Source organism: Gossypium hirsutum, chromosome D11, assembly GCF_007990345.1.
Source record: "Gossypium hirsutum isolate 1008001.06 chromosome D11, Gossypium_hirsutum_v2.1, whole genome shotgun sequence".
In the NCBI taxonomy this organism is placed as follows: domain Eukaryota; kingdom Viridiplantae; phylum Streptophyta; class Magnoliopsida; order Malvales; family Malvaceae; genus Gossypium; species Gossypium hirsutum.
The window spans coordinates 55,589,763-55,661,851 of record NC_053447.1 but is presented as its reverse complement, the minus strand read 5'-3'; the positions used below and the strand labels follow the sequence as shown (position 1 = coordinate 55,661,851).

Here is a 72,089-nt window from a genome sequence, read left to right as displayed (position 1 = left end):
TTGTATTGATACAACTGATGGTTCAGGGATGAACTTGATGGATATAAAGCAAAGGGCTTGGTCTAAAGCTGCATTGGAGGTTTGTTTTGCATGCTATCTGATTTTTTGTAGTTTATTTATCAATCTCTGAATCTTTTTCATTGAAAGCTAGCTCCTGCACATGTTGTTGCTGGTTCTATTGCATCCTATTTTGTGGAGAGGTTAGTGGCATCTTTTTTGTTGGAGGTTCACTTTTGTTGATATGTTACAGACATTTCCAAATGTTAAAAATTGGTATTAAACTTTACTATTTGCATTCCCTTTTGTGATGAACAACACTCTGCATGTGGGTTATAGCATGTATGGCGTTCAAATTGTTAGGGCCTATGTATGTATGCTGATAAAGTATTTGCTTGACCATGCATATAGTTGTAGGCAGTGGTTGTGTATATGAGCTCTTATACTGAATGAATGCATATATTTCCTAGCATGCATTGGTATAAATTAAAATACCTTTTTTTTTCTTTTTTTGTATTTGTTCATACTTGTGCCTGTAGAGACAGGATGAAACTCATTAATGCCTTTTCAGGTATAAGTTCAATAAGAATTGCTTGGTGGTTCAGTGGTCTGGAGACAATCCTAACAGTTTAGCAGGTCCATGACTCTCTTCATCTATTATTAATTTTAATTCTCTATGTGACTTAGATGTCCACTACTCAAAATTGCTCTAGTTTTCTAATAAACCCCTAATGCATGTTTATAACTGTCTCCTCTCAATATGCACTTAAAGCCTATAGTTAAATTTAGTATTATTCTCTCCTTCAAATATTCAATCTATCACATAGAAGTGAATAGAGCGTAATATGTATCGGCAACCAAATTCATATGCACTTAAATGTATTTAATCTATTAAATATTCAAATATTTAGTCTATATTTCTTCTGTTTTCATCAACTAAAATAGTTTGGGCCTGCAGGTTTAACTCTAAACACTCCCAAGGATCTAGCAATCAGTTTGGGCACCAGTGACACCGTAAGTGCTATTTATGCCTCCTTATTTGATCAGTGATTATCTCCATGCTTACAATGACTCAAAGAATCAATGTAAGCAACATAACCTGAATCTTTTAGTTTGTTTAAGTCCGAACCATGTCAACAAATATTCCTGTTTGAACTTTTAAGTGGTAGGGCCTATACTTCTTAGAGTTCATATCTGAGACTCCCCTGAAGTTTTTGGGTTTTTTTTATTACTTTTACCATACAACTAAGCCAGAATTTTCCCTCTTTTTTTTTTGGAAGAGTTACTTTTCATGATTCTAATCGCATGCATTACTGATAATAATATTTTGCTTTGTGTTTCTTTTGTTTCGTTGTTTCCTATAGTCTTCTAAAACTTTCTAAAATAATTTTAAGGAGATAGAATTTTCCTTTGGAAATTGTCAATTTGCTTTGCACTATATACATTTTTCCTTTATCCTTAAACACATTGAGCTTAGAGCACTACAAGCTTGATCTTCATCACCAAGTACATATTCGGGAAATATATACATCCCCTATACTTCATATAAAAGAAGAAGAACAAAGCCTTTTCCACTATTTAGGGCGATCTTTAATTGAATGGGTCTGTACATATATATTCATTCAACACACGAACAGAGTGAAAGAGAGAGGCATGCAAAGCAAAGTAGGACAAATGAAGACAGCATATTAATTAAATCAGAAATTTCTCACAAGAAAAATCAGAAAAAAGAAATGAGACCCATCTCATTAAAAAAATCAAACAATCAATTTATGTAAAAAATTTTGTATTAAAATTTCTATAAAATTTCTGTAAAATTTCTATAAAAATCAAACAATCAGAAAACAACTAAAAACTAAAGCATAGTGAATAATTAAAGAGAAGAAGAAAAGAAACTCACCGACGGAAGAGGAACAAAGAACCAGAGCAAAGAACTTTGAAAGAGAAAATGTGAAAAAAAATGGGTATAGATTTAGCTCCAAAGAACCAGAGGAAAGAACATTTTTTGGGAGAAGACAAAGGTTAAAAATGTAAATAGAAGCTAAAAGCACTTTTGGCTAAAGAAAAAGTTAAAATTTTCAACTTCTCCATCTGCTAAAAAGTACTTTTTTTAAGTTGAATTTTTTTTTTCTGAAATGGTGTCTATTCTTTAATGCTTTTAAGGGAAAATGACTTTTTATTGCAAAAGTCCATCAGAGAAGTAAAGGAGAATGGGGACTTAAACTCTGTTTTTAATTTCTCACTAATTATTTTACTTATGAATTTAGTTACATTACACATTTAGGTATTAGCTTTTACAAGCTTTCAGAGAATTTTTTATTTACGTTTTTAGGTTTCTTATTTTGAGTTTCAGAGTTTAGTTTTATCTCCATCTTTTATACTCTTCATGTGAAATTATCTTTGTAACAACTCGATTTTGGGCCTAGTCGAAATAGTGGTTTCGGGACCACAAATTTGACAAGGAAAAAATTATTTTTATTATATTTTTATTGTCTATGATTTCATGGAATGATTTTGTGAAAATTTCGTTCGAAAATTTCGACGTTTGAGCACTCAATTTAGTAAAAAGGACTAAATTGTAAAAAGTGCAAAAGTTGAGTTCTACATGTTAAAAGTGTCCAATTGTTATGAAATTTTAAATTAGAGGTCCTTAAATTGAAATTAAACCATTTTGTGACTTTTTTTGACAAAAATGGACATGAGATAAGTGAAATAGGATATTTTTAAGTTGGGGCATTTTGGTCATTTAGTAATTAAAAGAATTAAAAAGGCCAAAATAGCCAAAAAAATTTGTCCATCTTCAAGCCTTGGCCGAATTTCACAAGGGGGGGAGCCATAATTAGAGTTTTCAAGCTTCTGAGCTCCATAGTAAGTGATTCCAAGCCCCGTTTTTAAAGTTCTTTATGTTTTAAGAGTCCCGGTAACTTAATTTAGCTTATTCTAGCTATAATTTAACCTAGGGTTTATATTTTGAAAAATACCCATAGGTGAAATGTGTTTATTTTAATGTTTTATGGTAGAATATGATGCTTTAAATTATGTTAAACAACTTTTGCGAAGCGATTTTACGTGAAAATAAGTAAAACGACATAATCGATACAAATACCTAATGTTCATAAGTAAGTGTTAGAGTGGGAATTCGATGTTGCCATAGAAGGGAAAAATGTTCAGCATGTCATAATACATAATAATAAGGGATTAAGTTTAATTTACGAGCTTTGGGGAAAAAGTGTAAATATGCAAAAGTTTAGGGGCAAAATTGTAATTTTACCAAAGTTTGAGTCAAGGACTGTTTTGATAAATGTGAGTATTAAATAAGTCAAATTTACTATTATAGATCAAAAAAGAAGTGGAATCGACCTTGATCGGAGAAAAGAAAAGATTAAAGACTAAATTGCTAAATTTTTATATTGTTGCACCAAAGTAAGTTATGTGTAAATAATAGCAATATATTTTTATAAATTGTGAATTATATTTGATATGTGAATTAATATTGAATGCGAAAGGAAAATTGTTAATGAATTATTCAAGTGATAAAGTGTTTAAAATAAAGTGTTAAGTGTAAATTCCCGGTTAAACTTAAAAATAGAAGTGGATACAAGTGACATGTCACTAGAGACCAGTGTTACAGTGTTACAGTGAGTCCCGGGTGCTGGGTGATCTAGCATGTGTTGTAGATACCTAACAGCTTGTGTTATTGATTAGTGGTAGCTTCGGCTACATTTCAATGGTAGCTACGGCTACATATCAGTGGTAGCTTCAGCAACATTTTAGTGGTAGCTACGGCTACGTATCAGTGGTAACTTCGGCTACATATCAGTGTGGCACTTATGTGCTAATTCTCTACGTATCCGTGCATATTTCGAGTGTTCAATAGGAAATTGACTAAGTGAAAATACATGAGATCATGCAACGATTAAGTGTAATTGAATGATGAATATATGTGTGGAATTGAATTGAATAGTGATCGAAAGTGAAAAAGTGAAATTATGAAATAGTAGAATTAGCAAAAAAATAGTTTTGGACAGAAACAATTGTGTGAATTTGAAAAATCATCATAAATAGCGGAAATCGAATTAGAGAGTGAATAAGATATGAAATGAAAGCTTAATGAGTCTATTTATACATAAAAGAAACAGAGCAAACAAAAGACTTATATATTTTGAGATATTTTAAGTTTAGCGAGACAGGGTCAGAATGAGTTTGGAATCTCTTGTTCTGACTTTGGAAAATTGTTAAAAATTGTAAAAAAAAATAATTACGGGCTAAAATTTATATGTTTAGAACCCTGAATGAGTCTATTTTCAATTGAAATAAACGTAAGTACCATCCAAATTCTTTACAGTGATATAATTAATTTTTAGTGAAGAGAGGTCAGAACTGTCGAGCAGTGAAACAGGGGAAACTTTAAAGAATAAAATGTACTTATTGGCTTAGCCAAAAATTCTAAAAATTTTATGGTAAGAAGATATGTGAATCTAGTTTTAGGGAAAATTAACGTATCTTAATTTGGAGCTCTGTAGCTCTAGATAAAAATAATTTAGTGACTCTGACTCGGATAGACAGCTTTGAATATACATGTGAGTGAATAGTAAAATTATAGAAAATGTTATTTATAAGAGTGTTATGCACATTAAGGATGTGGAATGAAGAGGAGGAGGAGGAAAAATAAAATATATGAATAATTTGTATATAAATTGGTCATATGCCGATTATATTTGATAAACGTTGAATTAGAAATGACATAATGTTTTATTTCAATTAGTTATTATGAATTGAATTGTAAATTCCTATGGATGAAACCAAACAATTATTTGTTAGTATTATGCATGACATAATGTATTATTCTATATATATATTCATGGTTGAATTATGATTGTTGAGAAAGACAGATAAATTGGAAAGAAAGTTCAAATTGAGTAGAACGCAGGGTTGAGTACTTTTGTTCAGTGATAAAGACGAATTGACGGAAAATACTATGGATGGACCATGGCAATAAGTGATATGTAATTCCATGTAAGACCATAGCTGGGCTATGGAATCGGTATATGTTATGTGATTACGTGTAAGACCATAGTTGGACTATGGCATCGAGAAAATAAAGTACTCAATTCCATAAGACGTTCACTAATTTGACAAAGTTGGTAAGTGTTACATGGACTCACACTCAAGTGATAGATTTATTGTGATTGTTGAAGTTGAATTCAATTAAGTGATTTCACCAATTGGATATTGTATATGGCAAGATGTGTTAGTGAATTACATATTTATGAAATGATATTTGAAGTTCAGTAAGTGATATATGAAATTAATATGAAAATATTTATGATTGTTATTAGTATTGTTTCTGACAAAATGTGGATTCTTCGATGTTGAAATGATTTAACAGATTTATTGAGCATATGAATGAGTATGAGACTCATACGAGTTAGTATAGATATGTACATGTGTCTTATAAGCTCTGAAATGATAAGACTTGTGAATTGTGAATTAATCTGTGTGAAAGTATATGGGATAGATTAGTGAATCTTTATAAGATATTGAATATTTAATATATTACAATGGTTTAATAGGAAAAATATGACGATACGAGAATATGAAATGATACGGATCAATTCAGGTACTCGCAAGAAGCAAGTAATAATTGATAAATTCATATGACGAGAAAGTGAAGGATTATAAGTTCATATATGTCTGAACAAATGGTGATAGCTATAAGGCTTGGATCGAATGAGTATATATATATTGGGCCTTGTAAGCCCTAATTAGCGATTCGAAGATAATAATTTGAAAGTTTTAATCTGTTTGAAATTTTATAACTCAGTTTAATACGTTACTTATGTAATTATACAAATTATGTACAATTTCTGTACCTAAAACGTTTATATTCCATTTTAGTAAGCAAAGCTTAAATTAAAGTATTACTAAAATAAATTGTTTTTAAAAAGGTTAATCTTTTGAATGATAGTTTGGAACTTTTCATTTGGGTTAAATATAAAATTAGTATTCAAATCCATCCACTTCTCTCAGATTGGTACTTACAGTTGTTTTTGTCTCAAATTGGTACTCAAACTTTTCTCCGTCTACTAAATCGGTACTCGAGTCTAACGGTGTTAAATTCAAGACATGTGGCACTCTAAAATGAATACACACTACAATGATGATGTCATAATGACATCGTCATTAAAAAATTTAAAAATAATAAATAATTTTTTTTCTTTTGACTCTTCTCTCCTTTTGCAGTCTGCACTTTCGATTCTTCTTCTACCTTGTCAATGATTTTAGCCAAAATCCCCAATTTCTTCTTCTTCTTTTTCTTCCCTCATCCCAATTTTTTGCTTCCGTCGCCGCTAGCAATTGGCCTCCCTCAACCCAAATCGTAATACTAACTGCAATAAATGAAAAGCTTTGAATTTGAAGAACCAGAGAATAAAGGGCCTCACTTGAATTCTCCTGCCATGGCTCGTAATTCCTCCACTTCTCCCAACCACACCAAACATGAAATCTCTCTCTCTCACTTCTAATTTTTAAAAAAACTTTGTATTTTCATCTCTTCCCCTATAGTTTTCAAGTCATTGAACCCACACAATAAATTCATAAATTACAATACCTTTCCCTATGCCATTCATATATAAAAGCAACAACAACAATTCACGTTAATTAACCGTTTGCTTTTTTTGTTTAATTTTTTTAATCCTAAAATTCGAATTTTCCTTTCACCGTTTCATTCAAGATTCGCAGGAAAAATGTGTGAATTTTATATCTTCATTGTATGGATTGTATCTTTAGGGTTTTCAATATTGGATTCAGGTGCGATAATTGTTTTGAAATTAGGGTAAGTGATTGGGTTTTAAATCTAGCTGGGGGCTTTGTTTCAATGTGAAAATCAGATGCAGAGAAAGGGGGAAGGAAGATGATAATCAAATGGATGAGGAATCTTGAAATGCGGAGTATGAAACGGTGTAAAATAAAAAGAAAAGGCAACCATGATTGTGGAGAAGAAGAGATATTTTAGATTATGATGGTAATCTGAAGAGATTGAAAGTGAACAATTATTATTCATATAGCGATTTCGATGATTTCAGTAGTAATTCAAGTTATTGCTTGGCACTCTTTTAAGTTTTAGGTCATCAAACATACTCGAAATCGATGAATAGGAAGAAGAGAATGTTAGTCATGAAGTTTCTCCATTGAAAACTGAGATTAGTGAGGATGATACTATTATCAAAATTGGGGTTTAAGAAAAATATTTTTTCTAATTTTTTTAGATTATGACATCAGCATGACATCATTTGTGCCACGAGTCATAAGCTTAACGATAGTAGACTCAAGTACTGATTTAGTTGACAGAAAAAAGTTTGGGTACCAATTTGAGACAAAAAAAACTATAAGTACCAGTCAGGGAGAAGTGGACAAATTCATATACCAAATTTTATTTAACCCTTGTCATTTTTGGTTCTCATGGAATCTTAGAATTTGGACCTTCATATTATCAGTAATAAATTAGTAACAGAATTGTTAATTTTTTTTTTAAAAAAGAAAAATTAATAACATGTTTATAATGCTGGTTGAGTCTTATCTCGATTGGCATGGACATTGTTGTCAATACAGGAGGATGTGGGTTTGAGTGTGCTGAAATGCATTATCCTCCTATTATGAGTTGGGGAGAGACTATGAGTAATTTTAAACATTGAGTCAAAAAAAAATAGATATGATCAAAATCTATAATGATATATAGATTTTTTATTTTTAGTCAATGACTATCTAAAGAGTATTTTGTCTATAATGAACCCCCCCCACACTTCAAAATACATTGAAAGCAGATTTTGATCATTCTATTTCTTTTTATTATAGGTATAGCAGCCGTAGGGTTGATTAAATATATATTTGCATAATAGCAAATTCGGGCATTTTACCAAAAAAAGCCCTTTTTTTTAAATTACCGAAATGGACCCATTATTTAATTATTTATCGGAATAGTCCATTTTCGGAAAATCACGTCCACGTTAGCGCGATGTCAGGGGACACGCCAGGAAATCGCGTCCACGTCAGCGCGAGTTGCTGACATGGCAACAAATCGCGCCCTCTAAGACGCGATTCGCTGCCACGTCAGCAAAGCCGCTGACGTGGTCGCGACTTGACCCGCGCGTGAACAATGCTCCAACGGTCAAAAATTTGACCGTTGCCCCCCCCAACGGTAAAAAAAAACTATAAATACCCCCACCCCTTTTTTTTTCACAAATCCTCTCTCAATTTCCTTTCAATTTCCTTCAAAAATTCTCTTAAGTTCCTTTTAAATTCCTCTTAACTCCCTTTTTTAAAATAATTTTAAAAATATTTTTAAAATTTTTTTAAACCGTAAAAATTTGTACGATTTTAACAATGACCGGAGAATTGACTCGTCTTGATAAGCATCACATATCGGTGGAACAAATGAAAATGGTAAGTATTAAATTTAATTTTTAAATATTATTTAAGAATTTTTTTATTTATGCATTTTTAGATAATTATTATTTTTTTATTTGTTATAAAAGTCTGTAGATCAGGTATTGGAATGTAATATATGAAATATGCATGCTCCTCCATCACCGTTGGTAGAGAACTCCCTGCGGGAAGCAGGTTTTTGGCACGTGGCGACGGTAGGCCGGGGATGTAAGGTGGACCCGAAACTAATCAGTGCGTTGATCGAGAGGTGGAGACCCGAGACACACACATTCCATCTTCCATGTGGAGAGTGCACTATCACTCTAGAAGATGTCAGTATGCAATTGGGATTGCCGGTGGACGGGAGCCCAGTCACCGGGTCTACCCAATCTAGCGATTGGGGGGCGGTGTGCTACGAGCTTTTGAGCGCTATTCTGGAGAAAATGGAGGGAGGTAAGATCGAGATGGGCTGGTTACGTGACACATTCCCTGATCCGGATGAAGATTCAACCGAAATTGAAAGAATCTGATATGCTCGGGCATACATTCTTCATTTAATTGAAGGTTATCTGATGCCCGACACGTCACGGAGCCGCGTACATCTAAGATGGCTGCTAAAACTCGTTGATTTTAGAGCAGCCGGTGAATTGAATTGGGGGTCTGCTGTCTTGGCAACGTTATATCGGGAGATGTGCGGGGCGACGCGACTGAGGAGAGCAAAAATCGGAGGTTGCCTGTCACTACTGCAGTCGTGGGCACAGTTTCGCTTTCCATTTCTACGTCCTCGAGTGGACCACCCATATACATTCCCACTCATAACGAGGTAAATTTTATATTAGATTTTACAATTATTATGTAGATTTTTAAAAATAAAAGTATGCTAAAAATTTATTTAATTAGGTGGAAAACTGTCCTCTCTTGAAGATATACAGCTTCTATTGGACCAACGGTCGGAAGCACAAGTAAGTTTTAAATAAAATAGATATTTCCATACATTCGCTAGTCGATTGATATTTAGTATTTAGTATTTAGTATTATTTATATAACTAATATTTCTGTCATGTTCATATAGTTTCAATGAACACCATACGAGGATCCAGCAATTCGGGCAGTAATCCCGGAAGAGTTCTTACAAAATCCACAAGCTTGGCACATGAAAGTCGTGTTGATCAACTACGCTACCGTGGAGTCGCACCAGACAAATAAAGTGCTACTATAGTTTGGATGTAGACAACCGATTCCCGTGGATCCTGAGGTGTTTGACGATCAACACAAAGTCGACCTTCGGCAATTGAATACGGATTGGACGAGATACTGGTCCGAGTACATGGAAATGTGGGAAGATCGATATGAATATATACCTACTCGGGAACCAATCATCGTTCCGGAGTTAGCATGCGTTCCAGAATACATGCCATGGTTTAGGATCCATGGCAAGCAGTATTTACTAACGCCAGAGGAGAGGCAGCGGCAAATACGTGTCGAAAGGGAAAGGCGCGGGCCTCTAAATCCAAGACGACTAGACGATGAAGGCAGCCCCTCAACAAGGCCCAGACATTTACCCGGCTCATCATCAGCTGCCATGCAATCACTAGGCCCAACGAGAGCACCGACACATTCACCCGACACAGCAGTTCAACCGATAATACCCACGCAACCGTCTTTCAGATGATGCTAGCTGCATTTCGTAGCCCTTATATGTATCCTAACCCTTATATGTATCATTTTCCGAGTCCTATGGCAGGTTGGAGCCAAATGCCCGGTTCAGCTCCATTTCCTGTTATGCGGAGTGGACCGCCGATGTATAGGCCAGCGGCGCACAAGGGATCGCAAGAGGGGCTATCGGGGAGCTCTCCTTTTTACCAATCCCCACCAACGTATGGGTTTCAAACACCGTCATCGTTCGTGATGCAAACACCTCCACATACATTATTCTTTGAAGGTGGATCATCGTCCCAAGTCCAACAACCAGATGCCGTACTGGAAGAACCAGAATCCCCGCCGAAGGAACAACAACCGCCGCCGAAAGCTAGAGAAATGAGGAATCCAGCGCGTAACCGTCGACTGCCGCCATGTGGCACTGAATCCTCTGGGCATAGACATTGATTGCCGTATTTAAATTTATTTGTACAAATATGTTGAATATTTTAATATTATTTGATGTAATAAAATAGAAGTTTATTTGATGTAATAAAATAGAAATTTTTGATATTATTTGAGAACTCTACTACCCATTAATACCCTTAAATTAAAAACCTTAACCTAATTTAATTAAAAACCTTAAACCCTAAACTTAAAAACCCTAACCCTTTTAACTTAAAAACCCTAACTTAATTAACTTAAAAACCCTAACCTAATTAAATTAAAAACTCTAACCTAATTTAATTAAAAACCTTAAACCCTGAACTTAAAAACCCTAACCTAATTTAATTAAAAACTCTAACCTAATTTAATTAAAAACCTTAAACCCTAAACTTAGAAACCCTAACCTAATTTAATTAAAAACCTTAAACCCTAAACTTAAAAACCCTAACCCAATTTAATTAAAAACCCTAAACCCTAAACTTAAAAACCTTAACCTAATTAACTCAAAACCCTAACCTAATTTAATTAAAAATCCTAACCTAATTTAATTAAAAACCTTAAACCCTAAACTTAAAAACCCTAACCCAATTAAATTAAAAACCCTAACCTAATTTAATTAAAAACCCTAACCTAATTTAATTAAAAACCCTAAACCCTAATCTTAAAAACCCTAACCTAATTAAATTAAAACCCCTAAACTAATTAAATTAAAAACCCTAAACTCTAAACTTAAAAACCCTAACCCGCTTAACTTAAAAACCTTAACCTAATTAACTTAAAAACCCTAACCCCCTTAACTTAAAAACCTTAACCTAATTAACTTAAAAACCCTAACCTAATTAAATTAAAAACCCTAACCTAATTTAATTAAAAATCCTAAACCCTAAACTTAAAAACCTTAACCTAATTAAATAAAAAACCCTAACCTAATTTAATTAAAACCCTAAACCTTAAACTTAAAAACCCTAACCTAATTTAATTAAAAACCCTAAACCCTAAACTTAAAAACCCTAACCTAATTAACTTAAAAACCCTAAACCCTAAATTTAAAAATCCCAACCCCTTAACTTAAAAACCCTAACCTAATTAACTTAAAAACCCTAACTTAATTTAATTAAAAACCCTAAATCCTAAACCCTAAACTTAAAAACTCTAACCTAATTTAATTAAAAACCCTAAACTAAATTAATAATTTTACTTTCACATAATGTTAGATTTGGAAAATTATTTTTTCCTGGTACTAACAATTAATAATTTTATATAATTTGATAATTTTACTAATCATTAATACAATTTATCAATTAATAATTTTACATTCACATAATGTTAGATTTGGAAAAATGTTTTGACTGGTACTAACAATTAATAATTTTATATAATTTGATAATTTTTTACTAACCATTAATACAATTTATCAATTAATAATTTCACAAACTTAATTTTTTTACAATTACATTCAACTATTGCGATTAGGGCATGATCGACTTGTATGGCCTAGATTCCTACACCATCCGCACAACTTCGTTTGAGTAGCTGTTTCTTGGATATCCATATTGTTACGTATTCTAGTCGAGCAAGGTCGACCCTTTGGTTTGCGACGTGATTCTCTATCCGGTAACAGCTTAAAAGGAGCAAGAGAAACGGGCGGCCACTTACGTTCATCTAGGACCGGTGGGAAAACGTGTCTCCAAACGTTGTACATGTTTTCTAATTTGTGCACTTCGTCCACATAACTCATCGGATCCAGACGGAGATTCTGACAAGCTGCAATAACATGCGCTCATGGATAACGAAGTGCATCAAACATCCCACAGTCACAAGTCCTATTTCGCAAGTGTACACGATGTTGCCCGCCAACAACACCTTGGTGCGGTCTGTCAAAATCTGTCACTCGAAACCATAAATTGTCTCGATCGTGATACACTATGTGCATGATGTTTGCCCTCACCTTGGCCTTGTTAATTTCTTGAACTACCTTACTGCACCATACATGTCCTCCCTGCATCTGGCCTGTATAACTTGCTGCTCACTTTGGAAATAGCGCCGCCAATCGAAAATATGTCTCTCGCACAACCGATGTTATCGGTAGATGGCGCGTTCCTTTAAGAACAGAATTGATGCATTCAGTCAGGTTCGACATCATATGGCCATATCGTAGGCCGCCGTCGTATGATTGTGCCTACTGTTCGAAACGTATGTTACAAAGGTAGTCCGCCCCTTCTCCGTTAATTGAACGTAAAATTGCCAACGTCTCGTGAAAACGATCTTTATTTATTTCATACCCTGCCAATATAAGATCATAGCGAATAATTTATACCACTTTTACCAATAAAACTAATTCAAATTAACAAACGAAATAACACAGATATAGACTAAATACCCATGTTGGTCACTTGTCGTCGTTCGCTCTTAGATGGATATTGCCTGTAGTAGTTCGAAGCAACGTGTCTTAGGCAATATCTATGGTGTGTGCGTTGCCATAAGCTTCCCTGTCGATCAAATGCAGCTAGTATACCGACGCCCCGATCTGAAATAACACAGATATTAGGTTGGGGCACACATGCCTCCTTAACCTAGAGAGAAAGAAATCTCAGTTATCAGACGACTCCCTCGGTGTTATTGTAAATTCAATTGGAAGAATTCTCCTACCGCCATCCTGTGCCACTGTAAGCAATAGCCGATGAGTATACCTACCGAACATAAAGTACCGTCAATTTTTACCAACGGCTTGTAGTATAGAAATGCGTCTCAGTATTGCTTAAAGGTCCAAAACATGCGTTTGAACACTTGACTTCCACGTAGCAATCGGCCGTTGTAGTACACATGTTCCGTTTTAAGGTCTGTGATGGCACTTGGGACGTATCTCTCTAGCACCTGACACCACTGCCATATTTCATTATATGAGGCGTCTCACCCACTATGCATCTTCTCCAACGCCTTTTGCTTAGTTATCCAAGCCTTACGGTAAGAGGGCGTGTACCCCATTTGGCTACGGATATTGGCAATTAACACTGGCACTGAAGTCCTGGGATCTGCTTTTATCGTAGGCAGTATCAAGCTAGCTAACATAGTTGAATCCATCTTGGGATGATCTTGTGAAACACCTATAAACCGAGTACAATAAATAATGCAACATTGCATAATAAAAGTATTATTCAGAAACCGTCAATACTATACCTGCAGCACATGTATGTGGACCTTTGTACTTTTTAATCTCCCACAACTCTGTCCTTTTCCTTAACGAGGAGTAGATTTTCCATGAACATGTGTCGTCTTTGACTGCACACTTCGCCTCAAACTCATCAGATTTGGATTTAACGACGTCGTAGTTAACACTGTTTTTGATGCTATGTTGTTTCAAAGCACCAATAAAACTATCCTTCTTGGTAAACTGATTACCAACTTCAAATTCACCGGAATCTACCCCCGAACTTGTACGATCACGCAACCGGTGTGGTAGATCTGGAAACTCTAACACATCATCTGCAGACAGATCGACATTATGCATGTGGGCTGGAGGTGAGTATGCTCTGAATCGTGGATTTTCTTCTTCATCTGAACTCCTTTCAGTATCTTCAGGTTCTATTGGAATAGGCTCTGGTTCAGAAAATAAGCCAACTTCTGCACCATCAGGCCCGGGCTCTCGAGATGTATCCATATCGCAGTCATCTTCTAACCCACAATCATCTGCAGCGTACGAGGTCCCCTCACCGGTTGACGTCGTAGGGAGTACGTCATCCCTTCTTCTGGGCATTTGATAACGTCCCCAATTGGATGTAGATTGCCACCCACTAGAACTTGATGCCGTTCCCCAGTATGTATTTCTAGCATCAAATGTCGAGCCACCGACGTACATGTCCTATCCACCGACAGAGTGTCTTGCGAGGGATGTGCATTCGACACCGCTACCGAACATGGGCTGTTCCGTATTTTTTAACCCGCTAACCGAGTGTCGGCCAAGGGTCATGTATACATCTCGAACACCAGTCGTAAGTACATCAGTTGGCGATGTAAATTGTACATATAACTCAATATAAGGTGCTCCAGTAGCAAGATGAGTCTGCATCATTGCCTCCAAGCTACGAGCACCTTTTATGTCGAAAGAGTCATATGTCACCGGATCAACAGAAAAACAAAATCGATACGTGATAGACAGAATTTTCATTGGCGTTGTTCCGAAAATTTTACGCCTAATTCTTTTACGAAGTTCTGCCAAATCTATGTTCTGGTTAAAAACCAGTCACACCGTATTCTCCGACAAAAAAACAACACCATTCTCAGTGTGGCAAACCTCACCATCGTAGTAAATAACAGCACTAATACGTTCACTCATAGTTGAAACTCTAACCTTCTTAGCCTCTCTAAATTGTTTCTGCTGTGACTTATGCATTCTGAGAACATTTTCTACCTAATTTACAGCCTCAGCCCAAACATGCTACTGTAGCAAAAGCGCGTCCACGAGGGCGCGATTTTCACAAATTCTTCTCAAATAGCATCCTGCTAGAAGCGATTTTATACTATTTGCTCAGAAACGTCAAAAGAAATTATTTCTTCCATGACCGACTGTAGTAAAAGCGCGTCCACGAGGGCGCGATTTTACAAATTCTTCTCAAATAGCATCCTACTAGAAGCGATTTTATACTATTTGCTCAGAAATGTCAAAAAAATTATTTCTTCCATGACCTACTGTAGCAAAAGCGCGTCCACGAGGGCGCGGTTTCACAAATTCTTCTCAAATAGCATCCTGCTAGAAGCGATTTTATATTATTTGATCAGAAACGTCAACTCGAAATTATTTCTTCCAAGACCTAAAACCCCTAAAAAGCCTGAACCCTAAGCCCTGAAAGCCAAAAAAGCCTAACGTGGGAAAAGTGGCAAAATCGCGTCCCCCAGAACGCGCTACGTGGCTCAGGAAATCTCTACCACGTCAGCGCGCTTTGCTAACGTGGCAGCAAATCGCGTCCTAGAGGGCGCGATTTGTTGCCATGTCAGCAACTCGCGCTGACGTGGACGCGATTTCCTGGTGCGTACCCTGACATCGCACTGACGTGGACGTGATTTTTCGGAAAATGGACCATTCCGGTAAATAATTAAATAATGGGCCGATTTCGGTAATTTTAAAAAAAATGGGCTTTTTTTGGTAAAATGCCCAGCAAATTCATTCCTTAGTGCTTATATATTTTTTATTTAGCATTATTTTATTTTTTATCAATTTAACCCTCAACTTTTAAAATTTAGTTAAATTATTTTTTCTTTTTAAATTTTTAAAAGTATTGACATGGCGCTCTGCTTAGCAGTTCATAAAATTTAAATAAGTTTCTCGAATTGACAGGTGATTTACCATATTAGCACCACTAGCATTTTAACAATTTTTCTTCTAAAAATCAATTTAACTTAAATATGAAGATTGGCAAAGAAAAAATATATACAATTAGGAGCTCAATTTTGTGATTGTGTAATATTTTTTACATCAAGTCATAGTCATAGAGTCCTCGGATTTTCTAAAAATTTCAAATATATTATAATAATTTATTACTGGTTTAGCAACTTGGAAAATATTCACTTAGTGGTGGACATTTTCCTCTATTAATCACGGTTCAAAACTTGAGTTGTAGCATGTAATAATAAAAGATGTAACTTTGTTTCGAAGTTGCTAAACCTTGTTGTGATAAAATAACTATTTTCGTTTAGTTTGTGACTTTGGCTTCTAATTTTTTTTAAAAACTATTTTTCATGGCTGACCTCTTTCATGGATGTTTGCTCCAGCATGAGTCAGGCTAGTGCAAGAATGCACAGAAGATGAATTATGTAATGCTAGTATATCGGTGTTAGAAGCGCGGTTGTCTAGCTATTCATGTACGGTTGAGATTGAAGGCATTATTCAGTACATGTAGCTGCAACGAAAACCAAAAAAGAAGCAGAGATCAAAGATGCCAAAATTGCAGCTGCCACACTACAAAATGGCTACGAATTGAACACAATGCCACCAACACCTAGCTGAAATGCTCCTGCAAAATATCATAGTCTCCATCTTTGCTCGAGAACCGCAAAATATTACTTTCCTTTCTGCACATACCCAAAAACAAAGGTGTAATACATTAAGTAGGAAGAAAAAAGCCAGTACATGGTAGAAAAGAAATGCAAGAAAATGAGATTTTTAAACTGTGTCATTTGAGCACAACAAATTTAAGTATAATGGCAAATGTGCATGAGTATTTGCCTACAGAGAATACGATTTTTAGACTTTCTCTACATATTCAAAAACATACCTTTAGCTAGAGTTCCTAATGCAAGTAAAGCACGAGATTTAGGTACCACAGACCAACATTAACAGCATCCCAATCTTCAAAAATAGTATTAACAGTTACAACTACACTTGGTGCATTTTCCTACCGGAATTATACATTTAACTTCCGTGTTGCAAAGTACAAAAAAAGGGTAAAAACTACCTACCCGCTTATATTCTAATGAATCAATTTTGCCATCCTGCAAGACAATTGAACTAAATGTATATGAACAGATAGACTATCAAGTCTTATCAATATGCAATGCCTGTATGAGATTTTAATTTTAATTTCCTAAGAAGAGGAGAATAGCTAGAAGAATTCTCTTTGGCAAGCTATCGAAAACACTGTCATGGCTATGCAAATTAGAGTAGGTTTGTCGAAGATCTTGATATTAGCCGGCGCCGGTACCCTTCCAACTGAATTTCTTACTTCAATTCTTCTTTTTTATTTTTCTTACTATTTTAATTTAAGATTTCAACTTGTTAATTATCGGACATATTAGTCGAATTGCAGGTTAGTTTTGATCGTTTTGATTTGCTAGTTTCTCGCTGCCATCTGATTCAAATCTGTGTCCTTTGGATTTTGTGTTGATTGACTAGGTTTCTTCTTTTCGACTTTTTCGTTTATAAATTTTGGCTTTTAACTCTCTCTTTTTTTCCTGATTTGGCAGTCGCTGGTGAAGGGATGAGAAAAATCTGGGGAGCAAGCTGATGATTTGGAAGCACTTCTAGCTCAGGTATATGATAAAATAGAGCTTAAAGTCTAAATCTTTTGGTTGTAATGTTGATATTTTTCTATTAATTTGTAGGCGCGTCGTTTGTCAACAGAGATCAGGCAACTGGCATCAGCACGGCAGATAAGTGTGAGTCTGGCGGTATTTTCTTAATTATATTTGCTTAAATAGTTCTTTTAGGTGCATATATATGAAACCAGTATATAGTTGTATTAACGGGATTAGGTTGGTCTTTAGCGGTGCTTTGGAAAAGGCCGCAACAGATGCCGCTAATGAATGCGCCGCTAACTTTAGCGGCGTTTTCGGAAATAAACACCGTTAAAGGTGTTGGTCTTTAGCGGCGCTTCTAGCACAAACGCCGCTGAAGAATAAGACCTTTAGCGGCGCTTTAGTAGAAGCGCCGCTAAAGACCCTGATCTTTAGCGGCATTTTTGGGATAAGCGCCGCTAAAGATCAGGGGTCTTTAGCGGCGCTTTCATTACAAACGCCGCTAAAGACCATGATCTTTAGTGGCGCCTTTTCCACAAACGCCGCAAAAGACCCTAATCTTTAGCGGCGCTTTGACCAAAAATGCCACTAAAGGCAAAACATCTAAGACGGTGGCGGTTGCGACTGCTGAAACATCTTCATCATACTCTGAAGCTACTGCTGGAGTTCATCGAACTTTTGACGCTGCTCTGCTTCCCTCGCTGCAGCCTCTACTTCCCTCGCTTTAGCCTTTGCTTCCCTCGCTGTAGCCTGTACTTCTCTCGCTGCCGCCTCTGCTTCTCTTGCCGCCGCATCTGCTCTAAGCTGTTGCTGGAGTTCTTCATACTTTTGTTGAACCTCAACTTCTCTCGCTGCTGCATCTGCTTTAAGTTGTAGCTGGAGTTCTTCATATCTTTTTTGAACCTCAGCTTCTCTCGATGTTGCCTCTGCTTTAAGTTGTGTAATTTGCTCAGTTGTTGTCGCTTGCATCTGAGCCATCTGGTCTCTTAACCTCTGAACCTCAGCTTCAGCTCGACTCCCCGAAGGCATATATTGTTGCGAGCTAGATCCAAAATATTGGGATGGGTTAACAAAAGATCCTTGAAATCGAACCCGACCATACCTTTCAGGACCCAAAACTTCAGTGATAATCCGGTTATCAATGTCGTCAATATGAACAGAACTATCACTAGAAACAATCGCTTCGTACTTCGCCTTTTTATCCTTTAATTTTTCCTAAAAAATAAATCAAATAGTTAGGAACGCAATATATATTAAAAAACCCAATGCAACATAACTTAACAATATTTGCATTACAATAAATGAAATAAATCATTAGAAAATAAACACTATAAATAATTAAAACAAGTGAAATTGTATTAAGCAAACGTACCATAATTTCTGCAGCTTCAGGAGTCATAAGGTTTCCATATTTCTTCCTATGTGTAATGTCAAAAAGTTGAAGGCGTCCAACTTTTTGACCGGACGATAGTTCCTACAATAAAATAGTAAAAATATTAATGTAAGTAATAAATATCTGCCAATATTAAAAAATTGAAAATACCTCTGCATGAGCTACACACGCAAAACTTTTCGACACAGCTGTGTGAGTGAATTTTTGTTGCTGCCTACTTTTTTTTCCAACTTCTTCACGATCCTACATTATGAAATTATTAGTATGTTAATTAGGAAATACTATACACCAAAATAATTACAAAATTTTATAAGTTACACATACCTCTCCTTTCTTCGAAGTCCAAAATCTAACGACCTCTTCCCACTGGTACCTCAGCATTCCTGGCGGGACATTTTGTAATCTCTCGTCGAGTGTTGTTTTTGTCTTAAAATAGTCTTTCTTTAAAGTGCTCTTTTGGTCTCTCCATCTTTTTTCCCAATGCCTTCTTTACATAAGCATCGGAGACCTCTAAAGCAAATCTCGCCTACAAAAAACACAACTTAAGAAAGTAAATATAAACGAAACTTAAACCCAAGTATTGTAAATGACATACACGTTTTGTTACCTTAATGTTATCGAGAGCTTGGTTCTTGTTACTCTCGGGCACTTTATGCCATGACTCGAAGTTAATTGGCAACATATTTGCATTCCGTGCTAGAATGCCCATGTATCATGCTAAAAGGCGAGCTTCTGATCCAACCGGCTGACCAAAGCTATTACTGGATACTTGGACACGCTCGACTGGATCTAGGTCGTATAAATCACTCAGTACCGTACGTCCGCGACCTCTCCGCGTCCCACCAGTTTCATCTGAAAAATAAAAGTATTGTAATATACGAAATTTAAAAAAACACAAACAAGAAGTCAACACACATGTAAATTAAATGTTAAATTACTTTGAACTTCCATAGGTTCCTCAGGTGTAACCGGAACATTCGAAGATCCAATAGCAGTCTGTTCTTCAGTGCTATTTGTTTCCGCCGAGTTTGGAGTACCTTGAACAATGCGGTGTGATCGCACTTTTCTTCTAGGCATTTTATCTGCAATACAAATAAATTAGTTAAAAACTTAGTATACAATTAGAACAATAATATCACATATAAAATAGTTGAAATATCATCATTCGTAAATGTAATTAGATAATCGTAAAAGCTTACTACATTATAATTCGTAAATCTCTTCATCCGTATCCTGACGGACCCATTGAAATTGTGTACTAGTACTAGGGTTGTTTTCGTTTAAGTTCTGTTCTGGAAATGGAAAATTTTGTGTTCTGTCGTCAATGTCATCTCTACTTCCACTGCCTATGTCAAACAAGTCTCTAGGGATGTTACGGAGTACAACGTACCAACCCTCATCAGTTGGGTCTTTTGAGTAAAAAACTTGTTTGACTTGAGAAGAAAATACATACGACTCATCAATCAATTGTTGTCCTGTGTGAATCAATCGAGCGAAGTTTACCATTGTAAAACCAAATTGATCTTGCTTGATTCCACGTGCAGTATTAACATCGGCCCAATCACCTCGAAATAAGACAACTTTCCATTTGCCGTAGTAATCCAACTCAATTATGTCAGTAAGAAGTCTAAAATATTCCACATTTCCCTCCACAGGATTATTGTCCCTAGCACTAGCATAACTTGTAATTGAGGAATTAACCACTATTCCACAATTTTGCGTTCTCCTCAATCTCTCGCGGTATTTTGTATGAAATCTGAATCCGTTTATGAGGAACGCACTATATCTTTTAACCACCCGATTTGGACCTTGGGAAAGCCATTTAACTTCGTCATTGACATTCTTCCCACTCCAAACCTATTGAATGGAAAGTAAATTGAGTAATTAAAAATGTAAAATCCAAAACATTATTATTTTTCAATGAAGCTCCTATTGCATACCGTTTGGCTTAACCATTCATGAAAAGTTTCTGTAAACAACTTATTGATATCTCGATGTTGTGTTCTTCGGGAGCGCGAACGAGATCTCAATATTTGTTTGTACTCACTATGTTAAAAATATGTTCAGTTTGTTAGACTATAAACAATTTTTAAATCTTGAATATTTATCAAATTTCTAGAACTTACTTGCGTAAAGGTTCCATTGCTTCGTGGTGAAACAGAACATATCGATGTGCTTGAACCCACGATAAATCATCTAATTCTACAATTTCAACTTTACCGATTGGTTCTCCAAAACTTTGGAACAAATAATTATCGGCAAAGTTATGATCCGTGAGTCCAGCATTTCTATTTGGTCTATTGAACCTCGTTTCAACATCTTCCAAATATCTTGAACAGAAGGTCATACATTCCTCTGCCAAGTAGCCTTCAGCAATCGATCCTTCTGGATAACGCTTGTTGCGGCAATAAGACTTTAATTTGGGTAGGAACCTAAACACGGTATACAACATTATCAAAATTTGTAACTAAAGGCATATAGGTGAATGAAGGAAATTTTAAAAAATACTTCTTTAACACCTTTCTATGGGATACATCCATCGATAGAAAACGGGTCCGCCAAGAATTGCTTCGTGCGGGAGATGAATTATCAAGTGAACCATAATGGTGAAGAAGGAAGGTGGGAAGATTTTCTCCATGTTGCATAAGGTCAAAGCGGCTCGATCCTGTACCTTCTGAAGTTCTTGAACATCCAAAACTTTGCCACAAATGGCTTTCATTATGTTGGATAGTTCAATGATACAAGACGTCACCTTCTTGGACATACAACATCGTAGAGCAACTGGCATTAAATCTTGCATCAAGATGTGATAGTCAGCGAATATAATCTTCGATCTTTAACACTAACACATCGAGATATATTTGATGCATACGCATCTGGAACCTTTATATCCTTCAACACCATGCAGAACAGTTCTTTCTCCGTCTTGGACATTGAGAAAATAGAAGGCGACAACCGATATTTCCCATTCGGAAGTGGATTGGGATGAAGATCAGGCCGAATTCCCATCTGAACTAAATCAAGTCGACTCTGAAGATTGTCTTTTGATTTTCCATCGACATTCAAGATTGTACCCACAATGTTCTCGCAGACATTTTTCTCAATGTGCATAACATCAAGATTGTGTCGTAAAAGGTGGTGCTCCCAATAAGGCAACTCAAAAAAAATACTTCTTTTTTTCCACAAGTCCGCCTCATTAGGATCATCCTCTTCATCGGAGTTGTCATCAGCTTCATCATTTGATTTTTTATTTCTTTGCGTGTTTGTCGGTTGATTCATCTTCCCATAAATGAAATTCATATCTTCCAACATTAACAAGATTTCAGATCCACTTGTCTGCGAAGGAGCTTCTCTGAACTCTTCAGTACCGTCAAATGCTGAACTATGAGATCTAAATCTATGACTTTCCGGTAACCACCGACGATGCCCCATGTAAGAGAACTTCTTCCCATTGTATAACCATTGCGAACATGTTTGTGCAGCACAACAAGGGCACGCATCACGACCCTTGGTACTCCAACCGGATAAATTGGCATAAGCGGGGAAGTCATTAATGGTCCACATCAAAGCTGCACGTAAATTAAAGTTCTCCTTTCTCAGCACATCGTATGTCTCGACACCAGCCCATAATTGTTTTAATTCTTCAATAAGTGGCTGTAAATAAATATCGATATCATTCCCGGGCCCTTTCTCTCCAGGGATAATCATAGATAAGATAAGGGAAGATTGCTTCATGCAAATCCACGGAGGCAGATTGTAAGGAACAAGCACTACTGGCCAAGTACTGTATGCAGTACTCATGATCTTGTAAGGATTAAATCCATCAGATGCTAGGCCAAGCCTCACACTCCTGGGATCGCTTGCAAAGCTTGGAAATTTATTGTCAAATGATTTCCAAGCTAAAGAATCTGCCGGATGCCTTAATAGTCCATCATCGGTTCGTCCTTCATGGTGCCACGTCATTGACTCCGCTGTCTTCGACGACATGAAAAGCCTTTGAAACCTTGGTATCAGTGGAAAATACCGTAAAATATTTACCGGCTTCTTTTTTGGCTGTGCATCATTTTCATCGTCGTTCCCATCTTCTGTGTTTCTATTCATCCAACGGGATTCGCCGCATACATGACAGCACTGTTGGTTTCTCCGATCGCCCCAGTACAACATGCAATCGTTCGGGCAACTATGGATTTTGTTGTACCCAAGACCTAAGTCTTTTATCATTTTCTTCATATTTTTGCATGACTGAGGGATTTTTGCAAACGGAAACATTTCTCTCAAAAACTCTAATAGCATTGTCAATGAGTTCCCGGTCCACCCTCCCAAACATTTTAACTGGAAAAGACGAATGCAGAAAGACATTTTTGAAAACTTCAATCCCTTATATAGTTCTTCGTTCATCTCATTAAGTAGCGCGTAGAACTTTGCCGCTTCTCCATTCGGCTCTTCATGATGTACACTTCTTCCGGGTTCGGTAAAAGCATTTCCACCTATATTACAGTCATCAGATGGCACAAAGTCGGGTGGGAACGACTGTAAACCATGACTGTGAATATTAAATGCTTCCCGCAACATCCCTTCAATGTCATCCCCTCTAACAGACTGATGGTAAGCAGTACTATCATAAGATACATCCATCCTTGAAGATGAAGTACTAGGCGGGCATTCTCCATGAAAAAACCATTGTTTATAACCACGAACAAACCCATCAACAATTAGATGCTCATATACAACTTCACGATAATGTCAGTTTATGTTGACACACTTCTTACACGGGCAAAGAATCATGTTCTCTTGGCTTGCATATTGAAATGCAAAATTTAGAAATGTTTGTACTCCATTTCGATAACCGTCGCTTACCCTCGACAAATTCATCCAAGACCGGTCCATTTCTTATTTCTTGAAGCCTAATCTTGACAATAAATTGCACGGGTAAGTTATGTATTGTGTAAGCTATGTAAGTTGTGTATTATGTAAGTTATTATTATGCTTTAAGTTATGTAAGTAATGTATTATGTAAGTTGTGTATAATGTTAGTTAGCAAAGTTATGTATTATGTAAGTTATTTAAGTTATGTAACATGTAAATTATGTAAGTTGTGTAGGCTATGTATGTTAAGTAAGTTATGTATTATGTAAGTTGTGTATAATGTTAGTTATCAAAGTTATGTATTATGTAAGTTATTTAAGTTATGTATTATGTAAGTTATTTAAGTTAAGTGGTTGTAAATTATGTAAGATGTGTATTATGTAAGTTATCAAAGTTATGTATTATGTAAGTTATTTAAGTTATGTAACATGTAAATTATGTAAGATGTGTATAATGTTAGTTACCAAAGTTATGTATTATGTAAGTTATTTAAGTTATGTAACATGTAAATTATTTAAGTTATGTAGGCTATGTATGTTAAGTAAGTAATGTATTATGTAAGTTGTGTATAATGTTAGTTATCAAAGTTATTATTATGTGTTTCTATTTAAGTTATATAAGTTGTGTATTATGTAAGTTGTATATTATGTAAGTTATTAAAAATTGAAATGTAGGATATATATCCATACCATATATGGGGTGATATTAAAAATATAGGTTTTAATATTTAAAAATAACATATAGGTTTTAATATTTAAAAATAGCATATAGGTTTTAATATTTAAAAATAACATTTACATTTATTTTTAAAATTATAAAATTCATTTCTAATAAAATTGAAATGTAGGATATATATCCATACCATATATAGGGTGATATATTAAAAATATAGGTTTTAATATTTAAAAATAACATATAGGTTTTAATATTTAAAAATAACATTTACATTTATTTTTAAAATTATAAAATTCATTTCTAATAAAATTGAAATGTAGGATATATATCCATACCATATATGGGGTGATATATTAAAAATATAGGTTTTAATATTTAAAAATAACATATAGGTTTTAATATTTAAAAATAGCATATAGGTTTTAATATTTAAAAATAACATTTACATTTATTTTTAAAATTATAAAATTCATTTCTAATAAAATTGAAATGTAGGATATATATCCATACCATATATGGGGTGATATATTAAAAATATAGGTTTTAATATTTAAAAATAACATATAGGTTTTAATATTTAAAAATAACATTTACATTTATTTTTAAAATTATAAAATTCATTTCTAATAAAATTGAAATATAGGTTATATATCCATACCATATATGGGCTGATATATTAAAAATATAGGTTTTAATATTTAAAAATAACATATAGGTTTTAATATTTAAAAATAACATTTACATTTATTTTTAAAATTATAAAATTCATTTCTAATAAAATTGAAATATAGGTTATATATCCATACCATATATGGGCTGATATATTAAAAATATAGGTTTTAATATTTAAAAATAACATTTACAATTATTGGCAAAATTATAAAATTTATTGACAATAAAATTGGAATATAGGTTATATATCCATACCATATAGCTAAATTTTTAATATATATATAAAGTTTAAGTAATGTAATATATTTAAGTAATGTAAGTTATAAATTTTTGTACGTTATATATTTAAGTAATGTACTATATTTTAGTAAGTAATGTAAGTAATGTAATATAAATTTATTCATTGACATAAAATCGAAAATCGATAATTTATTCACGTTAAACCGAATAAACTAATCGCCAATAATTTATTCATTTACTGAAATATAAAAAGTGATTTAAGAATCATAATCTGAAATTTAATAATTTGCGCAATTTTTTTGGAATGGGTAAATGATACGTACAAAAATAACATGTACTATATTTAAAACTAGCATAACTTGTAATTTATAAGCGGCAAAGTTACACGTAAATTAAATTGAGCTAGCAACATATAAAGCAAAGATGATAATTAAAACCGATACCCACAGCTTTAAAAGCAAAGATGATAATTTAAACTCCGTTTTAAAACTAAAAAAAACCAACTCAATTAAACGATAAAGCTGAAATATAACCAAATCAGAAATTTAAACATTTGGAGCTGTTTTTTTTAAGAAAACTATCTAGGGAAACATAGAAATAAATACCTCAAATTTCCTCAACTTCGAAGCAAACTTCTGCAAAAAAAAAAAACACAGACAAGTAAATTAGTCCCAAACATTTTAACAGAAAAAAAACAATAGAAGGAAACAAAAGAATATTTAACTAAATTAAGATACAAATCTAAATTTGAATTTTAATTATCGCAACAATCAGAACAATACATAAACAGCAATGCAGAACAAGACTCTATATTTCTTCAGATTTACCGTATGAAATATTTCCAGATCAAATTCACTTAATTATTCATACCAAATATTAATATCAAATATTACACAACTTTGATTCAGATGAAATATATAAGCTCAAATTCACATCAAAGAACATTTGATAGTAGCCTCAATTAAGCAGTACTAACCAACCATTCTTTTACAAACCTTGAACATTTGACAGTAGCTAAGCTGCTGTCTACAGCCTGTCTACAGTCACAATTTTGGCAAATTGCAGCATTGAGTCTCATAGCCCACAAGATATAATTAGTTACATTTAACTAAATATGAGTAGGTACTATTAAATAATATATGTTGCTATCGCAAAACAAGGTAGAAAACAGAACATCTATTTGCATATTCATTTAGAAAATCTCGCAAAACATACTCCATGTCAAACAAGATCCCTTTTGTTCAAATTGAAGAAAAAACAGTCATCCCGAGGTATTGAAATTTAAGCAGCAAAAACTGGTATCGATTTCTCCGCACTCAAACCACAGGTGTGAAACGCATTTTAAACATTTAAAAATTTCATAGCTTTATTTTTTTACATAAGCTCGATCCTGTACCTCATGAACAACATGATAACAGAAATGAGTCTTATATATTTTGTAATCAATTTTTGCAGGCATTGAAGGCTAAATTGGCGAGAAATAGTGAATTCAACTCATCTGCAACATTTATTCAGCAAATTGAATTTTCTGTTTTCAGTTCTGTCTAGTTCTGTTCTAAGCTATTTTGGTATATGAGAATGGGATTTTAGTTTAAAATACTCAAGCATTCGATCCTTACACTGGAATCCAAGTAGCATAGATTAAAACCGGTTTTATTTTTTCTTTTCTAACAAAATCCTAACCAAATAAACAAAATTTATAATCAAAATAAATCATTAAATAAATAAAATACCAACAAAACATAAAGCACAGCAATGTTATTGTCAACAGAACATAACAAAAAATTTAAAGAAAACGAACAACGAAATAAACAAAATGAAGGGAGAAACACGCAGAAATCCCCAAACCCTAGACATGCAGAAATCCCCAAATTCCCCAAATTTCCCAAACAAACTACCAGTAGCTTGGTGATTGAAATCCGAATCTAAACCCCAAATTCCCAAATTACACTGCTCGAAAACCCTAAATCAAGACAAAGTATTTCGAAAGGAAAAAACGCTTACCTTTTAACCACAAATTTCGCAGCTTTGATAGTATCCTCTGAAGATTGACTAAATATTCTTGCTTCGTTTGTGATGATTCTGAGTTCTCCTACACCTTTTTCAATCTTTGTATTTTTTCACGATTTTTGGGGAAAAGTTGGGGGGGCCTTTTTGGGGACAAAAATCGTTTTTCGGCTAAGTGTTGGGATGAAATACAGAATGAACAATTGCGGTGTTTGTAATATAGCGCCACTAATAACGTTAATGTGGTAGATAAACGACAGCGTTTTCTTAAAACTGGAAAGCAAATTTGCGGCGCTTTCGCGTAGCGCCGCTAAAACATACCTTTACTGGCGCTTTTACAATTGCGCCGCAAAAGCCAGTAAATTCCCGAACAAAAACTACATCGTTTTTCCCAAACTATTCATAAATTTTTGCGGCGTTTACGATTAAAACGCCGCTAATGCCCATTTTTCTGGCGTTATTTACAAAAACGCCACTAACAAATTAAATTCTTCTACTGAAACGGCACCGTTTTTTAGGAATTTTTAAAAATTGTTTTTTTAATTCATATTTAAAAAACACAATATATAATTACAAATTGCGGTGTTTACTAATAAAACGCCGCTAATGACGTTAATATGCAATAGAAAACGACAACGTTTTGATTAAACTACAGAGCAACTTTGCGGCGTTTTCTTCCTAGCGCCTCTAATACCCAACTTCAGTGGCGTTTTTGCCCTTGCGCCGCGAACGCCGTTAAATTCTCAGCCAAAAACTACACCGTTTTTACCAAATTATTAATAACTTTTGCGGCGTTTTTGCTCTAAACGCCGCTAAATCTCATATCTTTTACTTAGTATTATTTGTTTCTTTCTTTCTTCTATGTTTCATTAGAATTTTAATTAATTAATTATTAAAATTTTAAGTAATGTTTAAAACTATCTGATAAAATTATAAATGATCCCTAACTTGAGTAGTACCATTAACTGACACCCTAAACCCTAAATCCCTAACTCCTAACCCCTAAATCTCCTAGACCCTAAATTCCTAACCCCTACTCCTAACCCCTAAATCTCTAACCCTTAACCCCTAAACCTTATATCCCAAACCCTAATAATCATATATACCCCCTATATATATACCTTCCAAAAAATTCCCTAAATCTTTAATAATCATAAAAACAGTTGAAATCGATTAAACAATAATTAATAGTTAAAAATTTTGTATTAAGTAGCAATAAACAATATTATTCTTTATAAAATTTATTTTTTATATAAAGTATGGAATTTTTAATATTTTATTTTATTGATAAATATTGAATAAATTTCTCTAATTAACAAATTTATTATATTCTTAATTTCTCAAATAGATATATAAATGAAAACAAGAAGGACGAACAACTATATATATGGCATTTTTCTTAAATATTGATGAAGTGATGACAAAAGGAATGATAGCGACTTAGGACGTATATATATGCATATATTTTAATTAATTGAATGAGATCAATTCAAATTCACAATTTGCGGCGTTTTTATCAAAACGCCGGTAATGTCTACCTTTTGCGACGTTTTTGCTGAAAACGCCACTAAAAATTTAAATTTTTCTACCCAAACGGCGCCGTTTTGGGAAATTTTAATACATAGTAGTGGCGTTTTTTGCTGAAAACGCCGCTAAAGCTCGCATATTTTTTTATATTCAATTATTATTGAATCTTTCATAAAAATTTTACATAAAGAATTATTAAAATTTTAAGTAATATTTAAAAGAATTAGAAAAATCAAATGCTTAGGGTTAAATGTTTTTAAATATATACAAGATAATTAATTGTATCATTTAACAAGTCTCAAATTATAAATTATCAATCGACATGCATAAAGTGATCATGATCTACCTATTATAATATTCAATATATTAAATTTATTCTGGAATATATATTTTACAAATATATAAGAACGTATATATTTACCATAAAAAATAATCAAAAACAAATCTAAATTAAACCCTAACATGACCGATAATTGAAACCCTAAATCTCAAACCCCTAAACCTCTAACCCCTAAATTAACCTTAAATCCCAAACCTTAAATCTATACCCCGTAGTACTCCTTAAAATACCGTCCATAAAAAAATTTCCTTTGATTTATTTTGTATAAATTAATTGTTAAAATATATATATTTTGTATAAATTGGTGTTTAATTTTATATTAATTCCTTTGATTTATTTAGTCGAACTTAATACTACCAAAATTTATTACTCTTATAAAAAGTTAATTCTATTTTTAATTTATTCTTTACAATACAACAATTTAAGTTTTATTATATTTTATTTTATTCATAATTTAATATATTTTCTCTCGTAAAGTAGTTTAAATCAACTGTAATTGAAAATTAGTAATAAATAGTTAGCTGTTATATATATACGACTTCTCTTTAATAAAAACTTTTTATATTAATCAATATTATTTGTTAATTATAATTTAAATGTAAAATTGTACCACTATTATAATAAATAGAACAAAATATTAATTACTTCAACTTATAAGATTTTTGTTACTATTAGCGGCGCTTTTGCAAAAACGCCGCTAAAGGTAAATGCATTAGCGGCGCTTAGCTACAAACGCCGCTGAAGACAAGAGAATTAGTGGCGCTCAGTTAAAAACGCCGCTAAAGATCCGACCATTACCGGCGCTTACATAAAAACGCCGCCAAAGGCCAGAGAATTAGCGGCGCTAGGATAACAACGCCGCTAAATACCCGAGCAATAGCGGCGCTTATAGAAAAACGCCGCTAAAGATCCGAGCATTAGCGTCGCTTAGATAAAAACGCCGCTAAAGGTTTAAAAAATCTCAAAAACGACGTCGTTGGTCTTAGGTTTTTTGTGGCGCTTTATATAAAACGCTGCTAATTCCTATTTTTAGCGGCGCTTCCGGAAAATCGCCGCTGATGCTCTACCTTTAGCGGCGCTTTGGCTAAATCGCCGCTAATGCTCGATTTTTTGTGGCGCGTTTGTTCCAAACGCCGCAAAAGTTGCCGCTAAAAGCCTATTCTGGTGTAGTGCTTGTAGTACCAGCCGCAACATTGGGCGCATTGGGTTATGGTTACGTGTGGTAGAAGGTATACCATGATTTAGTTGATTACTGATATGGTTTCTTTTTTACAATGCAAATTCATTATCATTTTTATGCAAAATATATCCGCTGATTCCTGCCCTATTTGTCACTGTTACATTATTTTTTGACGTGGTTTCTTTTTCACTATTTTGTGGCTATGCAGAATTAGTTATCTTGTCTAATACAAAATAAAATACCCCAACGCTTGCCCTGCCACTTTTGATTTATTTGCATCTGCATTATTTAACAAAATCGATATATACTTCTACATTTTGATGTAAACTTCTACAATTACCTCATTCATGCTGTCTGCTTTGTAATTTGACTAACATATTTTTTTCCTTTCCTTTTCTAATTACTAGGCCATTTCGTTCTCTGATCTTTTCGGGGTCCCAAAACTCAATATGGCATGGCTGTGGAGAACTTAAGAAAACATCTGGATTCTGTCTCAGATGCTCTCTTCGTTGCACTTTCTATCATGGTTTAGGGTTAAATGCTTCACTGAAGCATTTTTCTGTGAAAATACCACGAAGTTTATTTATTAGAGGATTTGGCTAGTGAAAGTAATCGTGATTCATGTTAATGGAAAGTTGCCTTTTAATAAATTCCATATACAGTGAGATCGAGTAGAAACCAAAGACTTTGGTTATAGTCTTTCCAAAAGCGAAAGATTTCGTTTGTACTTACTCCTTCAGTGTGTATTCTTTTTTCGTTTAAGTTCACTGAAGTTATTATTTGATGAAATGTTTTCTTGGAAATTTGGCTGCAGAGGGTTTTTGTGCTTGTTTACACTTGTTTTAGTGTTGAAGTTTTCTTAATGAATATACATCTTCCAATATGTGTTTTTCTAATTAGTTTTTATATTAAAATGACCAAAAGAAAACAAAATGGAAAAGAAAGATATGCTTGGAAAATTTATTTGTGAGAATGGAGCAATTAAGTGGAAACTTTAAAATATTCACTCTTAAACCAAATATATTGTGAAAGAAAACTAGAAAAGTTTTGTGTTTTTCGAAATTAATTAACAAACCGTTTCAATAAGATATTGGGGTGGGTATAGATATATTTAGGTTTATATTATTGAAAAATAATTTATTTATTTAGTTTATTCCACTTGGATACTTGAAAACCGACGAAATAAGCAAACCAAATTAATTGATTTGATTAAATCGGTTTGGTTTGTTCGGTGAATTTAGTTTAATCGATTAGTTGATTACCCTTAGATAATACATAATTAATGGTACCGTTTTTACTAGTTGGTGTCATGAAGGTGCTAATACCTTCTTCATATGTAACCGTGCTCCCGAACCTAATTTTTTTTTGTAAACTAAAAATTGTTTTTTAATAAATTTTAAATTAGTTTTCAAAATTATTATTAAAGGAATATTTTTAAAATACAAGAGACCTAAAAACCGTTGCAACAAACCCAACGCTAAACATAATAGGATCCGTACTATTGTTTAAAGGGAAAAAAATTGGGTTGGACGGTCCATCAAATGTTTAACCAATCTTAAATTGATGGAAAATGATTGGGCTTCAAGACTTGTTCTAAAGAAGCTGGGCTCATCCCAAAGAAAAGATTAAAGATATTAACATCCATTTGTTTTAATTAGAAAATCATGTAGTCTTGGGAACATAATGGTTAACCTAAAGACCCCTACCAAAATTATCTCCTAACATTTTTATTATGACAATTTACTTTAATAAAATTAGAAATTTTATCGTCAGTAAAATTGATATATTCAGAATATAGAAATAGGTTTAAAAATAACATATAATAAATAATGAAAATTATAGTTTAAAACTAATTAATATTAACATATGAAATATATACGATATTAAAATGAAAAAAAAATAGAATCTTATCACATGTATTCGTATGGAAATTACTTATTTATAACACAAATATATTTATTAAAGTTTCATATAAATTCAAAAAATTGCTTTAGTTCAGATGATAAATAAAAATGTTTTATATGCATGGTGTCCCCACTACACCAAATGAGGCTTTTAGCGGTACCTTTTGTGGAATTTTGACGACAAACGCCGCTAATAATCTCGCATTAGCGGCGCAAAAAATAAAACGCCGCTAAATATTAGGCATTAGCGGCGCTTCCTGCAAAACGCCGTAAAAGAACATCATTAGCGGCATTTACCATCGCGCGCCGCAAGATCTGAAGATCAAAACGCATTGTTTTGGTCTTGATGTATGCTAGAATTAGTGGCGTTTATGGAAAAACGCCGCTAAAGGAAGTATTAGCGGCGCATTGCCGAAAGCGCCGCAAAAATCTTAACGAAAACGCATCGTTTTATCTCGCTGTATATTAGCATTAGTGGCGCTTACGAAAACCCGCCGCTAAAGGAAGTATTAGCGGCGCTTACCAAAAGCGCCGCAACATATGTTAACCAAAACGCAGAGTTTGGTCTAGAGGTATGTTAGAATTTATGGCGCTTATGGAAAAACGTCACAAACTATCCTAACCAAAGTGCACCGTTTTGGTCTTGGTGTATGTTACAGTTAGTGGCGTTTAAGGGAAAACGCCGCTAAAGCATAATATTAGCGGTGTTTTGAGGGAAGCGCCGCAAAATATCTTAACCAAAACGCAGAGTTTGGTCTTGAGGTATACTAGAATTAGTGGCGCAAAGGGTACACGCCGCAACATTTGGTAACCAAAACGCAACGTTTTTGTCTTGATGTATACAGTTATTAGTGGCGCATATCAAAAAACGCCGCTAAATCATAGTATTAGCGGCGCTTGGCAAAAAGCGCCGCAAAAAATGCTCACCAAAACGCAGAGTTTTTTCATGAGGTATATTAGACTTAGTGGCGCTTATGGGGGAACGCCGCTAAAGCATATTATTTGCGGCGCTTTCTGAGAAGCGCCGCAAAATATATTAACAAAAATGCAACGTTTAAGTCTTGATGTATACTGGAATTAGTGGCGTCCACGAGAAATTGCCGCTAAAGCATCGTATTAGCGGCGCTTTTTGAGAAGCGCCGGAAAATATCTCAACCAAAACGCAGAGTTTTGGTCTTAACCATGCATTATATAATGTAGGTTATTATATATGTTTATTTTATCATATTTGGTCTATGGTTTATGGTTTAAAGGTTGGGGTTTAAGGTTTAAGGTTATGTGTTAAGGGTTTATGATTTTAGGGTTTATGGTTTACAGTTTAGATTAACTAGTGTTTTCTAATTTATATATTAATTAATTTCTTATATAATTGTAAAAGAGATAATATTAATTTGGATCTTTAAAATTGTGTGAAGAATTGGTTATTCAAAATTGATATAAGCTATATCCAGAAGGATATCCCCATCTTATCCCATCTCGGTTCAGTATTTTTAGTGCTCTGTTCAGTATAATATATATATGTGATTATTAATTTAAGATTTTAGCTAGGTCATATTTAGGGCCGGGTTACTATTTTAAGGTTATTGTAATTGATCAGGAGTACTGTATATATATGATGTAAGAGCTGATCAGATTTAATGTTTAGGGGTCAGGAGCTGGGTTAGATGTTATGGGTTAGGAGTCAGGGATTTATGGTTTAGCCAGGGATTTAGGCGGGTCGGGTTAGGGTATTAGGTTTAGATCTTACATATATAAATGGAATAACAAAGCTTGGTGGACACGTGTATGAATTTAGGGTTACGGTTATAGGGTTAGGGGTTAGAAATTAACAGTTAGGGACTTAGGGTTTAGATCTTATTTAGTTTTTTTAATTTATATTTTAAATATGTTCTTACATTTTTGAACATAAATAAAAATTATTAACCAACCAAATCTGAAATAATTAATAAAACACCACATTAAAGCATGATAAAACAATAATTCTTATATAAATAGCAAAAAAAATCAATTGGCTATAGAATAAAAATCAGATTAATTAATTGTATTTAAACTTACATATGTTAATGGGATAGCAATGCTTGGTGGACACTTGTATGGATTTAGGGTTTGGGATTTAAGGTTTAGGGATTTTGGGGTCAGATCAGGGTTTTGGGTTTAAAGTAATTAGTATTTTTAAAATATATTTTAAAAATTTAATCTAAACCAATTGATGTATTTAATTAATATTAGTTTAAATAGAATTAATAAATAAGTTAAAAAAAGCATTGATATATATATATGGATGGATATATGTATAGGTATAATTAATTATTTTGGATATATATGAGGTGTATATATATATAGGACCAAATTATAAGAAATTGAATAAAAATACAAACAAAAAAGACAAGAAAACCTAAACTTTATAATTTTATATAATTCTTATAAATATTACTTAAAAAGTTTAGAATTAATTATTTAAAACGTTACCGTTTGGTTTAAGTAAAATAATTACTTTGTGGCGTTTTAAAAAAAAACGCCAGAACTCTGCATTGAAGCTTAATAAAACGGCGCAGTTTTCGATTACAACTTTAACAATTAGCGGCGATTTTACTAAAAACGCCGCTAAAAATTAAGCAATAGCGGCGTTTGTACAAGACACGCCGCAAAAGTGACTTAAAATTTTTGCTAAACGACGCGGTTTCTGTCCACGATTTTTAAATTAGCATTTTCTCTATATTAACTAAACGGCGCCGTTTATGTTAATTTTTTGTGGCGTTTGTGTTTGAAACGCTGGAAAGGTGCCTTGATATATTGGCTAAACGTCGACGTCTAACTTAAGGAAATTAATTTTTAGTGGCGCTTTAAAGGAAAGCGCCTGAAATGTGCATTAAATCCGAGCAAAACGGCGCTGTTTCGGATTAGAACCTTCATTCTTTGTAGCGCTTATCAAGAAACGCAGCAAATACACAAGCTATAGCGGCGTTTTTTCAATAAACGCCGTGAAAGTGTATTCAAATTTTTGCTAAACGGCATCGTCTCTGTACACGCTTTTATACTTAGCGTTTTCTCTATATTAATTCAACGGCGCCGTTTCTGTTAATTTTTTGTGGCGTTTATTCAAAAAACGCCAGAAATGTGCATTACAACTTAATAAAACGGCGCCGTTTCTGTTTTAACTTTAAATTTTAGTGGCGTTTTTACAAAACACGCAGCAAATGTTTCTTAAACTTTCGGCGAAACGTCTTCGTTTCTGTTCTGTGTTTTAACTTATAATTTTCCCTATATCTCAGTAGGCAGAAATACATTCCAGAAACAAATTTGGGGGGAAAACGAAAGGGGTAAAATCGATAGAGAAAAAACGAAAGAAGAAAGGGAGAGGAGAACTCAGAAATCTTTTTGAAGGGATGAAGCCTTCAGAGGATACTATCAAAGCTGCAGAATTTGTGGTTAAAAGGTAAGCTTTTTTTTTCTGTGGAAACAATGTATCTTGATTTAGGGTTTAGGTTCAGTGTAATTTGGGAATTTGGGGTTTAGGGTCCTAGTTTAGTCACGAATCTTGTACCAATTTGGTTGGGAATTTGGGGAATTTGGGAATTTTTGCGTGTCTAGGGTTTGGAAAGAAGTTCCGATCCTGTCGAGCTTCTTTTTTTTCTAGTTTGTTCTTCTACTTTTTGAAGGGCCCCAAAAATATTTATACTGTTCTATGTTCATGTTTTGTTCCCCAGGAGTAACACTACATTTGCCCAACTGTTAAAGAAAGGAGAACTGAAAATTGTGTATTTAGGTAAGTTTGCTGATTTGGTCATTTATCAACAGTTGAATGGCTTGGAATTTTTGGTGCATTTCTTACTGCTCGTATTTATAGTACTGCTTTTAATTCGTTATTTTTGGAATTTTTGGTGCATTCCTTACTGCTCGTATTTAGGTAAGTTTGTTGATTTGTTGAAATATGTTTACAATATGGTTCATTGTTTGAAAATTAGAAGCATTTTAGTAAAGAAAAACTATAATTAGAAATGTATATTCAATATTTGATGTGAAATTGTATTTTTAGAACTAAATCCAAAATTATTTACTGTTAAAAGTACTCATACTTTGTATCCAAATATATTACATGTCTTTGGTGCTGGATGTAAAAAAATTAATTGGTCTAATTTACAAAATCCATTTGCTGCTTATAAAATTTAGAGTATTAAGCCTTCACCTTTAAATTTTATTTTTAAAAAGTAAAATAAAATATACATATTTGTTTAATAAATTATTTTTGTTGTCTAGGTGTAATTCCACAATAAATTGGTAATCTACCACAGTTGAGATATCTTTATTTATCTGGTTATTCTCTAACAGGTATTATATTACATTTCTTCTCTATATATGCTCAGTTTCATGATTCTTATTTTTTACTTTTATTCTCTTCCTTAAATTAAATTTATGTTCAATTTATACAAATACATTAAATATTTTATACTCCTGCAAATTTGCTTTTGAATCATGTTATTGCATAATTTCCTTTTCGATGAGATCATTCATTGGAATTTTGGCTTTACAGAATTGCACAGAAAGTTTCCTATTTATTTCCTCTTCACAATCACAGAGGAGAAATGGTTTCATGTTGAGTTTTGTGAATAAAGTTTTTGTTACCAAAAGTTGTAAATTTTGGTAAAATTTTTTATGTTTTTAAATCAAATCAGCCCATGCCCTGAGCTCACAACTTACATATTTAGGAGGAAAATGATTTCTATCTAAATTTTTTCTTTTTGTTCAAAATGTTTAGATTTGGGTTTTCATCCTTTTGAATACTTAGAAGTACTCAAATTTGAAAATAATTGTATCCAAATATATTATATGCCTTTGGTGCTAGACGTAAAAAATTAATTGGTCTAAATTAATTGTATCCAAATGTATTATATGTCTTTGGTCCAAAATGTTATTGCATAATTTTTGTTTTTGCTAAGGAAACCATGAAACAAAGGATCATCTATTTGTTGTTTGTAGGCTTGCTCTATCCGTTAGATTCTAAAAGCATTAATATTTTTTCGTTAAATTTTATGGGATAGTTTTTGTTTTGGTTTTGGTAATCACGTAATTAAAAACAATAACGACATAATAACTTTAAATTTAATAAAATAATTAAACTTGAAGTTCAAGGATTACAAGGATTTATAGCATTTATTAAATTTTATTTTGTTGGTGAAGTTAGATAAAATCTATCGAAATTAAAATATTTTAGTTGATATATAAATTTTCATGCAAAATCATGAAACTAAATGTTCGCTATAAGCATCATATATCAATTTGATTTTTTATTAAGGTTTTTCTATCGATTAAATTGATTTTTTGCTTAATGATATATTTTATGTCGAATCTCAGATCAAATTATTTATTAAATTTTAATTGAGTCCATCAATCTAATTGAATTTTTTTGCCCCTAACCATTCGATGGATGAATGTAGTTCAGGTTTTTAATAACAATTCAATCTAGGTTTCTATTAACAATGGCATTATAGAGCTATAAGACTACAGTTTCATTAGTTCTAACTTTTTTATTGATCTAATACATATCTCTAATCTCTAACAATGATAACAAATTTAACCCTCTTAAATTTCTACAAAATTGGGACAACAATCTCTTACATTAAAAATTTTAAGGCATGATTCAATTCTAACTGCATAGAGTAAGACCTGCAGAACTTTTAATATTTCAATATATGAAAATTCAATCTCGATTAAAAGGTACATATCTCTAATCTAATATTATTGTATTCAAAATTTCGCATGTTTTCGTATATTTTGAATGATAAATCAAGTTTGAATAATGATGTAGTTTAATATTCCGATATAATTAACCGAAGATGTTCCTAACATAGTTATATGGTAGGAATTATATAATTTATTTACCTTAAATTTTATTAATTTTTTAAAATTAATATCCACATTTTAGATTGTAGATAAGATGCATTGATAGTAATAAAGATAATATGGGAAAAATAATAATGATTGATAAGATAATAAAAAGACATATATATAGTTTATATATAATTAAAAATGTCACATTACAGTATGTGATTATTAAAATAGCCAACAATTTTTTTAAACCCTGTTATAACATTTAGACTAAAAATCATAATTGAATAATAGTTTAGGGTTCACAAATTAAATAACTTACATTAATTATATAACTTACAAAAATTAAATAACTTGCATAACTTACATAAATTAAGTAACTTACATAACTTACAAAAATTAAATATCTTACATAACTTACATAAATTAAGTAACTTACATAACTTACATAACTTACATAAATTAAATAACTTACATAACTTACATAAATTAAATATCTTACATAACTTACATAAATTAAGTAACTTACATAACTTACATAACTTACATAAATTAAATAACTTACATAACTTACATAAATTAAATATCTTACATAACTTACATAAATTAAGTAACTTACATAACTTACATAACTTACATAAATTAAATAACTTACATAACTTACATAAATTAAATATCTTACATAACTTACATAAATTAAGTAACTTACATAACTTACATAACTTACATAAATTAAATATCTTACATAACTTACATAAATGTAGTAACTTACATAACTTGCATAACTTACATAACTTACATAAATTAAATAACTTACATAACTTACATAACTTACAATACTTACATAATACATAATACATAACTGGCGTTTTAACTTACCTGTGCAAATTATTGTCAACGTCAGACTTCAAGAATTAAGAAATGGACCGGTCTTGGATGAATTTGTCAAGGGTTAGCAACGGTTATCGAAATGAAGTACAGTATTTTCTAAATTTTGCATTTCAATATGCAAGCCAAAAGAACATGATTCTTTGCCAGTGTAAGAAGTGTGTCAACATAAACTGGCATTATCGTGAGGTTGTATACGAGCATCTAATTGTTGATGGGTTTGTTCGGGGTTATAAACAATGGTTATTTCATGGAGAATGCCCGCCTAGTACTTCCTCTTCAACGATGGATGTATCTTACTCTGGTACTGCTTACCATCAATCTGATAGAGGGGATGACATGGAAGGTATGTTGCGGGATGCATTTAATATGCATAATCATGGTGTCCAGTCGTTCCCAGCGGACTTTGTGGCTTCTGATGATTGTAATATTGGGAGAAATGCTTTTACCGAACAGGGAAGTAGTGTACCTCATGAAGAGCCGAATGAAGAAGCGGCGAAGTTCTACGCGCTACTTAATGACATGAACGAAGAACTGTATGAGGGATCAAAATTTTCAAAAATGTCTTTTTGTATTCGTCTTTTTCAATTAAAATGTTTGGGAGGGTGGACGAGAAACTCTTTGACAATGCTGTTAGAGTTCTTGAGAGAAATGTTTTTTTTTTGCAAAAATCCCTCAGTCATGCAAAGATATGAAGAAAATGATAAAAGATTTAGGCCTTGGGTACAACAAAATCCATAGTTGCCCAAATGATTACATGTTGTATTGGGGCGATCGGAGAAATCAACAGTGCTGTCATGTATGCGGCCACTCCCGTTGGATAAGTAAAACCGCAGAAGGTGGGAACGACGATGAAAATGATGCACACTCAAGAAAGAAGCCAGTCAAGATTTTACGGTATTTTCCACTGATACCGACGCTTCAAAGGATTTTCATGTCGTCGAAGACAGTGGAGTCTATGACGTGGAACCATTATGGACGAACCGATGATGGATTATTAAGGCATCCGGCAGATTCTTTAGCTTGGAAATCATTTGACAATAAATTTCCAGGCTTTGCAAGTGATCTTAGGAGTCTGAGGATTGGGCTAGCATCTGATGGATTTAATCCTTTCAAGATCATGAGCACTGTGTACAGTACTTGGCCAGTAGTGCTTGTTCCTTACAATCTGCCTCCGTGGATTTGCATGAAGCAATCTTCCCTTATCTTATCTATGATTATCCCTGGTGAGAAAGGGCCCTGAAATGATATCGACATTTATTTACTGCCACTTATTGAGGAGTTAAAACAATTATGGGCTGGTGTCGAGACATACGATGTGCTGAGAAAGGAGAACTCTAATTTACGTGCGGCTTTGATGTGGACCATTAATGACTTTCCCGCTTATGCCAATTTATCCGGTTGGAGTACCAAGGGTCGTTACGTGTGTCCTTGTTGTGCTGCACAAACATGTTCGCAATGGTTGTACAATGGGAAGAAGTTCTCTTACATGGGGCATCGTCGGTGGTTACTGGAAAATCATAGATTTAGATTTCAGAGTTCTGTATTTGACGGCACTGAAGAGTTCAGAGAAGCTCCTTCGCAGACCAGTGGCTCTGAAATCTTGTTCATGTTGGAAGATATGAATTTCATTTATGGGAAGATGAACCAACCGCCAAACATGCAAAGAAACAAAAGATCAAATGATGAAGCTGATGATGACTCCGACGAAGAGGACAATCCTAATGAGGCGGACTTGTGGAAAAAAAGAAGTATTTTTTTAGTTGCCTTATTGGGAGCATCACCTTTTACGACACAATCTTGATGTTATGCACATTGAGAAAAATGTCTACGAGAACATTATGGGTACAATTTTGAATGTCGACGGAAAATCAAAAGACAATCTTTAGAGTCAACTTGATTTAGTCCAAATGGGAATTCGGCCTGATCTTCATCCCAATCCACTTCCGAATGGGAAACATCAGTTGCCGCCTTCTATTTTCTCAATGTCCAAGACGGAGAAAGAACTGTTTTGCATGGTACTGAAGGATATAAAGGTTTCAGATGCGTATGCATCAAATATATCTCGATGTGTTAGTGTTAAAGATCGAAGACTATATTCGCTGAAATCACATGACTATCACATCTTAATGCAAGATTTACTGCCAGTTGCTCTTCGATGTTGTATGTCTAAGAAGGTGAAGTCTTGTATAATTCAACTATCCAATATAATGAAAGCTATTTGTGGCAAAGTTTTGGATGTTCAAGAACTTCAGAAGGTACAGGATCGAGCCGTTTTGACTTTATGCAACATGGAGAAAATCTTCCCACCTTCCTTCTTCACCATTATAGTTCACTTGATAATCCATCTCCCGCACGAAGCAATTCTTGGCGGACCCATTTTCTATCGATGGATGTATCCCATAGAAAGGTGTTAATTAAAATTTTTAAAATTTTCCTTCATTCACCTCTATGCCTTTAGTTACAACTTTTGATAATGTTGTATATTGTGTTTAGGTTCCTATCCAAATTAAAGTCTTACTACCGCAACAAGCGATATCCAGAAGGATCCATTGCTGAAGGCTACTTGGCAGAGGAATGTATGACCTTTTGATTGAAAACAGGGTCAACTTGGGTTTTGAAAAAAAAAACGGGAGTCGCCACCAATCTTTTTTTTATGAGGTGTGATTGGATCACCTCGAAAAGGGGTTGTTTTTAATAAACGGTTTGATTTTATTAAAACAACAAGTTTGGTCCACGAAATTCAGAAAAACGGGTTCGGGAGTCGGTTACGCACGAGGAAGGATTAGCACCCTCGATACGCCCAAAATTGGTACCTAGTTGATTACTTAATGTCTTAATGTCAAAAATTGAGAACCTTGAAGAATTTTAAAAATACGATCCTTGTATTAAAACGTTGAAAATTTTCAGGAAAAAGGGATATTTCACGTTATTCGAGAAAGAGAATCATATCCAGTAAGTTAGGACACAATGTCTCGAATTCCCGATACGCGAATGAAAAATGCTTATTTAAAAGATATTTTATTATCTCGGGTTTAGAAAATAAATCAGGCCCAGTAAGTTAGGGCACAATCTTTTCTTAATTCCCGAGATCGTTTAAAAACTTGAGTTTGAAAAGATTCGTGTATTTAGATTTATTATGAAAATCGAAACCCAGTAAGTTAGGGTACGATTTTCTCAAATCTAAACACGAAATACTATTTATTCAAAACAAATTTGTTATATCAAATAAAATGAAATACAAAAATCGTAGGAAAAATACGAAAGCCAATAAAATCATAATGCACGCAGAAGTGTAAAAATAATACAAACAATAGGGACAATATAATAAAAATCATACTTATAATCATATAAAATAACAATATATAAACAAATAAATTAAAACATTCATTCAAAATAATAAAGAAAATGAAATAAACAAACAAACAAATCAGATAAATAAAATTAGAAAAAAAAATGTAAAAAGTTGAACATATGTATGCGGAAAGTATGAATCATATATAAATGAGTATATAAATATAAATATATATGTATATTAAGATTATAAAATGAATAATAATAATATATATATATACAGGTATATATGTATATAAACTAAAATATATAAAGTAATATATATGTATATGAATTTAAAAAGTATATAAAAAGGTATATTTTAAATTAAAGGTTGTATGTAAGTATGTATATATATTTATAAAAATGAAAATATGTATATAGATATATGGATATGAATATAAGTTGTAAAATATATATAAAGAAAAATATGTAAGCGTATATATAAGTCATAAAAAAATATATGTATATCATAAAATATATGCATATATATATGTATATATCGAAATTTGAATTAAAAAGATAAGTATAGATAAGTAGATAATAATAATAATAATGATAATAATAATAATAATAATAAAATTGCCAAGATATGGACTAAATCGAAATAAAAACGAAAGTATTGGGCGAAATCGAGATAAAAAAAATAAAAAGGATTAAATTGTGACATGCCGAAAGAGAGGGGGACCAAAATGGTAAATACTCCAAAGCCTCAAAACGCTGTGCTTCGATGGGGTTTGGGTTTGGGTTTGCTGTAAAAATAGGTGTGAATTTGGGCTTTTATTGGGCTGCTGTATTTGTTTTGCTGGTAAGGGTAGGTTTTGGGTGTTGGGTTGTGGTGTGTTGTAATTGGGCCCTGGGTCAAAACTTGGGCTTGTACACTCCGGTAATGCCTCGTACCTTATTCTGGCAAAGAATACGGGTAGGGGGTGTTACAGTGCCGCCTTCGATATTTTGTGTATGAAACACTCCGAAGCCCGACCATCCGCCTATTTATATTAAAAAATACATTATAAATTTAATAATTTTATCAACTTTAAAATAAACTTAATTAAAATTAATAAAAACACAAATTTTCCTTACCATTGCTAATTGTGCGGTGAAAATGTGGTTATCGTCGAAACGAATAAGAGAATTCACTATTTCTCGATATCAAAACGAAAAATTACTAATTATGAAATAATAAACTAAAACTAGAATACTTTTATAAAAAATATTTGGAAATTTAGAACTAAAATATTGAGAGAATTGAAAGATTAGAGAGACTAGAAAGAATTGAGAGAATTGGATTTGAGTGAAAAATCTCAAAATGGGTGGGTATATATAGGTAAAAAAAGTGATCGTGGAGGGGGGTTAATTTTTTACCATTGGGGGGCTTTAAATAAATTTACCATTGTCGATGTTGAAAATTAGCTGTTAAGAATTTTACCATTGGGGGAAACTGCACGCTTTCAACAAAAAAATTTAGCTGAACACAATTTCACGTACCCTCTTCAAACTCGGTCAATTTCCCTAAATTAATTTTTTTTTGGCCTTTTTGGCCAATTCAACCTATATATCCACTTATTTTCTTTACAAACTAATATTGACAACCTTATTATCATTAGTTGAGAAAATTTTAAAATTACAGTTTTTATATATAAGTAAGAACAACTTAGTAAAAAATATTTTAAATAATCTTACATTATGTTAATTAAGCAATAAAATTTTACATTTCATCCAAATAAATTAAACACACTAATCTAACATATTTAAATAATATTACATTTTGATAATTCTATTATATTTTATAAACCAAATGCCTCTTAAAATCATCACCCATTTTAATAAATTTTTATAAGAAAAAAGAGAGTAGTTTTTGGTTTGAAGATAAATAAATTTAACTCCATTGACAAACAGCTAATATGATCTGTTTAAGTTACATTTAAACAAAATTTCTGTTAGTCCAAGGTTTATATGATGAATTACAAGAATACAAAAGCATTTATGAAAGCTAAGTCATGTTAATTTGTGGCTAAATATAAGCTCACATTTCATATCTATCTAATTTTTCAGGTTCGTATTTCATAGTTTCTTTATGGTAACTTTCATGGTGGTTTTATACTTATATTCCATTATAAGCATTGCTTTAATTCAACTCAAATAACCACACCTAATAATCTCCGGATATTGAGTTTAGTAGCAATTTTGACATGGGTAGACTATTAAAATAGTTGCTTTTGTTTGCCTTACGTTACATTTTAGTCACTTATGTTATCGTGTTGTAATGTTTTAGTTACATGTGTAATGATAAGCTGACGTGCCACGTTAAACCATCATTTCAAACGAAAAATTTAAGTTAAATTCTACAATTGGTTTCTATATTTTTTCATTTTGAGCAATTTAATTTTTTCTTTTATATTCTTTTAACTTTATTTTTTTTTCCATTCTCTTTTGCTTCTCCCTATTTTTTCCTCCCTTTTTCATTCATTTTAACGTAGTTTTCCTATATTTTCTATTTGTTAAAACTAGTCCAGAAGCTTGTCTCACTCAAAAAAATTAAATTGTTCAAAACAATAAAAGTATAGAGACTAGTTAAAAGAAATAGAGAAAGAAGGAAAATAGAGAGAGAATCAGAAGAGAATAGAAAAAATTTTAAAAAAAAGAAAAAAATAAATTACACAAAACGAAAAAAAATGAAGACTGATTATATAAATTAACCTAAAATTTTTATTTGAAATGATGATTTAACGTGTTATGTCAATTTACCGTTGCACCGTTAACGACAATTAACGACTCAATGACAAAAATATTATCACGAGATAACGTTGTAATAGGCCATTTTAGCCCGGGCCCAAATACATAAACCTTAAAATAAAAATACAATAAATTACAGACCCAGTTTTAAACCCAATAACACCCTGACCCAATAACCAAATTACAAGCCCAATACCCAAACAACCCAAATTGCTAGCACTAGCCTGTTAGCCCAAAAGAACACAGGGTATAGCAGAAACCCTAAGCAGATTGAAGCAAATCGGCGCCGCAGCAACTGCCCACGTCATGGCAACCGTCTCCACCCACGTTCAGCAATTCCCCACACCCACCATGCACGTTCGTCACCTGCAACAAACCACAAACAGTAGCAATGACTGAATATACGACAACAAATTGTAAAGAGGTTTTAGGCTATAAAAAGCCAATGGATTTATGTAAAAAGGGGAGGAAATTTTTGTACCGAAATAAAAAAGGAAATATACAGAAAAATACTTTTGAAGGTAGGATTTTGTTTTATTTTTCTCTGTTCTTTTACTGCCTTTTTTTTAAGTTATTTTGGTTCTTTTCTTTTTATTTTCTTAAAACAAAACACGAAAAGGGTGAGGGGAGGAGGACTTATCGTCGAGAGATTCGTTGGGCGCTCTCGTTAGCCGTTATCTGGTCGGAAAAGGGAGGAAATTGGAATGGCAGAGGAGGGGTTTTGAGAGGAGTTGCGGCACACCACAAAAATGGCAGAAGGGAATTGATTTTTGGGTTTTAAAATGGGAGTATATAGGGTTCAAAATGGACTATTTTTGCCATTAGTCCTCATGATTTATGGTGCTTTTCAAATTAACTTATTTTTTTGTTCTAAATCTGACTGCACCTTTTATTTTCGTTTCAAATTGGTCCAATAGTGTGCAGCGTTTTAGGGTGGGTTGGAAAATTACTTTTTCGGTCCTTTATCTATTGCACCTGTTTTAATTTACTCCATTTCTTGTTTTTATTTTCAAAATTTGGCATTCAACTTCTGTTTGATATTTTAATTTAGTCATTCATTTGTTTTTTAGTTTATTTTTATTATTTTATTTTTATTGTTTATTTCTGTTAATTATTATTATATTATTATTGTATGTATATATGTGTGCTCATATATATAATATATATTAAATGTTTTAAATATATATGTAGTACGTATTTTGTTATTATTATTATTACAAATTTTTTTATTTTTTATTTGTATATAGTTTATATATATTATATACATTCATATTTTATAATTATTTATATTTTCATGTTTTATAATTCATATGTTTATACAATTTTATAATATGTACATATCATAGATTTTATTATTATTTTATTTTTTCTTAGCCTTATATACATATGTATGCGTATATACTTTTATAATATATATATGTTTTCTATATTTTATGATCCAAATATTTTTATATATACGTATACATAGATATATATTATTCTATACCTTTATAAATATATTTTTAATTTTTTTTATATATACATATGTCCATATTTTTGATAATTACCAATATATTATGTTTATACATTATTATGTTTATTATTTTTTAAAATGCATGTACATTGCATTATTGATTCATTTTCGTGATCTTTGTATGTACATGCATCAACATCTTATCATACTTTTAAAGAAAAATATATTTTGATTTTGGTCAAAATACTTAAATCATCATTTTTTTTAATTTTTTTTAAATATTTGGCAATCATGATTCTCGAGAAAGATCGTGTCCTAACTTACTGGATCGTGATCATTTTTCGATGAATTTAGAAAGCTAAGTATTTATTTTACAATAAATTCGCAATTTTCAAATAAAACCTTATTCTCTGGAATTCAAAATGTCGGGTCCTAACTTACTGGTCGTGACATTTCGTTATCTCGAAATAAGAATTTCTAAAACAAAAAGCAATATTCGGTATTTTGAAAATATAAAATATTGTGCCCTAACTTACTGGGTGTGGTGTTTTATTTCTTTGAAATGAGAATGTTTTGTCATTTTAAATCCATTCACGGGTTAAAAATTTCTATTTAAAATCTTTTCAAATTTTTGACATCAAGACATAAAATAATCAAATTTGGTACCGATTTTTGGGCGTCACGAGGGTGCTAACCCTTCCTCGTGCGTAACTGACTCCCGAACCTATTTTCTCAAATTTTGCAGACCAGAATTGTTTTTTTTTTGGTGAGCCGATCACACCTTAATAAAGGATCGGTGGCGACTCCAATTTTTGTTTTTAAAGTCGATAACTTATTTTTGTTTTCAAAAAATGGTTTCGACAAACGTAAGTGACTAAAAACATAACATTTCAAACATAAGTGACTAAAATATAACTTAAAGAAAATAAAAGTGATTATTTTAATAATTTATCCAATGTTAAAAAAAAAGTTTTTTAAACTATTGCAATCCAAAAAGAATAAGCAAGACATAATATAAAATTTCACCCAATATGCATGCATGACCATATCTAAAATTATATAAAATAAATAATTAATGTCTCATATTTTCTCACTTAAAATTTACCCTTTTTTTAGGGTTAATGTTCATTTTTAGAAAGTGTAATTAATATATAATTATATTTATAAAATTTTAAAACTTCAATAATTATTAAATAATTCAACAGTTTCAACGTGTTGTGTTTGTATTAGTACATTTTAACATTACGAATTATATCAGGTCAATATGATCATAATTATTATTATTAATCTAAATTGATGTGGTACCTTCATAACTTTTTTTTTTTTGCCTAAAATGGCATTTCATTATAATCTAAAAATTTACAATATTCACAAGGAAATTTATATGGTTTATTGACTTTTCTCAAAATAAATTTTAGGAGAAAAATATTTCTGAATAAGTTATTTTTAAGAGAAATTTATTTCTCCTAAATAAAAAAATGGCCTCAAAAATATTTTCTAGAAGTTAAATTATTTTTCTATTTATAGGTTGAGAAAAAATTACGAGTAATTTTAAGTATTATCATAAAAGAAATATATATATAATTATAATTAAATTATTAAAAAAAATGGTAGAAAATTACGAAATCAATGGGCATGACCAGTGGGCAAAATGGGCAGCAAAAGTCAAAAGATAATCAATCAAGGAAGGTCCGGAACAGATCATAAAACCAGATACGTGTCAGTAACAAACCGAATCTTCTTTGTTTTTGTTTTTGCCCATATCACCTAACGTATCTCTTTTTTCCCTACTTGTACGGCGTAGATTTCATCTCTTCATTATATACTTATAATAATCATCATCTAAAACTCTCTCTTATGCTCTCCTTTCTCATAAATTTCGATTTCTCTTCTTTTTGATGATTGGATTTTTGTTGAGGGACATCGGACATGTTGTCGATGAACAACGGAGTGACCATCTCTAGGGATTCCACCTACGGAGGCAGTGTCGTCGATCGTACTGATGTTATTTCCGACGCTCCGGCACTGGCTTCCGGCAAAGCTTCCATTTATGGGGCGAAACATGAGCCGGCTTCATCCCTTGGTATTGTGCCTCATAGAGGACCTGATTCACTTGAAGGTTCGCTTTTCTCTCTCTACCTTTTTTCCCTGGTTTTCGATTTTTGATTATAAAGTTTTTATTTAAATTAAAATTGTGTTTTTTCAGCTAGATTCTCCTTTTCTTTTAACGATATATGATTTTAGATTTTTACTATCCTAAGGTTTTAGATTTTTAGGGTTTCTTTTGTATTACGATTATATATAGTTTCTTTTGTATCACGATTATATGTATTCATAATTCTTCAAAACTAAAATCAGTTAAGACTTTTTGGAAGAGTTTATTGTATAATTTTTATTTTAAATTATTAAATGATTGAAATTTTGATCGGTATAATGTTCTTTAATTGCTTGTGCGGATGTTGGTTTGGTTTTGATGCAGTTGATGAAGATATGCAGTTGGCTCTAGCTCATCAATTGTACAAATCTGGAAACTACAAACAAGCATTGGATCATAGCAATGCTGTTTACGACCAGAATTCGCTTCGTACTGATAATCTACTTCTTTTGGGTGCTATTTATTATCAGGTTAAGAAGTTGCCTTTTCTGTCTCTTATTCTTTTAGAAGATTTTGATTTTGTAGTTTTATAATCCTACTGTGTATGCCTCAGTTGCATGATTACGACATGTGCATTGCCAAAAATGAAGAAGCCCTTCGAATTCAGCCTCGTTTTGCCGAGTGTTATGGAAACATGGCAAATGCTTGGAAGGTACTTATTAATCTTCACATCAATCCTTTCCAGCTAAAGTAAAATTTATATCTTAAGAACTAGGGGTTTTTGAAGAACTGATGAAGGTTTATTTTTGCTCTAATATGTAGGAAAAAGGCGATGTTGATGTTGCCATTCGGTACTATATGATTGCAATTGAGGTTTGTATATGGTTATGGAACTTCAGTTTTGCCACTAAAGCATTGTCTCCCTCCTTTGCTATTGAAATCTTTTGTCTGTTTACTGATCTTTGGTTAAACTTTTATTGGTGCAGCTTCGCCCTAACTTTGCTGATGCATGGTCAAATTTAGCTAGTGCTTACATGCGAAAAAGAAGATTTAATGAGGCCGCACAGTGTTGCCGTCAGGCTCTGCAATTAAATCCTCTATTGGTATATTTTGATCTGGTTTTATGTTATTTTAATCCAATTAAATGCTCTAATTTTTAAATTAACTGGAAGTCCTACATTTCATTTTCTTTTGTTTTTTTTGTTCCTTTACCTTGTTAACAACTGAGGCATGGCTAGTTTCAATAAGATTTTATGACCAATATCTTTTAATTGCCCTACAGGTGGATGCTCATAGTAACCTTGGAAATCTAATGAAGGCACAAGGTCTGGCTCAAGAAGTAAGTGTCAAGGATTAAATTCTTCTACAATTTGATAGCCAACTCCATAAGTAGTACAGAAATGTGAATTCTTGGGCTGAATTATTTAACTGATGTACTCATGCCCTTGGCAAGTCCAATGTTGAACACCTGCAATTAGAATTTTGGTTGGACCTCCTTCTATCCATATTTGGAGGAAGTGGTCTAATCTTTTGTCCAGTGTGAGCGTGTATAGTCATTGCTGGATTAACCTGGCCTAGATTCTTACCATCCTGCCAAACAGAATGTGAGGGGAAAACATCCTTACTAGATCTAGATTTTCTAGTGTTCTTTGTCAGGTAAGTTACTGATGGAAGTAATTCATGTGTGGAACTGTGTCTCGATATCACAGTTCTGTACAGATATCAAGTTGTTTTCTTCAGGCCAGGGGATCAGATGATGATTGCTCTTGTTGTAACTTCCATCTGCAAAGACTCGAAATTGTCAGAATCTAACATTTTGTGCAGGCATACAGTTGTTATCTTGAGGCTCTTCGGATACAGCCAACTTTTGCCATTGCATGGTCAAACCTTGCCGGTCTTTTCATGGATTCAGGTGACTTAAATCGAGCCCTTCAGTATTACAAGGTATGCTGAATCTTGTTTCCATCATTGTTTCTTTTGTTGTTTTTATCTGTAATTTTCATTGTTCTGCTTGCTTGGATATGACTTTTTCCCTGTGCTTTCTTTCTTGAGAAGTTTCTGTGAGATATAATGTTCACGTTTTTTAATTTTAAGAACTATTTTATATTCGCAAATTTCAAATGCAGGAAGCTGTTAAACTCAAACCTGCGTTTCCTGAGGCTTATTTAAATCTTGGGAATATTTACAAGGTAAGCCTTCGTGCCCTGTGCTCGTAATGCTCTGGGTCACTGCTAGTCCATGGACTGGTCTTTCTGTATCGGAGAAAAAACAATATATCTTGTTTTTGCCTTTCCAGGCTTTGGCAATGCCTCAGGAGGCTATTGTCTGTTATCAGCGAGCTGTTCAGACTCGGCCTAACTATCCAGTAGCTTTGGGTAAGTGCTGCTACTTCACCTTAGTCAACTATACCTTCTCTTTATGAAGGTTGAAATCTTCAGATGAGTTGCATCTGGCTGCTGCTTGATTGCAGATACATATGTTTTATTTCTCCTGATGTATTTAGGTAAATGACTAAAGTCAACAATACTTGTTTTATTTTTCTTCGAAACTATGATTTATTTTGTGCGGTGGTTTCTCTTATAATTTTCTAATTTCTTGTTTTCTCTACCTCACATAGTGACCTCAAAATGTTAAAAGATATTCTTTTTAATTTATGTTATTGGGGTACCAAGTTATGTGATTCTATGGTGCAGGGAATCTGGCTAGTACATACTATGAGCGAGGACAGCTGGATTTGGCAATCCACCATTATAAGCAAGCTATTGCCTATGATCAAAGATTTGTGGAAGCTTACAACAATTTGGTTGGTTTTCTTTGTGTCAGATTGTAAACATTATAGTTAATCCTAAGCTTTTGCTTTTTAAGTTTGCTAACTTGAATATGTTTTTAATTATTGACTTGAAGGGAAATGCATTGAAAGATGTGGGTCGTGTTGATGAGGCAATTCAATGCTATAATGTAGGTTTTTCTGGTAATCTAAGTTCTATTTTCTCATTTACAGTTATTGATCTTTTGAACTTACCATTTTTCATTGCTGGTGAAGCAATGTCTCACATTGCAACCCAACCATCCGCAAGCACTTACCAACTTAGGGAATATATATATGGAATGGTACGCTATCCTTGAAGATCAAAATTTAGCTTTTGATGAGTTTTTGGTGAATGGTATTTTTACCAGATATTTTGGAATTCTAGGAACATGGTTGGTGCTGCTGCTTCTTACTATAAGGCTACATTGGCTGTGACGACAGGGTTGTCTGCTCCATTCAATAACCTTGCCGTAATCTATAAGCAACAGGTTGTTCTTTGGTGTTCAATTTTCTGTTTTTCTTTTGATGCTATGTTAAGGAGTTCCACCTTTCTTTTGGCTCTATTATTTATGGAGTATTTTATTTTTACCATAGGGAAATCACATGGAAGCTATATCTTGTTACAATGAGGTTTTACGGATTGATCCATTGGCAGCTGATGGACTTGTAAATAGGGGTAACACTTACAAGGAGATTGGTAGAGTGAGTGAAGCAATTCAAGATTATATTTGTGCTATTAATATCCAGCCAAATATGGCTGAAGCCCATGCAAATCTGGCTTCTGCTTATAAGGATAGGTAATTTTTTTTCTATAATTTCTTTTAATGGTCACATTCCTTGGCATCCATTTGTAAGGATCAGTAGCATCTTATGGGACTCTTGGGGAAGAAAGGTGTTTGTTTTCCTAAATTTAAACAATGTTTTCATTTGGAAATTTTTTCCAACTTCTTAGCAATGTCTTTGAGCTTTCTGTCCCTTGCCCTTTGCTAATGAATAATGATGCTTTAGTTTAGATTCTTATTCTTTGTTTGGTGTAGATTTTTATCATTTTAGTTTATTGCATTCCCTGCACTAGGGGTTGAATATCAATAAAACTTAATGTGAGCCATCATCCTTGTATAGTTGATTGCACTTTTTGAATATTAGTAAATCCTAAAATCTACTTCATCATATAGGCTTTTATTGATTAACCATTATAGCTCAGAAAGGTGGTGGATTGATTTTCATCCAAAATGAGGAAAAACAAATTTGATGCATCCTACTCTTGTCAATGTAGATTTATAATGTATGATTCTTTCTATTGGGGTTAAAGAAATGCCTTTTTACTAGCAATTCTTTGATTCTGAATTTGGTTTACTTGTAAATTTTAATACAGTGGACATGTGGAGGCTGCTGTCAAAAGCTATAAGCAGGCATTGCTTCTTCGACCAGATTTTCCTGAAGCTACTTGTAACCTCCTACATACGTTACAGGTACTATGGCTTGAAGTTCAATGCACTATGGAATTAATATCTACACAAAAACTACATTTACATGCAGGGGATATCATTTTATGTAGTAGTAGGAAGCACTTTGTGGACATGCTGTTTCTTTCAGGGCATTCAACCTTTTCTAAGTGATCATATTCTTTGTATATGCCTGACTCTTAAGAGTAATCACTCATTGAATGAATTAAGGTCAAGACTTATGCAGCTTGCTTCATTAATTATCTTGTGGAATTGCTTCCTTGGAACTTGATCTTACTTCAAAGTAACTTAGTTTATTTACAGGCTTTTGTAGAGAGACCTATTGAATTGGGATCAGCTGATCTAATTTGATTTTTATATTTTTAGTGTGTGTGCTGCTGGGAGGATCGGGATAAAATGTTCACTGAAGTTGAGGGCATCATCCGAAGGCAGATTAATGTGAGTATTGATATGCATGCATCTTTTTCGTATTCCTAGTATTTTATGTTATTCCATTTCCATTGTTTTTAAGATTGGAACTACTTCAATTAGTATTTCCTTTTTCAGTGCAATTAACCACAAAACTTCTTTATCTCAGATGTCAGTTCTTCCTAGTGTGCAACCTTTCCATGCTATAGCATATCCCATTGATCCAATGCTTGCACTTGATATTAGGTATAAACTTCTTTTCGTAGTACCATATGTAATTTTGCTGCAGTGAACTAGAGTTTTTCAGTAACATCTCTTCCCTTCTCTTGCAGCCGTAAATATGCTGCTCATTGCTCTTTGATTGCATCTCGTTTTGCTCTTCCTCCTTTCAACCATCCTGCTCCAATTCCTATTAAGCAAGATTGTGGAAATCAGAGGCTAAAGATTGGTTATGTAAGCAGTGATTTTGGCAATCACCCCTTGTCACACCTCATGGGATCGGTATTTGGCATGCACAACAGAGAGAATGTAGAGGTTGTTCTCTTTCTTTTTTTTTTTTTGGGGGGGGGGAGGGTTGGGGGTGGGGGTTGGGGGTAATCTTATTATACTAGAAGTTTGTGGCCATGATTGACATCAAAACATGGTGTTTGCAGGTATTTTGCTATGCCTTGAGTCAAAATGATGGCACTGAATGGAGACAGCGTATCCAGTCTGAGGCTGAGCATTTTATAGATGTCTCTTCCATGTCATCAGATGTGATCGCTAAAATGATTAACAAGGATGGAATACAGATCCTTATCAACCTGAATGGGTATACTAAGGTTAATATGATCAATTTTCTCATCCTTTGTGGAACCTAATTTTATTTTCAGAGTCTAGCTGTTTTGATTGATGTGATATTATGAAATGATAATAAAAATGAACCCAAGTTCTTTTCTTTTCCTTGATTTATTTGGGTTGATATTTTATTAATAATATAAGGTGGTTAAAGTCTTATATTTTTACATTTCTGTAGTATCAACTTTATGTAATTCCAATATGAAATGATTGTGCTGCTCAATAATACAGGGTGCAAGGAATGAAATTTTTGCCATGCAGCCAGCACCTATACAGGTTTCATATATGGGATTCCCTGGGACTACCGGGGCAGATTACATTGATTACTTGGTCAGTGATGAGGTAATAGCTGGTGCTTCACATAAACCTTCAATGATTCATATGTTCTTCATCTAACCTGCTATTTCTTTGCTTCCAGTTTGTTTCACCTTTGCGCTATGCACATATTTATTCTGAGAAACTGGTCCATCTCCCTCATTGCTACTTTGTGAATGATTATAAGCAGGTGATTTTTTTTAAAAAAATTTGTAATAAAACAGAATCTATTCCCTGCGAGTAGAATCTCATGACAGTGAAGGCCTGATTCTTTAACTTTTATTCTTTGCAGAAAAATCGTGATGTGTTGGATCCACATTGTCAGCACAAGCGATCTGACTATGGTCTTCCTGAAGATAAATTTATTTTTGCATGTTTCAACCAATTGTATAAAATGGATCCTGAAATCTTTAATACTTGGTAATATGATGATGATCACCGAGTTTAATGAAAGTAATATTCTTATTTTGTCATTTCACTCACTTCTTTTATAAATTCAGGTGTAATATTCTTAAGCGTGTACCAAATAGTGCACTTTGGCTCCTCAGATTCCCAGCTGCTGGAGAAACGAGACTGCGAGCATGTAGGTTCTGCATTCATGTTTTCTTTGACGAACGAAGCCTTCATAATATTGAGTTCTTTTTATTGTTATTGTTATTATTATTTTTATTGATGTTGATCTTTATTTCAGATGCTGCTGCACAAGGGGTACAGCCAGAGCAAATAATTTTCACAGATGTTGCAATGAAACATGAACATATCAGGCGCAGTGCTTTAGCTGATCTCTGTCTCGACACGTAAGTATTCTCTTCCCTGCTGTCTTTAACAATTTTATTTTGTTCTGCAGTTCAGTAATGATGGTTCCATTGTTATTCTTCATAGCCCTTTATGCAATGCACATACTACTGGCACGGATGTGTTATGGGCTGGTTTACCTATGGTGACTCTACCCCTTGAGAAAATGGCTACAAGGGTTGCTGGTTCACTTTGTCTCGCTACTGGTTTGGGGGAGGAGATGATTGTGAACAGGTAGGTTTTTAACATTGTCCTTGGAGAGTGTGTATGCGTGTATACTATACATACGCTGTAATATGTTTTCCTATTAAATCTTTATGTTATGATAGTTTCTTCCTGCATTTTACAGTATGAAGGAATATGAAGAAAGGGCTGTCTCGTTGGCATTAAATAGGCTGAAGCTTCAGGCTCTTACCAATAAACTCAAGGCAGCTCGTTTAACTTGCCCTCTTTTCGACACAGCACGCTGGGTAAAGCTTAATTAACGTCGCAGGTTATTATTTTCTGCATTAGATATTGTTATAAATGCTTAACAATTTTGGTTATAAACCATGGCAGGTGCGGAATTTGGAGAGGTCATACTTCAAAATGTGGAATCTGTATTGCTCAGGGCAGCAGCCCCAGCACTTCAAAGTCACTGAAAATGACTTTGATTTCCCTTATAATAGATAGGAACAAACGAGGATTGTAGATAAAAATTAAGAGGATATAGAAGAACCAGAAATCCTACTTAGGAATAAAGATAATCACAATGTTAATGAGATTTATTTCTGATATTTACATCTTATAGGTGGCAATGTGATTTTACTGAGATGAGTTTGAGGTACTATCAGACTTTATTTACCTGATTATTCATGTGGTTTTGGAATTGAGATTGAAGAAATGTTACAGAAGATCATGTATCTTACATGATTTATTGACCTCAGAAAAAGTTGGGTGTAACCCTGAGCACAGTTGGCTCAACCCAAATTCAATGAATGAGGGCTAAATTAATGCCAATCATGTAGATGGTTTTTTTCTTTTTCATGTGATGGCAACAGAATAATCTCATGAGCACGTTGACCAAAGCTTTTGGATGGGACAGGCTTTGACACATCCCTGCACAGTCCAGTATAATAAAAGGTTTTTCCCCCATCTCTGTCTCGAGCATTGTTGATTGAAAGTTGAGGCAACCTTTGGTTGGGTGCGTGAGGCAATTGCCATCTTCCTCAGCAGGTGGTAACTCCCTGTTTCTATTAAAATGTGTAATTTGCATGCCTAAGTGCTACCTATAAGTAAATTGAAATCAGCGCATTGTTTATGAAGCTGATAAAGATAGCAAAGATATGCATGGAAACATCGACATCGAAGTTGAGATATCTCAAAAAATATGATAGGTTCCGTATGTTAATAGTTACTTATTCATCCCTCTTCAAGAGAATTAAAAGCGGGAATACGAATGACTTATTAACGAAAATAAAAAGAAAAGCAGACCTCCCCGGCTGTCGCAGAAAACCTTGAGCTGAACCCAACCAATTTGATAAATGGGTTTTATTTTGATGGGCCGGGCAGGTATCAGCTGCTAGGAATTTGCGATGGAGAAATGTTCAATCAAAGTTTTTAAATTATGGACAATTATTACATTTTCACAAAAAAAGGTTTTTAAATTATTTTTCAAAGATATGGTTGAGGTTTGATTGGGCTTTGGATTAGAGGAGGTATTAGCAACTTGAATAAAAGTAAAGAGATCATGTACATAGTACAAGAAGCTTTTATAGAACTTGACCCATTTTAATAGTGCTATGATGTAGGAATTCAAAAATATTTAACGCATTCACTTTAACGATAGTAATTAACAGTGTGGGAGTACGAATACGATAAAAGTGAAAAACCAAATTAAATAAATTAAAGTAAAAAGGTTAAATATTAAATTTCAACATGAATCTCTCCAGTACTCCGACAGGTAACTACTTTTTTGAATAGATTTAAAAATTTAAAAAGTACAAAAAAGAAAAAGTGAAAATTTGTCACCATTATAATCATGACTGAAAGAGCAGTGGATGATAATAGATTGTTATGTCACCCATCAATAACAATATTATAGGGCCTACGTTTGTTTAATTAATTAAATTCATATCATTATTTACTACTAAAACATGAACATTCTATCCATAACAAAAATGTAAAAATAAGACAAGAATATTTCAACTCAAAGTAAGACCAAAGTCCCACTCCCATGTTCTACGGTTTGACTTGCTTTGCTATTTGCTATTTTATTTTTTGGCACTATGTAGATTTTAAAACATAAAACTATATTTCATCAATAAAATAAAATAAAATAAAAATCTTTAAATTTTAAAAAATTACCCAAATACTTTATCATTAGAAAAAATAAAAATAGCGAAAGACTTATAAATAAATATAAATAATTTTATTCAAATATAATTAAATATTAATTATAATCACTGTATTTTTTTTAGGTTTTGAGTTTAGAGTTTAAAATTTATATCGAATTTCAAATTTATATTTAAATAAAATTATTAATATTTATTTATAAGTGCACCACTAATTTTTTATTGCACTGATGTTAATGTGTCGTGTTATTGTTCATTGACGATGCAATGCATCAAAAATTTGCCCTAATCTAACCTTTTGTTTTCAAATTCTTTAAATAATTTACTTAATTATTTTAAATAGATCCAATTTTAAACAAAAACTTTGGCATTAAAATATTTATTCTTTTTCATTCACATAACATAAATTCTAAGTTTTATTCAAAGAAAGTGTCATTGAAAAACGGTCTGTGCATTGTGCATGCCTAGATACGAAAGATGGTTAACAAATATACTGTGTATGAGATACTTTTGAATTTCGCAAATGGTTTTAGCAAACATAGATAAAAACAGAAAACACACTAAATCATGAACTTGTACATTAAATGACCAAACATAGACAAAGTGGGAGGTGCAAGCATTGAAACAACGAGGATACAAAGGAAAATGGTTCAAAACAAAGTAGCAAAGAACTAAATTTATCTGATCAGAACTGAGTTTGAAGATATTCCACCATTTTCTTATCAAGTTTGAAGGCCTTAGCAAGGACTTCACTATTGATGGCTGGGTTGGAACCAAAAACAGCATTGGCTATAGTTATAACTCCTGGGTTTTGGCTGCTGAGACCAGCAAAGGCAATGGCATTGGTCTTCCCGATATTGAACTGGAAGTGAATGAGGCCAACAGGGAAAACAAACACATCGCCTGTCTTCAGTACTTTGGTAAATAATCGGTTATCGGGGTTCGATGTTACAAAGCCAACATAGAGTGTACCCTTTGTCACAACTAGGATTTCTGTGGCGCGAGGGTGCGTGTGAGGAGGGTTTTGACCACCATTAGGTGCATAGTCGATTCGAACCAATGATATACCAAGAGTGTTAAGTCCCGGTATTTGATCAACATTAACAGGAGTAACTCTTGATCCCACTGCATTGGATGTGTTTCCTGGTTTATCAAGACCAGAAAAGAAGAAATCATCTGCTGTGGCAAGTTTTGGATCCTTGCACAACTTCCCATTTACAAATACTGCATGAAAAGAGAGAGAGAGAGTTTTAGCTAACATAAAATGATACAAATAGTAGTGTCATTATTATAATGAAATGGCACAAATTCCTATATACTACCAGCATGCTTGGTGCTATTGAGTGCAACACAAAAGTCCTGAAGAGGGCTAGGATCTGAGGCTGAGGCTAATGTGACACCCAATATCAATAGGGAAAAAAATACAAGGAAATGTTGAACTCCCTTCATTGGGATCAATATTCTAGCTATATATCTACTTCAATTACTTGTTAGCTGTTGATTGAAGGATGAGAGATCTTAACGGAAGATAGGTCTATTTATAGATGGAAAACCTGTGAAAGTGGTCCTCATTTATCTACATGAAGCAGGTGAAAACTTGCTATATGCCTAGATGGCTATGGATTTTATATTTCCATGAAAAGAATATTCCTCAACAACTGCAATTTTATTTTTCTTCCTTTTCTGTCTGATTCTTTGCTTTATCCTAGATATATATTTCAAGGTTATTGGTCGTATGTTTCCATTAATAACTTATGATTAGGATAATGGACGTTTCATTTATCCAAAACCAGACAGAAATTCGTATTAATTCTGCACCATTTATGAGAGTAGTAGGTAGCAGAAGACAAACTAGAATAAGTAATCCTCAAAGACAAAACACCCAACCAGCTAAAGGAAAAACCACCAAATGGACAAAACAATGCTAAGACAAAAAAAAAAAGCAAGAAAATTAATGACAGAACAGAAGATGCCGTAGTTTATGCCCCACATATATGTTTTTTTAACGAGTGCCAGAGTGCGGTTCCTCCATGTAGTAATAATACCTTTCACTCCATGACTCAAAAATGACTAATAAAGTTGTCAAATATTGCATTTAATACAATTTCTAACCTCAAAGAGTGCAGTTATTCGTAAAAGCCTGAGTTAATTAATTACAATTATAGTCATAATAATACATTTGTATTTACAATCGAATGCACGAATGGAATGATAATTAAAATATATTTGATTGAGATTCACACATAAATTTAAATTAAAAAATATATCAATTGTGTCTAAATTTTGATTAAAATTATATTTTAGCTCTTATATTTTTAAAAGATACATAATTGTTATTAAAGTTATCAAAATATTATATTTTGATCATTCATTCGTTAATTTCTATTAAGAGGATGATGTGAAATGTCCTCCACTATTTTTTGTTTTATTTAATGATGATGTGTCGTGTTATTATTCATTGATAATGTATGAAACTTATGCACCGACACTGCATTAAATATTCTCCATTATATTATATTGTTCAACCACTACTCTTATTTATGCCAGTTTTGCTTCTATATTGCATGTTGAACAAGAATATTTCGGTAGATGTATAGGTGGTGCACTGTTGGGGATAGACCCGATTAGGCAACGAACAAGTAAAAATAGTAGAAAAAATTAAGAAATTGTACACATAAATTTAACGTAAAAAAATTCCTCCAAAGAGGATAAAAAATCACAGGCAAATGTAATTTTACTATAATGGAAAAAGAACGAAAAATACAAAAGATGAGATAAAAACTAAATCCCGAAATCCAAAAACAAAGAACCTTCAAAACGTAAACACAAAATTTTCTAAAAATGTTATAAATTCTAATATTTAAAAAAGTCTATTTATAAGTTAAATTCGTAGGTAAAATAATAATAAAACAATCTAAATTAATTAGAGTTTGACTGAAATAAATAAACAGAGTTTAACGCATAAACTTATATATTATCGATACATCAAATATAAATCAACCTTCTAAATAATTTTGGTGAATTTCTTCTATTATGGCATCTCATTGGGACCTAAAAAAAACACGAAAGCCCTTCTCCTAACAGAAAACAGCAGGCCAGAAGGAGACAAAGAGGAACAAGTTGAACCCACGAAAACAAAATGAAACCAGCAATAGGAAAGGCCATCGTAATAGACAAACTAAGGCTACAGCAAGAGAGCAAGCATCAAATACAGCAGAAGCCAAAATTTTAGGCCCCATTTCTGCTGACAAATTAACCATTGCAACTTTCAATTACTCAAAAAAATTCTCTTATATATGAGGATAGAAAAAGCTTCATGTTGAGACACCTTTCAATGCGCACTTTGATTTATTTTGGTTCATATTTTTGATAAGAGAGTCGGCAGGTGATATATAGCAGAGCAAATACTCTTTGCAATTAAATTTTAAGCAATAAATGTTTCATGAATAGCAAAAACATGGAGAACATTAATGATTTGGCAAGAACTTGCCTAACTTATATTATTATAATCAAGAGGAAATAAAGAAGATGAGTTGTTAATAGGTGATTATGACATTGAACCATAAATATTGATAAAACCAGTCGGACAACATATAACAAAACATAACATTGAACAGAACTAATGTCCATAGCCGACTGATTCAGTCCAAAATTTTCTATCTTAATAACATAAATTAGGCTGAGTTGCCTTTAATTATTCTTAGAATTAACAATTTGATTTTTTAAAGGAAGGATCGATCGTTACTATTTATTCTGTATATATTAGATCGGGTTGCGAAACTTTTAAATTCGAATGATTTTTTTTAACGTAAACAAGTGTTAATTCTTTGCGAATATTTTTTTCTTATTAAACAAATCAAGTTAACGTTTTTTAAAAAGCATGAACGATTTAACCGTAAAAAAATTAAAAGAAAAAATCACATTATATAAAATTAAATATTTCTTTCCAATATGCAAAAAAGAATAACTAATACTATATTAAAAATTTCATAAATATCATTATAATTCAAAAAATTAAATTAAAAAACTTGGCTTTAGTCCTATTTCTCAATACTAGGCATCCTAAGTTGCATCCTTCGCTTTTTCATAAGATCGAACTCATCAATGATAGAATCTGTTGAAAATTCTCGAGCTATCTCTTTTTCAATGTATGCCACCAAGTGAGTTGAAATAAAATCATCCTCCATTCTGTTGCGAAGCCTTGTCTTCATTTTTCATGGCTGAAAATGCTCGTTCGGTTGTTGTAGTAGACATGGGAAGAGTTAGCATAAGACGAATAATTCTATCAAGATGATGATAAATACTTGACTTATTTGTCTTAGCTAGTACTTGAGACAACTCGATAACTATAGAAGCTTTTTGTAATTCTGTGCTCTGATGAGCATAAAGTTGAAAATGCTCCAATTGAATCTTCATGTGTAGCTTTTCTTGCTCTGTATAATCATCTGGATAAAAATAATTCATAAGCTTATAGATATCTTCCACCGAAAAAGCTTTGTAATTATCGTGTGGATCCAAAGTGGAGCTAAGAACAAGTAACTCCACTACCTCATCATTAAAGGGAGAATTCATTTTTGTTAGCAATGAATCAATACCAACAATGAATATATCAAGCCGATAGTGATGCTCAATTGTGAGGTTTTCTCTCTGGATACAAGACCGACCTCGACCAACTTTGTATGGAGCACTTAAATTGGGGACTTCTATCTCATGATCTTTACAAAATAACTTCACTTCCTCAAATAAAGGATACCACCCATGTTCTCTGAATTTCTAGAGAAACATTTTAGTTGATGACACCAGCTGCATTGCGTTTAGTATATCCTGCGGTTTATACTGCAATGCTTCACAAAGATCATCAGTGATTCTAATCATCTCAATCATGAAATGCAAGATGAAAACAAATTTAATGGATATCATTGCATCATATATTCCATCAACTTCACTTCTTTGAGTAAGGTTGCCAGACTTAATGATATCTTGTAATACAACACAGACGGAATCGAACATCCTTATCAAGCTATTGAGAGAAGCTAAATGAGATCCCCATCGGGTATCGCCTAGACGTTGGAGAGTATCGACTTGATTTTTCCCTTTGCCAGTTTCAAGCTCACTAGTGTCAATCAACTTCGCGATATGAGATGACTCAGTGTCTCTTAATTGTTCATGCCACTTGTTTGAAAAAGCAGCCAAATTGATTATATCAGTCAAGTATAAAACAATTGACAAATAGGAATAACCTCCTTAGATGCAGCTACTAGATTTAATTGGAGACGATGAGCGAGGCAGTGAACATAGTATGCAAATCAACACTTTTTAGCAAATAATGCTTGTAAGCCATTACATTCACCACGCATATTACTTGCACCATCATATTCTTGACCATGAATATCATCCACATTAAGGCAATGAAGTAAAAGAACTTCATGGATTGCCTTCTCCAAAGCTAATGATGTGGTGTCCTTTACATGAACCAAATCAAAAGATCGTTCACGTATAAAACCTTGTTTATCAACAAACCATAAATTACTATTTGTTCTTTCTTTGACTCGTTACGAGCTTAATCCACTATAATGTAAAACTTTGAATCTCCAATCTCTTCTTGAATTAATCTCTAAATTTTACTCGCCAAAATAGAAAGAATGCCCTTTTGAATAGTCAGACTGACTGTAACACCCTATACGCAGTTCGATTGTAAGACTCGAGCTACGAGATGCGACAAATAAATTCAGAATAATCATATGCAATTTAAAAAATTGAATGATCATATAAATACACACATTAATTCTTAAAAATGAAAACGAGACTAAATTGAGCTTTAAAATAAAACAGATTAGATTCGTGCATAAAAAAGGACCAAACTGTAAATTTTTTAAAGTTTTGAATTAAGTATCGATATTTATGTGATAGGTATCGATACTAAAATTGATATTGATACCATTTTGGTATTCTTTAATTTGAAAACACTGTTCATTTGGTCAAGTATCGATACCTTGGTCCCTGCTATTAATACTTTTATCCAGATGGTCAAAAATCACTAGTTTGAAAGTTCATTTCATGCCCAAACCTATATCTTAATTCATGGATACAACTAGGTACACATATGACCTGCATAAAACTCACTCAAACCATTACAAACATGCCATGATTTAACCATGACATATTGACCATCTTACTTATCATAATTAATAACTAAGTATACAATTAGGTATCATAATCCTAATACTAACCAATATGCCATTTGGAACCATCACAACCAAATTCAAAACTTAAATTTAGTTATACATACAAGCATGTATCATAATAGTAAAATTTACCTTTGTACATAATCAAAACTTACCATATCATTGAAACAATTTAATTTAATGAATGCATATACTACATCTATCAATTAACATATTTACCATACATTTCTCCCAAAATTACCATTTCTCAACTAATTCATGATCCACAATCAAGCATACCATCACCACACATACTATCATCATTTACCCTATATACATACCATAATAATCATTAAATTTATCCTTATGCATGACAACCTTTATAACAATTTTCAACTTCAACATATAACTTTAGACCATCAACCCAAAATAGCTTATGTACATATCGTATAACCATTTAAAACACAAACCACAATCAAGAACTAAAGTACTAACATTCAAGATTGATAAAAAATGATTCACCTATATACATGCCACAAAATCTAGTTTTAAATGATAGAAAGACTACTAAATCATTACCAGGATAGTGTGAGCTTCTCGATGATCCATCTAACATGTTCCGCAAGTTGACACTATAGGAAAAAAAACAAAAAAATGAAGTAAGCTTTAAAATTGCTTAGTAAGTTCACAGGTATTAAAACCAAGTAACTTACCTCATGTTATAATTATACACTACATGCTACTTAGCTTGATAAAGTTTGCCTATCATGGCAAATCACATATCAAGAAGGTGAGCTCAACATTTATCATATATATATTAACTCAATTATATAACATTTCAATTCACTTAATTCAACATTTCATTATCATTCATAAAACAAATAATCATTTAATTAATTCACTATCTTAATCATATCATAAAATCTATTTACCTGTAATACATCCCATTTCAAATTTATGCCAAACATTATTTTTCATTTTATAGCTTGAATTCTCCATCAGATTTATATTAAATCATATAAACATCATTCCCATTCATATAAATTCATTTTTATAAAAATAAATAAATAAATATATATATCAGTTACTAATTTAATGTCAATTACTACTTCATTTCATAATACGAATTATGAATCACATATTATCTCAATTTCCAAATTCATGGATTCATTGAATATAATCAACCTGTAACACCCCTTACCCATATTCGACACCAGAATAGGGTACGAGGCATTACCAGAACACATACACTTGTAAACGTATTGAACCGAGTTATAAAATTCATTAATTATTAAAACTTTCAAATTATTAACATGCTTTTATAATTCTTCACAATATAAATAATGCAACATTTCCTACCAACCACAATCGAGCTTCCGATAATCATCTCACTGCATCTAATAATTGTACATATTACCAATAATAATTCAATTTCAATAATAAAACACATATCTATATAATATTCATCATCAAATAACATTCACTTTAATTAAAATTATACAGAATATAGTTCATACGAACTTATCAGGCTAAATTGCAGAAATACCAAAATTTAGAGACATTTTGGTAATTTTCTATTTTCTCGAATTTCCACCCAATCTTGATCTAAATAAATATTTCAATCAATTTACTAATTTAAATAATAAAACAATTCATTTCATGCAATTTGGTCACTTTTTGACATTTTTACAAATTTACCCTTAAAGTTTCACATTTGTTCAATTTAGTCCCTGAACCTAAAACATGTAAATTGGTCATTTTTAATGAAAACTCATGCTAGTTGAATAATCATATATTTTCCTCCTCCTCTCCATTCCACATCATTAATGTATATAACATGCTTATAGGTAACATTAGCTATAATTTCACGATTTACTTATATATTCATTCAAAGCTGTCCAATTGAGTCATAGTCACTAAATTATTTATATCTTGAGCTAAAGAACTCCAAATTAAGATCCGTTAATTTTATTTGAAACTACACTCACATATATTCTTACCATAAAATTTTCAAAATTTTTGGTTTAGCTAATAAGTATAGTTTATTCTTTAAAGTCATCCCTGTTCTGCTGTCTGACAGTCCCGACCCTTCTTCACTAAAAATTAATTATCTCCTCGTACAGAATTTGAATGATGTTACCGTTTATTTATATTGAAAATATAATCATTAATGATTTAAAAATATAAATTTAAGTCTCTAATTATTTTTCTCCAATTTTTTATGATTTTCCAAAGTCAGTACAGGGGAACCCAAAATCATTCTGACCTTATCTCACAAAACCTATTATATCTCATAATTTAAAATTACATTGCTTAAAACGTTTCTTCTATGAGAAACTAGACTCAATAATATTTAATTTCATATTTTTTTCATCCTCTAATTCCATTTATACGATTTTTGATAGATTTTCAAAGTCAGACTACTGCTGCTGTCTCAAAACTATTTTAGTGTAAAATGTTGATAACTAAATTTATAACACTTTCCTTTCCTTTCTCTTCTATATTTTCCATCACTTTCTCTTATTTCCCTTTACTAACATAACAATAATATATAACCTTATATAATGAAACTCTACCTTAACGTTAATTTCCTACTTTTTCAATAATATCAAACTCAAAAGTATATAAAAATCTTGATGTTCTTACCTTATGCCATTGATTTCAATCTTTAACTTGATTTTCTCCCTCCCCCAGCTTCTATTTCTTGAATCTAACTTGATATTCTAGCTCCCCATAGTCTCCTTGTTATCTTTCTCTCTTGATGAATATGGAAATTCTTTTGATTTCTAAGTGAAAATGGTGAGTTTTTGGTAAAATGACCAAATTGTAAAGAAAAGAAAGTTTCTCTCTTTCTTTTCTCTTCATACGTTAGTTGCATGGGAAAGAAGATGATATTCTTCATATTTTCTTCCATATATATACACTAAATAAAATAATAAAATAATAAAATATCATTTAAAAATCAAATTAAAACATTAATAAACTAATATTTATTTATTTAATCTAAAATATCTCCAACATCATCATTATTTTCAAGATTTCTCTTTATTCTAATTGACCATTTTGCTCTTTAGATCTTTTAAAATTCCATCCTTGAGTCATCACTTAATTTGGTAAAATTACAATTTAGTCCCTCATAATTCTTCATCTATTCAATTTGGTCCGAATTCATCCATCTTCCTTAGTTTCTAGATTATTCCACCCTTAAAATATTTACACTATTGGTCCCTCAACTTTTTCATATTTACACTTTAACCCCTCAAATTTTGAGTATTTACTATTAGGTAACAAAACTTTTCTCATTTTTGCAATTTAATCATTTCTTGAATTAATATGTCATAATATACTTTCCAATGTTGACATAACTCAATTACCTTTTTTATCACTTTATTTCCTTGTCGGATTTGTGGTCCCGAAATCACTGTTCCATCTAGACCCAAAATCGGGCTGTTACACAACCAATGTTCCCAACTCATACCACAATTTCATATTCCATTTCACATTTCACTTCCATTTCATATAATTTGCCATTTCAAATATCAAGTATTTCATTTTTACCATTTATTTCTCTATTAACACGACTCGGACTCGGACGGACTCGGACTCGGACTCGGAGGTCCCAAGTTCAAGCATTAGCTTGGGCAAATTTTTGGGTTTTAAATGAATAAACCTCTATCTCTAACCAGTAGGCTTATAAATAAATGTTGGTAAAATATTACAAAATGGGCCTGCTAGTTTGGCGGTTAAGTGGTGAGTTAGTGTGCTAAAGGTCAAGAGTTCGAGACTCTGCGCGAACAAAGGATTTATTTTTACTACTTGCGTCGTGTGAGTGTTGTAGGTTGACCAAAATGCTGTAGTTTGGGGAGTTTAAGAGTGAATGAGAGTGTGGTGGACGATGTAGTGGAGGAAATTAAGTGATAATGAGAGTAGTGGTGAGATAATTAAGGGATTTTGGAATTCTATCAAAATCTTTTTGTTAATTTCAGTTCATCCAAAATTCTATTCTCTCTTCCCCAAAATTTCTTCCATCGTTTTGACGTTTATTCACCCCTTTTCTGCCGAATTTTCATTGTTTCCTCCTTCTTTTCATTTGATTTCTTTTGTGCCTCCATCGTGCTCGACGATTGAACTTGATCGATTCGGTAAGTATTCGTTTTGCCACTTTCTCTCGTTCTGTGGTTGGTTTTCTGAAAAAAAGGTTATTTTGGTTCTTTTGAATTAGGTGAAAATCAAGTAGCGATAGGTGCTTTTGCAGAGATTTGAACTTTTGGGTTTTCGGTTCGCTGTCGGTAAGTGACCGAGTTCACTTTTTCAATATTCTAAGATTTTGTTGTGAAACATTCTCAGTTTAGTTTTTGAATGTACTGTTAAAATTGGCATTGGTAATGTCTATTATAGGTTCTGGAGATATGGGATTACGTGTAGGAGCGAAACCATAATAGGTGTGTACTTGATTGTGCAAAAAATAAAGTTTCGACGAAAGTTGAAAGCCAAACTATCGACGCCACACAGGCGTTTGGTCGCCCGTATGGTAGGCCGTGTGATAATGAGAGTAGTGGTGAGATAATTAAAAGATTTTGGGATTCTATCAAAATCTTTTTGCTAATTTCAGTTCATCCAAAATTCTATTCTCTCTTCCCCAAAATTTCTTCCATCGTTCTAATGTTTATTCACCCTTTTTTCTGCCGAATTTTCATTATTTTCACCCTTTTTTATTTCTTTTATGCCTCTATCATGCTCAATGATTGAACTCGCTTGATTCGGTAAGTATTCATTTTGGCACTTTCTCTCGTTCTATGGTTGGTTTTCTAAAAAAATGGTTGTTTTGGTTCTTTCAAATTAGGTGAAAATTAAGTAGCGATAGGTGCTTCTGCAGAGATTTGAACGTTTGGGTTTTCGGTTCGCTATCGATAAGTGATCGAGTTCACTTTTTCAATATTCTAAGGTTTCATTATGAAATAATCTCATTTTAGTTTTCGAATGTGCTGCTAAAATCAGTGTTGGTAATGTTTCTTATAGGTTCCGGAGAAACGAGGCTACATGTAAGAGCGAAATCGTAATAGGTGTGTACTCGATTGTGCAGAAAACGAGGTTTTAACAAAAGTTGAAAACTAGTCGATGTCACACGGGCGTTTGGTCACCCGTGTGGTAGGCCGTGTGATCGAACATGGGTGTGTGATTGACGAGGTTGGTCATGTGCGATTCATGGGTTGAGCCGAATTGGGCCGTGCGGGCCACACAGGCACGTGGGCCCCACATAGGTGAATCACACGGGCATGTGAGAATATTAGGACAGGTCATGAGATCCAGACGGCTAAGCCATTTTGGGCCGTGTGGGCCACACTGGCATGTGGGCCTACATGGGCATCCAACATGGGCCATGGGCCCATTTTCACTGTTTGACTGCTAAGGTTGCACGGGTCGCCCAAGTTGACTGTGAACCTACTGAAGGGTCGGTAAGTTTACCTAGACCCCTAATTGACTGAAATGATTGAAAGACTATTATATGCTTATATGAGATAGATATGTATATCTGTATGTTGAGCATGTTATATACACTATATTGTTTATACATGATACCATGACATGTCTGTATGATGCATTGCACTGGGTTAGGGACTAATATTGATTGGAGGAACTGTACTGAAAGGCTTCAAGCCTAACTCACTGGCAGCACAGCTGCAACTACTGTCTAGTGTTGCATTTAGTGCTATTTGGAGTGTAGGGATGGGTGGGTTGATTATATCCCTACATGGAGTGTAGGGTTGGACAGAGATGGAGTGTAGAGGCTGGTTGCGTAGGATTTTATAACTGCAAAACTGTCATTGTTACTATACTGTGATGGGCTAAGACCCTAATGCTTACTGATACTGATACTGAAAAGGGCTTAGGCCCAAACTGAGATTAACTGTTATTGTCTGTTTGTTTGCATGGGGATTACCCACTGAGTTTACGTAAACTCACCCCTTCTGTTTAATCTATACAAGTAATCCCCAGACATAGGCGGCTCGGTACGGCGGAGGACTCAGCGGTGGCCACACGACTCCTTTTTGCTATTTGATACTTATTTACAATTATAAGTTTTATTTTGAGGTATTTTTCTTTAACAATGGCCTCTATGGACTTTTACCTAAAATTTGGATTTTATACTGTTTTTTATTTATTTCTGCTAGAAGTAGGTAAAACTTGGGTTTCCAAAAGAGATGAATGTTTTCTGTTTATATCTGCTAGAAGTTGGTAAAACTTGGGTTTCCAAAAGAGATGAACGTTTTATCAGAATACCACGCGCATGCAAACTATTTATAAAAGCTTCCGCAAAGTATAACATTTTAAAAATGAATCACGGTTTAAGAATTAATGAAAGATAATGATAAGTTCTAAACAGAAAATGATTTTAGCAATGATATAATTTTCAAACGCACTTCTATGTGACATCGCTAGATTCAGCCATATCGTCTATGCTGGGTTTGGAGTGTTATATTTAGCGGTATCAGTGCCAGGTTGCAAAACTTGGCTGTGGATTTGGGTTTAAAACTTGGTTTTAAAGCACTGATTTCTGAATGATTTGATACATTTTTAAAACTTGGTTTTTAAAGCACATCGAGTCTCCGACGCTGATCCTGTAAGTCCTCTGAATTGATATCTGTTTAAAAACTGAAAGTGCTATAAATAGTATAAACTAAGACTACTATAGATAAACTGTACTGAGAACACTCAGGTTAGTGTATACTGATACTGCAGTAAAACCAATAAACACTGGTTGACACTACGTCGTACGAAAATAAACTCTAAACTACTGAAATTGTTTCCATAAAACATCTGCTAATAACTATTGAACTGTAAACTGATTCTTAAAACTTTTAATACAGATGAGTGTGACTAGACGATGAGCGCATGAGGTACTCGCAGACGGGGTACTAGAAGCTGAGGTATAGGCCATAGAGGGGCTCGAGTTGAGTCCTCTTCACTGGGCAGTATGCCAAATCTAGACACTAGTGAGACACCGATGTCACCTATCACTAAGACTAGGTCACAAAACTGAGTGGCTGGGGACGACGCATTGTCTCAAGCCATGTTAAGGATTCTAAAGAGGGTCGTTGGGCCCAATACTAGTGCTAGAGGCCAGGGGTTGGTTATGGAACAACTCTGGTCTAACGGAGCTGAGCTTTTTAGGGGTATTGTAGGAGTTGCCCCTAATGTGGCTGACTATTGGATAGAGGCCACAGAGAGAATTATGGATGACTTGGACTGTACCCCTGAGAAAAAATTAAAGGGTGCTGTATCGCTGCTACGAGATAAGGCTTATAAGTGGTGGCTCACTGTTAAGGAAGACATTCAGCTCGATCGACTAACCTGAGAGTTCTTTAAGACCATTTTCCAGGGGAAATATGTGGGGCCAGCTATATGGATGCCCGTAAGAGAGAGTTCTTGAATCTAACTTAGGGGGATAGATCAATGGTTGAGTATAAGGTTGAGTTTTTACGATTGAGCCGCTATGTACGTGGTATGATGGCGACTGAGTACGAGCGATATGTTCGCTTTGAGGATGGCCTCAGGGATAAACTGAGGGTTCTGATAACTCCACATAAGGAGCGAGATTTTGCTGCATTGGTTGATAAGGCAAAGATTACCGAGAAAGTAAAACGCGCTGAGCGTTAGAATTGAGAAAGAGGTAGGAATAAGAGAGATTCAGAGCCTTCGAGTTCCATTCAAAGGCCTAAGAAAAAGACCAGAGTTGATGGGACGATTAGGGTTAGGGCTCCCGTTGCAGTTACTAGACAGCCGCTGTGTACTGTCTGTGGTAGGCGCCATCAGGGCGAGTGTTGAAAAAGAAGTAGGGAATGTTTGAGGTGCGGTTCTCTAACACACTGTATTAGAGAGTGTCTGCGGAGGTTCGATCAGATGCAAGTTCTGGGTAATAATATTGCACAGCCACCAAGAGTAGTTCATCAGTCACCGAGAGGCCGGGGTCAGGCCAGAGGTGGTAATGGTTTGGGCTGTAGTCAGAGAGCACTGGGCAGAGGTGTTAGACATACTGAGGCGAGGCAGTCGACTCTAGTTTATGCTGCTCGGCACTGAGAGGATAAAGATTCTCCTGACGTCATTACGGGTACGCTCTTTATTTATAATGTACCATATACTATACTGATAGATATATGATCCACTCACTCTTATATACCTTATACCGTATCTGAAAACTTAGGTATACTGGTTGAGAGCACTACGAGTGAAGTCACTGTACTGAGTCCGTTGGGGCAGTCAATAAGGGTTAACAAACTGTTTAGAGATATTCCTCTAGAGGTTTAAGGAGTT

General features: G+C 33.2%; 3 protein-coding genes and 1 long non-coding RNA gene across 7 annotated transcripts in view; 2 read left to right on the top strand and 2 right to left on the bottom strand.

Annotated features, from left to right (window-relative positions):
• LOC107963430 (uncharacterized) overlaps window positions 1–978 on the top strand; it is a 1,047-nt gene extending 69 nt beyond the window's left edge. Inside the window, exons 1-3 of the long non-coding RNA XR_001701913.2 lie at window positions 1–200; window positions 569–633; window positions 956–978. The exon at window positions 1–200 is cut by the window's left edge and continues 69 nt beyond it. This is a non-coding gene — a long non-coding RNA (uncharacterized lncRNA). The remainder of the gene's footprint in view (window positions 201–568; window positions 634–955) is intronic.
• Window positions 979–48,251: 47,273 nt separating this feature from the next.
• LOC107963096 (probable UDP-N-acetylglucosamine--peptide N-acetylglucosaminyltransferase SEC) lies at window positions 48,252–56,172 on the top strand. 4 transcript variants are annotated; one of them, XM_041104167.1, is made up of 28 exons: window positions 48,293–48,673; window positions 49,034–49,179; window positions 49,263–49,361; window positions 49,472–49,522; window positions 49,636–49,752; window positions 49,932–49,988; window positions 50,474–50,593; window positions 50,776–50,838; window positions 50,946–51,024; window positions 51,120–51,152; window positions 51,343–51,452; window positions 51,554–51,607; window positions 51,693–51,760; window positions 51,844–51,946; window positions 52,053–52,255; window positions 52,834–52,930; window positions 53,291–53,362; window positions 53,502–53,578; window positions 53,665–53,866; window positions 53,986–54,153; window positions 54,401–54,511; window positions 54,588–54,674; window positions 54,777–54,904; window positions 54,985–55,067; window positions 55,176–55,281; window positions 55,367–55,513; window positions 55,629–55,749; window positions 55,838–56,172. In XM_041104167.1, the coding sequence occupies exons 1-28, from the start codon at window positions 48,484–48,486 to the stop codon at window positions 55,949–55,951; spliced, it is 3,006 nt and encodes a 1,001-aa protein (XP_040960101.1). In that variant the 5' UTR covers window positions 48,293–48,483; the 3' UTR covers window positions 55,952–56,172. The 4 variants fall into 4 exon arrangements, with proteins under 4 accessions (XP_040960102.1, XP_040960104.1, XP_040960101.1 ...); XM_041104168.1 differs by lacking the exon at window positions 51,120–51,152 and having other exon boundaries at window positions 48,252–48,673; XM_041104169.1 differs by lacking the exon at window positions 51,693–51,760 and having other exon boundaries at window positions 51,827–51,946.
• Window positions 56,173–58,173: 2,001 nt separating this feature from the next.
• On the bottom strand, window positions 58,174–59,140 carry LOC107961916 (germin-like protein subfamily 1 member 11). The gene is made up of 2 exons (XM_016898090.2): window positions 58,935–59,140; window positions 58,174–58,836 (listed from the first exon to the last, which is right to left on the bottom strand). Exons 1-2 carry the CDS (start codon window positions 59,059–59,061, stop codon window positions 58,298–58,300), a joined length of 666 nt encoding a protein of 221 aa, XP_016753579.1. The 5' UTR covers window positions 59,062–59,140; the 3' UTR covers window positions 58,174–58,297.
• A 2,648-nt stretch (window positions 59,141–61,788) lies between these two features.
• Window positions 61,789–64,494, bottom strand: LOC107963094 (uncharacterized). The gene is made up of 5 exons (XM_016899682.1): window positions 64,490–64,494; window positions 64,356–64,408; window positions 62,957–63,115; window positions 62,413–62,852; window positions 61,789–62,259 (listed from the first exon to the last, which is right to left on the bottom strand). The coding sequence occupies exons 1-5, from the start codon at window positions 64,492–64,494 to the stop codon at window positions 61,789–61,791; spliced, it is 1,128 nt and encodes a 375-aa protein (XP_016755171.1).
• Between the last annotated feature and the right edge of the window lie 7,595 nt (window positions 64,495–72,089).

Coding starts and splice junctions, on each gene's coding strand:
- LOC107963096 (XM_041104167.1), top strand. CDS start 48,484: ATGTTGTCGATGAACAACGGAGTGACCATCTCTAGGGATTCCACCTAC. Junction 49,180..49,262: donor TGGGTGCTATTTATTATCAG/GTTAAGAAGTTG, acceptor TGTATGCCTCAG/TTGCATGATTACGACATGTG. Junction 55,514..55,628: donor GAGGAGATGATTGTGAACAG/GTAGGTTTTTAA, acceptor TGCATTTTACAG/TATGAAGGAATATGAAGAAA.
- LOC107961916 (XM_016898090.2), bottom strand. CDS start 59,061: ATGAAGGGAGTTCAACATTTCCTTGTATTTTTTTCCCTATTGATATTG. Junction 58,837..58,934: donor CAATAGCACCAAGCATGCTG/GTAGTATATAGG, acceptor CTTTTCATGCAG/TATTTGTAAATGGGAAGTTG.
- LOC107963094 (XM_016899682.1), bottom strand. Junction 63,116..64,355: donor GAGAAGCTCACACTATCCTG/GTAATGATTTAG, acceptor TTGATAAACAAG/GTTTTATACGTGAACGATCT. Junction 62,853..62,956: donor AAGTAATATGCGTGGTGAAT/GTAATGGCTTAC, acceptor GCATCTAAGGAG/GTTATTCCTATTTGTCAATT.